This window comes from Myodes glareolus, chromosome 13, assembly GCF_982192425.1.
Source record: "Myodes glareolus chromosome 13, mMyoGla1.1, whole genome shotgun sequence".
NCBI lineage: Eukaryota > Metazoa > Chordata > Mammalia > Rodentia > Cricetidae > Myodes > Myodes glareolus.
This window is the reverse complement of record NC_142038.1, coordinates 21,881,979-21,953,723: the sequence shown is the minus strand read 5'-3', so window position 1 is coordinate 21,953,723 and position 71,745 is coordinate 21,881,979. Positions and strand designations below refer to the sequence as shown.

Here is a 71,745-nt window from a genome sequence, read left to right as displayed (position 1 = left end):
CTGAGCTACCCACAACCCCCATCCTAGACAACTTAGTAAGCTCCACTCTTTGAAAGGACTGGACTCCCAGAGGTCCCAGATTCAGTTCCTATCATGGCAGCTTGGTCTGTAACCCATGGAATCTCTCCAAATACTGGAGTAAATAAAGTTTCAGACCCTTGAGGGGAGGAGGAGCTGTCCCGTCTCCCCCCCAACCCCCACTACAAAACAAAAGACCACTTTGGAAAGTCCAAACTAGCTGGAGCACCTGCTGTGACCCTTAACACGCTTTCATTTACATGACAATGAATCAAGGCGGGTTCTCTCCAGGGTGTGTTGTTGTTCCGCTCAGTGATTCACCTACAGTCTACGGGAAGGGCTCCTCCGCTCAGCGCAGACACTCTGGTAAACAACATTTGCATCCCAGATTAGATTAATCATTGAAAACCCCCAGATCATTAAAGGTTTATTTTCTGCTAATGACTTGACTGACTTGAATCTAAACCTGGTCAGGCAAGAGTCAAAAAAGTATGTCAGTAGGTGAAAAGAAACAAAACGGAATAAAAAACAAAACAAACAAACAAACAAACCTCTTAAGTCTTTGATTTCTACTTCTGAACCCCAGGACACATCTTTGATTTCATCCCTTGGGGCGTAGGTTGAGGAAGTGAGTTCAAGGCCAGCCTGGTCTACAGGGCAAGTTCTAGGACTAGGGAGCTCTACAGATAAACCCTGTCTCGAAAAACCAAAACAACAACAAAACGGTGAGACAAGGCAGACAAAGCTTCCTGCTGTGCTCCTTAGAAAGTGATTGTGTGGTTGTTTGACTGTCTAAGAAGAGCGACTAACTTGAGAGTCTCTGGATGCTCTTGGGAAAGAAAAGGGACGTTTGGAGTGTTAAAAGACAGAATGAGTCATTGAAATTCTGAAATTCTGACTGTCGGTTGTAGTGGCCTCCCATCCTGTTAAGAGGTTAAGAGGTAGAGTCAGAAAGAGCCAGAGTTAGAGGCCAGCCTGCCCTACACAGTGAGTTCCAAGCCAACCTGGGCTATGGAACACCCTATCTTATAAATAAGCTGGAGGGCGGGTACAACTCCACCAAAATGCTTGCCTAACATGCATAAAGCCTGGGTTCAATGATCAGCACCCTATAAAACTGGACATGATGTGTACCCCTGTAATACTAGCATTCAGGAGATGGAGACAAAAGAACCAAAGGTTTAAGGTCACCAGTCCCTGTGTAGGGAATTCAATGCCAGCCTAACACGAGAGTCTGTCTCAAAACTCTCTGAAATTCTTGTACATGTATAAAAAATAGTCTAAGAATTAAGTTCCACAAAGCTTCAGCTGAGAGGTGTAAAGAAACAGGGTAGCAGGTACTCTTTTTTTTTTTTTTTTTTTTTAAAGATTTATTTATTTATTATATATACAACAATCCTTCCATGTATGCTTGCACACCAGAAGAGGGCACCAGATCTCATTATAGATGGCTGTGGGCCACCATGTGGTTGCTGGGAATTGAACTCAGGACCTCTGGAAGAGCAGTCAGTGCTCTTAACCTCTGAGCCATCTCTCCAGGCCCCCAGGTACTCTTAATTTAAACCCTTTGCCAAAAAAAAAAGAAATGGTGGGTGTGTAGCTGTCTAAGAGGGCTTGCTTGACGTGCTATGTGTCTCTCCAATTTGCCGTTACCCTTGATTTTTACAGTGCAGGCCCCAAATGGTGGTGATGGTAGTGGTAGTGGTCGTGTGTGTGTGTGTGTGTGTGTGTGTGTATTGGCAGGGATGGGTTGGGGAGGGGTGGATGCTTTGAGACAGGATCTTATTCCACTAGAGCTGGCCATTACCTGGGCCACACTGCTTGACCTAGCCTAAGTGTTTGGAGTACAGGTGTACTCAAAAAAAAAAAAAAAAAAAAAAAAAAAAAAAAAAAAAAACTGGGGTTTTTGTTTTGTTTTGTTTGTCGTTGTTGTTGTGTTTTAATTTACGTGCATGTGTCTGTATGGGGGATGCCACTGGAGGCCAGAAGAAGGCTAGGAATCTAACCCGGGTCTTTGGAAGAGCAGTAGGTGCGCTTCATTCCTGAGCCAGCTCTCCGGTGCCTGTTTTGTTTCCTTGGTTTTGGTATTTTGAGGCAGGGCATTTCATAGAGCTAAGGCTGAGACATCTGACGCCCTATGCAGCTAAGAACGAAACTTGAGTCTCCTGTCTCCACCTCTTTCAGTGCTGGGATTACCCAGAACACACCATATTTTATGTGGTATAAAATCCTTATTTTATGTGGTAGTGGAGACTGAACCTCGAACTTTATGTCCTACCAACTGAACTATATTCCCAGCCCAGAGAGATGTTTTTAATCTCCAGTACGGACTTCCAGGGTCTCCTTTCTTCCCTTACCTCTCCTGGAATACCAGTTCGGATCCCCTTGACTAATGAGTGATTCTGGGTCAGGCAAACGTGACTAAGTGTGGCTGGTGTTTTCCCTGTACATACAAATCTACCTCTCCCAGAATTTTACAATCCAAAGCTCAGAGTGCTATAGCATTCCCATAGTGGTATGTTATTTTTTCATCATAACAATGACATGAAGGAAGGAGCTCTATCTTGTGTAGCTTTCTGTAGAATTACAGCTTTTCAGAAGATTTCTAGAACATTCTATGGAGTTGACGTCATTCACTCTGCATCCCTGCAATACAACCTGTTTCTCTTCTTCTCGATCCACACCTCTACCTTTGCTCCTTCTCTGGACTTATCCTGATGTTAGACAACACCAATCACAAGTCAGCATCAAGGGAACACGGTGAATGAAATACAGACCACACAGATAATGGCGTGGGCCCGTTGTCACCTCCTAGAGATGCCATCAAACTCTTTCCGTGACTTCTGGATCTGAAAAGGTCACGGGGGAAGGTTCCCGACAGAGAGGCTGTTCTGTTTACTTTATAAGCGTGTGTGTGTGTGTGTGTGTGTGTGTGTGTGTGCGGGGAGAGAGAGAGAGAGAGAGAGAGAGAGAGAGAGAGAGAGAGAGAGAGAGAGAGAGAGAGAGAGAGAGAGAGGGAGGGAGGGGGCTTCTGAGAAGTTCTGAGGCTGACCGCTTCACTACGGGGGGGGGGGGGGGGGGGGGGGGGGGTTAGCTGTTGCTACCGATGATAGTTGCCCTGGGGTTGCCATGGCTCTTTGATTGACAGCAGGGACGCTAAGGTGAAATAATAAGCCTGCGAACACATTGGTAGCCACACCGAAAGCTCGTCAACTTTTCTACAGTAATCAGAGGGTCTTAGATAAGTGATGTGACCAGTAGATGCCCGGCAAACAAAAGTGTGCTGCGGATGATGGAGGTCGAATAGGGACGCTATCTGGCACAAATAAATTGAGACGATGCCTTTCCAGCGAGTGTGGGGAGCAGATAGCCCCTGCACAGCTGCCTAACAGTGAGGTAAGGTAGAGATATCAGCGGAATTCAGGCAGTGCCGTGGGAAACACGGTGTTCTTAGTCCTCCTGGGCCTGGGTTTTACTGAGACGTGAAAGGACATGCTATACAACGGGAGCTGCAGGATTCCCAGTCCAAACCTTGAACTATGGAATCCAATCAGATGCAAAGTCTCATTTTCAGACTGAGCATTTTAGACAAGGTGTACCTTACACAACGTCTTGTTCCTGGGGTGACGTGATTGGTCGATGGGTAGAATACACTGAACTCTGTTTGCCCATGGTGAGGGGGAAGGGAGAGGTTAGAGTGGAGTAATTTTTCTCGTGACCCCTGAGCTGTAGTTTAAGGTGAAAAACAGGAAACAAAACAAAACAAAACAACAACGACGAAACACATTTCTACTCCACTGCCCAGCAGTTGGGGTTTGTAACTGTTACATGGGCCATGCATAGATCACATGGCTAAATCAAAGCAGAAACAAAACACTCATGGCATTCCCCAAGTGCTCTCAGGATCCCCAGAAACCCCAAGACCCCCAGAGTCCCTTACTTATTCTTGTGACATGTTTGTGAGCAGGAGTTTATGAGATACCATCTGAAGCTAGGCTCAAACTCACAGTAATCCTCCTGCTTCACTCTCGTGATGAGAGAATAGGCTCACCCAACCCACTTAGCTATGATCCATTTCAGAGGGCCCCAGGCTTCATGGATTCTAGTCCTCAGTACTCTTAGATGCCGGGCTGCCACCTCCCCCTAGATCACCAAAGCCCAAAAAGTCCTATCTGAATTCTGCCCTGCAAGGCCCTATCAGTTCGTGATGTCTGCACTGGAAAGCATTGTTTCCTGGGGGCTGGTTTTGCTGAGCACAGGGATTCTTTGGCCATGGTCTGGACTGGTTCTCTCTCTCCTCACCCACCCCAGTCCAGCTCGGGTCTTTTGTTTTTGTTTTTACCTCTGTTATAGCAGTGAAGGTTGCACCACCTGAATGAAGAAGCACCATCTCCAGAATGTCACACAGTTCAAAGTATCTCTACCACGTGTTATGTTTAAGCGAGCTGAAGCCGGATGTGGGGCACACCTTTAAGCCCAGCACTCGGGAGGCAGAGGCAGGCAGATCTCTGTGAGTTCCAGGACAGCCTGGTCTACAAAGAAGTTTCAGGACAGTCAGGACTGTTAACACAGAGAAATCCTGTCATAAATAAATAAATAAATAAATAAATAAATAAATAAATAAATACTGACTATTTGTTTTTTTCTGGATCCCGTGCATGGATATGAAAATGTCTAAAGGTCTCGCAAGCAAATCATTTAAACCCAAGGGCAGGGAGGGAACAAACCAGGTTCATAAATGAAGAACTGTCAAAAGAGGAAACAAAAATTTTAAAGAAATATATCTCTTTTTTCCCCTTTGATGTTTTCTTGAAACAGGGTCCCACTCTTGGCTTGTCTGAAATTCCTTCTGTTGCCCAGGATGACCTTGAATTCTCGGCTAATCCTGCTTCTCCCAAGTGCTGGGCTGCCAGGCAGGAGCCACCACACCCAGTGTGGTGGTTAAGACACCTCTCTTGTCAGGCACAGCAGCATCTGCTTTTAATCCCAAACCCTGAGAGGAAGAGGCAGGTGGATCTTTGTGACTTCAAAGCCAGCCGTGATCTATACAGAGAGTTCCAGAACAGCCATGGATACATAGAGAGCCCTGTTTCAAAAAACAAACAGAAACAACAACAAAAAGAAGTCTCACACACCTGGCTCTTTTATGAAAAGAAAAGCACATGAGCAATGTGTTAGGAGTTAGAATTTTTTGGGGTGGGGGTCATTTTGTTTTGTTTGCTTTGTTTGTTTGTTTTTGAGATAGGGTTTGACTGTGTAGCTCTGGCTGTCCTGGAACTCACTCTTCTTGATCAGTCTGGCATCGAATTCAGAGATCCACCCACCTCTGCCTCCTCAGTGCTGGCACGTGTTTTCATTGCCTGGCCACCAGGACACACTTTCTAACAGGCTGACAAACATCAAAAGAAGATGATATGCAGTATGGCTGAGAAGTTTAGAAGTTTTGTTTTAGTTTACAGGGTCTCACTCATGGCTTGCCTGAAATCCATGATCTGGACTATAGGAATACAGAGGGTATAGCTTTTCTGGCGGGACTTTAGGCTCTATTTCAAATAGCTTCCCTCGGGGCAATCAGAGAAATACCTGCATGGGCAACTTAAACATTACAAAGGAAAACATTGGTAGAAAATAATAAAAATATTTTTAAGATTTGTTTTTTCATTGATGTGTATGTGTGTGTACGTACACGTGAAGGTGCCTGCAGACGCCAGAAGAGGCTGTTGGGTTCCCTGGAGCTATCTGATGAAGGTTCTAGGACCTGAACTCCCATCGCCTGCAAGAGAGCAGCAAGTGCTCCTAACTGCTGAGCCATCTCCCCAGGGCTAGAAGATAGAAGATACTTTTCATGAATTTGATGAAGTCAGATTTGCTCAGAATAACACTAATGCTAAACCAAAAAAAAAAAAAAGATACAAGCAAGAGTTGTTTGTGTGAGGAATCCCACCTCTTAGGAAGCTTAGGAAGTAGGAGCAGGAGGACTAGGAAGGAATTCAAGGCCAGCCACCTTAGCAGTGAATTTGATACCATGTCAGAAAAAAAAAAAAAAAAGATGGGGACCAAGGAGATGGCTCCGGGGGACTGAATACTGGCTGCACAGGCATGAGGACTCACGTTTGGATCCCCAGAATGCAAGTAAAAAGTCAGGCATGGAGGAACATGCACATAATCCCAACACTAGGAGCTAGAAACAGGGTTCCAGCAGCTAGCTGCCCAGGCATTGTAGCTATTCAGTGAAGCCCAGCCTCAGTGAGAGACCCTGTCTCAAAAAGCAAAGTGGAGGAGACCGGGTGAAGGAAGGCATTGAGCTCTGACCTCTGTCTTCTATACACACACATAGGTGCACACACCCGTACACGTACCACACATGCACACTCAAAATTAAACTTTATGTATTTTAATTTATTATTATTGTGTTGGCTTGCTTATTATTAACTTGGCACAAGATAGAGTCATAAGAGGGCAAGGAACCAGCACTCGGGAGGCAGAGGCAGAAGGTTCTCTGTGACTTCAAGGACAGCTTAGTCTACAGAGCGAGTTCCAGGATAGCTGGGGCTAGAAAGAGAAACCCTGTCTTGAAAAACAGAATAAAACAAAAAACAAAATCAGAAAAGGGCCACATGGTACATCCATGTGCTTTCAGCTCACTAATTTTTTAGTTAGTAATTTGTATTTGTTTTTGACAGAAGAATCTGTTGAACACAGTATTCACCTGCCCTAAGCTGAGCATGAATTCTACAATTAAATCACATTCCCTTTGTCCCTTTATATATATATATATTGGTTGTTTGAGACAAGGATTCACTGTGTAGCTCTGGCTGCCCTCAAACGCACAAAGATCTGCCTGCCTTTGCCTTTCTCAGGTGCTAGAATTGTAGGTGTGCACCACCACAACCTGACTAAGACATAAATATTTATTTCCTATTAGTATTACTGAGGGCATCTTTGACATGTTATGTCATTTACATTTTAAATTTTTAATTATTTGTTTTTATTTATATTTATGTGTGTGCTTGCATGAGTCTATGTGCACCACATGTGTGCAGGTGTCCTGGAGATCAGAAAGGGTCTCTGGATGGCCTGGAACTATGAGGAGCCGGACATGGGCTGGAAATCCACTTTACGTCCTTCTGAAGAGCAGCAAATGCCCTAAACACTGAGTCATCTTTCCAGCCTCTCATTGCACCACTTAAAGATATCAAGAGTTGCTAATTTGGGGCTGGAGAAATGGCTCAGAGGTTAAGAGCATTGCCTGCTCTTCCAAAGGTCCTCAGTTCAATTCCCAGCACCCACATGGTGGCTCACAACCATCTGTAATGGGGTCTGGTGCCCTCTTCTGGCCTGCAGGCATACACACAGACAGAATATTGTATACATAATAAATGAATAAATATTTAAAAAAAGAATTGCTAATTTGTATTCTTCTTTCCCTCTTTTTGAGACAGGTTCTCTTTCTGTAGCCCAGGCTGGCCTATAATTCTCAGTAATTAACCAGCTCAGTCTATAGAATGCTAAGATTATAGGCACAAGCCACTGTGCCCCGTGCAATTTACCTTCTTGGATAATTAATAATTAATTTAATTATGCTATTTGCTGTTCTCTTTGACACATAGTGGCATGTAACAGTATGTTCAATATTATTAATTTTTTCTTTTCTTCTTCTTTTTTTTTTTTTTGAGACGGTTTCTCTGTAGCTTTGGATCCTGTCCTGGCACTCTCTCTGAAGACCAGGTTGGACCTCTCTGAAGACCAGGTTGGACTAGAACTCATAGAGATCCACCTGTCTCTGCCTCCCGAGTGCTGAGATTAAAGACGTGTGCCACCGCACCCGGCAATTTTCTTTCAGTTCTATTCCAGGCATAATTGACAAATGGAACTAGTGAGCCAGCAAAAATGGCTCAGCGGGTAAGGACACTTACTGCCAAGGCCGGGGGCCTGAGTTTGGTCCCAGGACTCCTGCAGATGATACCCTCTGACCTCCATGTACACATATATGGGTACACACACATACATGGACACACACAACTAAATTAATGAATAAATAGATGTAGCCAAAAAATATTTTTTAAAATATCTATCCATATTCAAGGTATCCAAGGTGATGATTTAAGATATATGTATTGTAATGAAAATTCCATGTATTGACTCATGTCTGTAATCCTAACACTCCAGAGATGGAAGCTGGGGGTTCAGAAGGTCATCCTCAGTCACATAGTGAGGTGCAGCCCAGCATGGTGTACATCCCCTCATCAAAGAAAGACTAAAGCAAGAACAAAATGTCTAGGGATTGCTACAGCAGAGTTACCACACCCATGACCACCCTAGCACGGTCCCCTGTCCTAGAGAATCCCAGGTGGACAGTGGAGAGGCTTTCGCTGCAGGCCCCGAGCAAGCGAGTAGTACATCACCGCAACTTCCTCTCTTCAGTTATGTTTTTGCCCAACATCTCCCCGTTTACCTCACAGACCTGGCCTCGGGACACACTGTTCTCCTCTGTACTTGTACAGTTCTAAAAGACAGAGAAACATAATGTCCTTTAGGCTCATCCGTGCTTATTGAATCTCAACTTCACCTCACTTTTTTTTGTTTTGTTTTGTTTTTCAAGACAGGGTTTCTCTGTGTAGCCTTGGCTGTCCTGGAACTCACTCTGTAGACCAAGCTGGCCTTGAACTCACAGAGATCTGCCTGCCTCTGTGTTGAGTACTGGGATTAAAGGCATGGGCCACCATGACCTGCCCCCCACTTTTCTTCACTTATGTAGCAGTGCTGGAGAGGTGGCTCAGCGAAAGAGCACACTGGCTGCTCTTCCAGAGGACGCGGGTTCAATTCCCAGCACCCACATGGCAACTCGAGGAATATGACACCCTCACATAGACAAACATGCAGGCAACTCACCAACGTACATAAAATAAACTCACCAATGTACATAAAAAGTAAATAAATTTTTAAAAAGAAGAGTTATGCAGCTGTAGGGCATGAGGGGAACACACCTTTAATCCCAGCACTCAACACAGAGAGTGGAGACAAGAGGACTTTTGTGCATTTGGGGCCGGCATGATCTACAGAAGGAGTTCCAGGTTAGCCAGAGCTAAACAGTGAGACCCTGTCTCTCTGGGAAGAAAACAATTTAAAAAAGAGTTATACGGTCAGGGTAAAATTGCAAAAGAAAAAAAAAAAAGAAAGAAAGAAAGAAAAAATTACAGGCTTACAGGGTGACAGTGACAATTAAATGAGTTGTGAAAAGACTTCATTCCTTGACATGGCAGATCCACTCTGCCGTCACAATCTTTAGTTATCCTGGAGACAATATATAAAGAGAGAAGCCAGGAGACAACAGAGAACAGAGCCTTATAACAGAACTACAAAAGCAAAGATTCTCCTAAAAATAGCAGATCCTTGAGGTTGCCCTCCCACCGACAAGTGATGTCAGAAGTCACAAACCACAGGCTCCAAGAATCCTCCCTGGGTGGGGGAACTGATAGAGGACAGGAGTGGCTTTCAGGTGTTGGCCTTGGTTCCTCAGGAGCCTGTTCCAGAATCTAAGGTCCCTGCCATTAGACTGGGTGAACGCGTGGTGGGTGAGGCTTGTAGGCACACAAGCTCCTTGCAGGTTGCACACTGACCTCCAGCCGCTCCGGAAATACTTTATATGCTAGGTTTTTAGAGTACAGCATCATAGTGAAAAAAGACAAAGGGGTCTAAACAGAGAAGTCCCGGGGACAGCAGATCTAATCCTATTTACTTGTCCGAAGGTCATCTTACACTTTCAGGGGGGAAGGTGGTTTTCACTCTTCCTCTTTAACGTGAAGGACTATCCAAGGCACTAAGGATAGAGCCCTTCCTCTCTTTTTCTTCTTCTTCTTCTTCTTCTTCTTCTTCTTCTTCTTCTTCTTCTTCTTCTTCTTCTTCTTCTTCTTCTTCTTCTTCTTCTCCTTCTTTTTTTTTTTTTGCAAGATCTTGCCTAATTAAGAAGTTCAGCAGTTCCGTAAATATTCCAAGGCCTCCCACATACCATTCTCCTATGTATAATATCTCATGGCTTTAGGAATTAGGAATATCAATTTCTTTAAGATTTTTTAATGAGCTTCCAAGAAAGCATAGTAGTATAGATTGCTTCCTGTAGTACTAATATTTCATTAGAAATATTACTTAATTCAGGAATAGAGACTCATTCTTGCTGGACCTGGTGACATATGACTTTAATCCCAGCATTCCTGAGGGAAAGGCAGGTGGACCTCTGAGTTACATGCCCGACAGGTCTACAAAGCAAATTCCAAGAGAGCCAGAGCTACACAGAAAAATCCTGCTTCAAAAAAAGCAAAAACGGAGCTGGTTGGTAGAGGTGCATGCCTTTAATCCCAGCATTTGGGAGCCAGAGGCAGGCAGATCTCTGTGAGTTCGAGGCCAAACTGGCTTGTAGAGAGAGTTCCAGGACGACTGAGGCTAAGAAACCAATGACATTTTTAAACTTGCAGGCAAATAGACAGAACTAGGAAAAACAAACAAACAAACAAAAACAAAAACAAAAAGAACCCATCCTGAGTGAGGTAACAGACCCAGAAAGATACAGTATGGACTCACTCACAAGTGAATATCAGACATAAAGCAAAGGATAACCAGCCTGTAGTCCACGTCAGAGAAGCTAGAACCCTCTTCTAGAAACAGATGGAAGCAGAATACAGAGATCCACAGCTAACCGCTGGGCCAAGCTTCAGGCAAAGAGAGGGATGAGCAAGAATATGAACAAAGGGGTTATGATAGAACAAAAGACCGTGGTGGGGTCAGAATCAGCTGACCCAAACAGAAGATCACTGACTCTGGACTGGCACTGGGGAACCTACATAGGACCAAACTAGGGCCCCTGAATACAGGTGGCAATGGTGTGGCTTGGGCAGTATATGGGGCCACTGGCAGTGGGACCAGGAAGAGATACCTTGTGCAACTTAGGCACAGGGTTGGGGGTGTGGTGATGAGGTGGTCCTGTCTCAAGGAGGTGATGGGACAGACTTGGTTGGACAGACTTAGTTGACTTCCCAGGGGAGGCCTTAACCTCTCTGAGGAGTAGATGAAGGTTAGGGTGAGGGGAGGACCAGGGGGAGAGGAGGAATTGGGATTGGTATGTGAAAAATAAAGAAAACAAAGCAAAACTAAACAACAACAAAAAACAAATTCCAGGCAAGCACACCAGACCCAAAAAAGAAAAAAAAAAAAAGATAAAGTCCCTCCAAATTATTACACATTTGTTTAATATTTATTATTCTTAAAATAAATGTTAAACAATTTGTTTATTATTTAATATTTATTGTTGCACATTTATTGTGTAAGTGTGGCGAGAACGCTACCACATTTGTGCAGAGGTCAGAGGACAACTTTCTGGAGTCCCCACCTACTCGTTGAGGGAAGGTCTCTTGTTATGCTGTGTTCTCCGGGCCACCCAGCTCTCCAACTTCTGGGCAATTACTCTTTCTCCACCTGTCTATCACCACTGACCTGCTGGGATTTCAGGTGTGTGTAGCAGCATTAAGCTATTTATTTATTTGTTGTGCGGGGTTCCAGGGATTGAACGCAGATTGTCAAGCTTGCGCAGTTGGCTTATCTATTTTTGGAGACATCGCCCCGCGCCCCATTTCTTTTCATTCTTTTTGCTTTGTTTTGTTTTTCTTGAGACAAAGTTTTTCAGTGTGGCCCTGGCTGTCCTGGATCACTCTGTAGACCAGTCTGACCTTGAACTAGAGATCTGCCTGCCTCCACTTCCTGAGTGTTGGGATTAAAGGTATGCACCACCACCACTGCCACCACCACCACCGCTGCTACCGCCACCAGCACCCAGCTGAAAATTCGGATTTATATTATCCTATATGGTTAGTATTTAGGAAAATTTGAGGTTAGAGGGTTGACTCAATAGTTAAGAGCACTTGTTGCTCTTCCATGGATCCCCCTTGGATTCCCAGCAGCCACATGATAGCTAGCTCACAACAGTGGTTCCAGTGTCAGGTACCTGAAGCCCTTTTCTACTGTCCCCAGGCACCAGGCTCACTTGTGGAACATATGTGCAGGCAGGCAAAACACTCAAACACATACAATAACAAAAATTAATCTAAAAAGAATGCTAAATAAAATATTAAAAAAGAAAGCACTCAAGTCTATTCAAGGAGCAAACCTGTACTCCTACCTACCGACTCCTCGCAGTCCTGTGTCCTTTTTCAAACTATATCCAATGCCTTTGATCCCAGCACTTGAGAGGCAGAGGCAGATGGATCTCAGTGAGCTCAAGGCCAGCCTGGTCTACAGGGTGAGTTCTAAGACAGCCAGGACTCTTACACAGAGAAACCCTGCCTCAGGGGAAGAAAAGAAAAAGTAAACTAACCAGTGGGTCTGAGTCAGAACAGAAACCCGAGATATAGTTAAAAGGCATTTAATTCCCTCTGCACAACCACATGAAATTGTCTAAAATCATGACTATGTGAAAGCTGTTTCCACAAGACACCCACAGCTCTGGGCTCCCCTTACGCTCCCAGAAAGCTCATCTGCAGAAGTATCTTGCCATAAAGAGCTGACTAGTTCATTTATTTACCTTGTAACTTCTTAAAACACTTAAGACTTGTCAAGTGTTTTCAATTTCTGTGGGTTCTTTTAGAAATGGAGACAAATGGTGCTTACTTCTTGCTTTCATCCACGAAACTGCCAGAAATAAAGTCTGCCTTCTACAAATACACCAAATAAGTTATAAAGAAAGGATGAGAAGCCAAGTGTGGCAGTGTAGGACAGAGATCCCAGCATGCAAGAAACAGACAAAGAACCGGGCAGTAGTGGCACGTCTTTAATCCCAGCACTCGGGAGGCAGAGGCAAGTGGATCTCTGTGAATGTGAGACCAGCCTGGTCTATAGGTGAGTTCCAGGACAGGTTCCAAAGGTATGTAGAGAACCACTGTCTTGAAAAACCAACGAAACAAAACAAATCGAAACAAAACAAGAAGAAATAGAGCAAGGATCGTGGGTTTGAGGCCCCTTGGGCTATAGAGCAATTCATTTTTTTCCCAATAAATAAGTAGATGAGTAAATAAATACATTGGAAGAAAAAAATTCACATCTCAACAGGTGTTGAGTTTTAACTACTAATTATGACCATCATACATTTTCTTTTTTATTAATGTATTAACTTGTAGGATTTTATTATTTTCAAGTGTGTGTGTGTGTGAATACATGTGTAAATACATGTATGTGAGTGTAGGTGCCCTGAGATCAGAGATGCCAGGCCTCGTGGAGCTGGACAGGTCATTGGACGCTGTCTGATGCAGGTGCTGGGAAACGAACTCAGGACTCAGAGTAAGCAATGCTTGCTCTCCTTTGCACATCCCCGGGCCCCATTTATCTATTATCATCACGGGTGTACATAAGCACAAGTTTGTAGTGGATGGGCGTGGTGGGCAAAGATAACTTCAGGAAGTCAGTTCCCTCCCTTCACCTTCCCATGGCTTTCAGGGACTGAACTGGAGCTGCCAGGGCTGTGTGAGAAGCACCTTCACCTGCTGAGCCAATTCACCAGCCTACATTGGGTTCGCTTCGTTTTTAAACTTTTATTTGTGTTTTATTTCATGTGCATTGGTGTTTTGCCTGCACATGTGCCTGTGTGAGGGTGCTGGATCTTCTGGAATTGGAGTTACAGACAGTTGTGAGCTGCAATGTGGATGCTGGGAATTGAACCTGAGTCCTCTGTAAGAGCAGTCAATCTTCTTAACTGCTCAGCCATCTTTCCAAACGTCTTATTTTCAAGTGCTCTATACATAGTTACCTGACCTTAGCATATTATAGATTCAACAATGATTCTCTTAGATTGCGTGACAATAGTTTAAGAAACAAACAAACAAAACACTAAAAAGCAAGAGAGGCCAAACAGTGAGTATGTCTTCCAGACAGAGTTACTCTGGCTGTACTGGCATTTACTCTGTAGACCAGGCTGTCCTCGACCTCAGAGATCTAATGTTTCTGGCTCCCGCCCCCCCCCCCCCCCCCCCGCGCCCATCCTGGGATTAAAGACATGTACTACCACAGTGTAAGTAGTCAACTCTTCTTGAGCTCTAGGTGCAGAGGGAAGGCAGGCAGAGCTGCGGGAGGCAGAAGCTTCCGGTCACACACTCACCAGGTCACCTGCTTCCGACCAGATGAGCTCAGACTGGTTCTGAGTGGTCAAGACCCTGTCTCAAACAAACAAAATCCAAAGTGACTTTAGCTGCCTAGGCTTTCCCTGGGAGTCTTGCTAGGAGGCAGGCCTGGGCACAGCAGGGAGTGAGGCAAGATTCTGCCCCTCTAGCCTACATCAGGTCCAGGTGTCATCCATCCGCTTGATTTTACACGCAGCACCTAGGAGGACCGCGTGATGGCTCTTCTTGGTTGTCAACTTGACTACATCTGGAATTAACTAAAACCCCACCTGCTGGGCACACCTGAGAGAGATTTTTTAAATTAAATCATTTGAAGTGGAATTAATCCAGATTTTTTTTTTAGTCAGGGGAAGATCTGCCTTAAATCTCAGCCACACCTTCTGGTGGCAGAAGACATGGAAGAAGGACGCTCTCGCTCCCTGCCTGCTTGCTTTCCACCTCACTGGCAAGTCCTCTGACCTCAGATCACACTGCTTCAAGATTCTGGTGTACCATACTGAAGACCAACTGAGACATCAGCCTTGGGGACTGAACAACTGTAGGATTTTTAGACCTTCTGTTGGTAGACAGCCTTTGTTGGACTAGTTGAACAGGCGGTAAACCATTCTAATAATACATACATACATGCATGCATATATGTGTGTGTGTTATAGAATATGAGTTACTATATAACACACACACACACACACACACACACACACATACATACTTTGGGGGTAGAATGACCCTTTCACCTAAGACCATTGGAAAACCCAGGTATTTACATTATGATTCATTAACAGTAGCAAAATTACTGTTATGAAGTAGCAAATGTAGCACTATTAATAAAAACACAGAGACAGATATTAGGATCCAACCTGAAGACCAGAAAAGCAAAGCAGTCAGTTACTGCCTCTTATTTTATCTCTGCCTCAGTCTAAAATGGCTATTTTGTCTCCAGGAATTCCGAGAATGAGTCTGCCTGGGAGCTGCCACACACATCCCCAACTTTCTCCCCCACACCCATCCCCCGCGCCCACATCCCTGTTTTATAATCCTCTCTAGGGCTGGGATTAAAGGCCTGAACCACTACTGCCTGGTTTTTATGGCAAACTAGCAGCGTGGCTACTGGGATTAAAGGTGTGTGTCACCACTGCCTGGTCTGTAAGGCTGACCAGGGTAACTCTTTCACTCTCTGGTCTCCAGGCAAGTTGTATTTATTAAAATACAAATGAAATATCACTACAAACAAAAACTGTTTTATAAACTGTTTTATGTTTGCTACAGCATGAGGTCACAGCATTAGGAAGGTTGAGAACCCTGACTAATACAGGCAATCATAAGTTACATCACTAGAACCAGATTTCTGCTTTGTTTAGGAGGCAGAAATGTATAAGACAAAATTTGCCCAGATAGGTGACTGTTTCCCGTGCATCTTGAACCCTGTGTTTCCTTCATTGAATAACACTACAAAAAGGGACTTGTCCCCAAATCGCATGACACTAACAATTTTTTTTCTTTTTCCTTTCCTTTTCTTTTCTCTTCTCTTCTTTCTTTCTTCCTTTCTTTCTTTCTTTCTTTCTTTCTTTCTTTCTTTCTTTCTTTCTTTCTTTCTTTTTTTGTGATACGGTCTCACTATATCGCTCTGGCTGTACTAGAACTCCCTATGTAGATCAGGTTGTCCTTGAACTCGCAGAGATCCACCTGCCACTGCCTCCCTAGTGCTGGGATTAAAGGCCTTCTGCCATCATACCTGGCCTGTATACCAACAAATCTTGCATTTGAGTTTTCTCTGGTTTTGAACTGCTGTTTACTAAACTGCTGTACTACTGAATGCAGTGATAATCATTGTGCTGGGGATTGCCTGGATGCTAGAATCTGGGGGTGGAAAGATGCCATTCTATGCCCAAGGTGGAATTCAGCATATTTTGGCTTAAAAACTGTTCATTTGAGCAAACTCCTCTGGTAGTAAAGCTTTAAGAGAGGGAGGATGAGGTTTTTGTTTATTTGTTTTAAGGATATTAATGGTGTTTTAATGTGACCAGCAACTGGAAACAATAAGAAAACATTGTGTAATTGCACATATTCTTATCTTGTAACTCATAATTTTCTCTCCTTTTATTCATTTTTGATACCAACCACAGTTCCCCCTCCTTCCTTTCCTCCTACAGCCTCTCCCCACCCATGTGTACCTTCCCCTTACCCCCTTCCACTCCTCAGAGAGGGTAAGGCTTCCCATGGGGAGCTCAATAAGCCTGGCAGGACCAAGTCCCTCCTCCCTGCATCAGGACTGAGCAAGGTAACCCACCATAGGGAACAGGCTCCAAAAAGCCAGTTCATGTACCAGGGATAAATCCTGGTCCCACTGTGAGGAGTCCCACAAAGAGACCAAGCCACACAACTGCCACCCACATCCAGGGAGGATGAATTTTGAGGCAAAGGTGAGAGTAACCACCAGCTGCAAAAACAGTGGAGACTTTCTACTGACAGTTTGAGGCAGACAAGCAAGCGCTAAATGCAGGTGCCCAGCAAGATGACAGCACATCCTTCTGTGCTAGATACTGCCCAGACATCAAAAGCGAGCCATCTCCCAGCCCAGCAGCCAGGAGAGAAATGATAGCCACGGAGAAAAACAAGGGTGGGGACCCTGTGCAGGGACCAACTGTACCCTCACTTTCATCAGTAGCTGGAATCAGCTGGGTCAGTGGCTGAGTCCCTGGTTAGAGGAGTGCTGGAGGACTCAGATTAGAGATGTGTGTCTACGTGTGTGTGTGTGTGTGTGTGTGTGTGTGTGCATGTGTGTTGAAGCATGGGGTGAGAAGGGAGCCTCCTGCAGATTTTATAACAGCTACATCAAAACAATTAAATGAAAGTCTGTACACAGAGCCATTCTGAAACCCTGTGCAAAACTCAACTCCCCCCCGCCCCCCCGTTGTGAGCAATGTTGTTATTACATTGAGTGCTTCCTCTCTCTGTTTGCTCTCTGAGCCAACCTTTGTCCCTGCTGCCCAGACATTCATTTTCCTGGTAGGACAGACACTTCCAGTTCTAGAGGATAACAACATGAGTAACTGGAGACTTGAAGGGGAGAGGCTTACCGCCCCATAAGCAAAACCCCAGTGTCTGACTGCTAGGTAGAGCCCTGGACTTGGAAATAGAGCTGTAACCCTGAGGTTTCTAGAAATCCATCTGGCTTTGGATGGGACTTCCTGGGGCCCAGTTTGCCGCTCTGTAATGTGGAAAGTCCCAGAAGCCCCCGTGATCCTCCTTGTTATAGCAGTTGGGGAATAGTTAACAAAAACAAAAACAAAATAACTGATTCTTTTGAAGTTGAGTTGAAAGAAGAGGCGGTGAGAAAAGCAGGAACTACTAATGGAGGTGACTCACTGCTAATGGAGGGAAGTTCAGGTTCAGCTCCCGAGCGTTTCTTCTTCCTAATCTGTTCCTTATTCCCATCTATCCCACTGCCTGATGGCCTCCCTCAAATAGAAATTAATGACCAGCGTCGTCTAAAACGGCACAGTCTCTGGGAGCAGTCAGAAGCTGTCCACACATTGGTGTGAATTAATTTAAATTAGATGAGAGAAGACTTGGGGGACCAAGTGCTCCCTTCTAGGGGGAGAAGCTGTTCTGAGCATCCCCACATCCCCAGATGGGACAGGAAGGAAGCAGTCACAGTCAGGGCCACTCTTGGCCAGCTGTGTGCTCACAGAAACCCAGTTCCCCAAACTGAGGAGGGATGTAGGACCACAGAGGGAACACAATAGTGTGTACTTGCCTCACGTGCCAGGGCAGCGTGGTGTGGGAGTGGGGTCGGGGTGGCCTTTTCTTCAGGGTCACAGAAAAGTAAAGTTCCAAAGCTTGAGGAAGAAAGCTGCCGCACAAGCCTTCTCACCTCTGACCCACGGTCAAGGTGCTTGGATATTGAACTTTGGAGACCTGAGTTCAAATCCCGGCTTCACAACTTGCCAGCTCTGGCACCTGTGAGTCAGAGCCCTGGGACCCTACGACACACTGATGACTTTGGTAAATGGCTCTGGAGACTGAAATTAATCAGCCTGACATGGTACTTCCTTTTTTTCGGTTCTCTAATGCGATTCCCAGACTGACTTACCCAAAATCTAGTAAGTACTTCAAGGTTGTTTATCTCTGTGACGTCATTGAAAGATCTTTTGTTTCCCCCTCCTCAGAGTGACTGTGGAGCTAGTAAGGAAAAGCAAGACCAAAGGGGAGGGATTCCCAGGGAGGAAAAGTCTCTCACCACTTTGTTGTCCTTCCCACAAACACATAACATGCTTATTTCATTATTCAGTTACATGGCATCACCGCAAGGCTAGTTCACCTGCGTCCGAGTTCAGCAGTGTATTTTGCTCTGTCCATCAGGGTCTCACTGGGTAGCCTTGTGTGGCCTGAAACTGGCTTTATATTACAGGCCGACAGTTGCCCTTACTGTGGATCTGCCTGCCGCTATCTGGGTGCTGGAGCTAAGGGTATTAAGGACATGCCTGACTTCTTTCTTTAAAACATTCTTTTTCTTAATGTGTATGCATGTTTTGACTTCATATATGTCTATGTACCACATGCCTGCAGTTTCCTTGGAGGCCATTTAGACAGAGGCCAGAAGTGGGTGTTGATCCCCTTTGAGTCTGGAATTGCAAGTGTTAGCTGCCTTGTTGGAACCCTCATTTTCTGGAGAGCAGCAAATGCTCTTTCTTTTTATAATCTGTATATAATTTATAACTTTTTATAAATTTTTATATATAATTTATAACTTTTTTTTTAAAGTTTCGGGACAGGGTTTCTCTGTGTAATAGCCTTGACTGTCCTGGAACTCACTTTGCAGACCAGGCTGGCATTGAGCTCAAAGATCCACCCACCTCTGCCTCCTGAGGGCTGGGATTAAAGGCATGAGCCACCACTGCTCAGTTTAGAATGAATTTTTAGATTTATTTATTTTATATGTATAACTGTATACTGCTCGAGTACCTCAGAGTTACTTATGGTTGTCAGCCAATACGTAGGTGCTGGGAATTAAACCCAAGATCTGCAATAGCAAATGCACACCCTTTTTTCTTTGCTTGCTTTGGGCTTAGCTCACTCCTTCTCTTGTAGGGTGGAAGGCTGAGTTATGGACTTGACGTCTGCTTTGGTGTGGACGCCTGCAGCTGTAAGTGTTGCTCTGAGGCTGGAAACCAGTACTGCTGAGTCACCTCGAGAGCCCAAGAGTTTCTTAAAGTGCCCCTTGAGACATCACATGAGATCAGCACCAGTTTCAGATTACTGGAAGCACTCCATCAAGATTTATTTTATTATCTTTGGGTCAGTCTCATTAGGATCACTCCTGCACTTTACCCAATCACTTCCATCTGTTTACCTGTCTACTACTGCCTAGCGCCTATTTATCAGTATTGTATGTATTTTGTTTTAATTTATGTATTAGTTTTTGTAGGATTGGATTTAGGATCTCACACTTGCTAGGTGAATCCTCTGCCCCCGTGTTTTCCTTTCAGTTTTCAGTTTGACTCAGTCTTACTGTGTTGCTCAGGATGACCTTGAATTCACTCTGTAGTCCAGGCAGGACTTGAACCTGTGTGTCTCCTGTCTTTGCCTCCTGACAAGCTCCTGTTGCACAGGCTTGGGACACTGGGAGCACCTTACACATTTATTTTAAATAAGAATTAACGTATAGCACACAGATATGAATATGATACATTTTCCAGTTGTAAACACCACACAAGACAGCAGCCAGATCAAGAAATGAATATCGCCGGGTGGTGGTGGCACAGGCCTTTAAACCCAGCACTCGGGAGGCAGAGGCTGGCAGATCTTTGTGAGTTCGAGGCCGTCCTGGGGTCTATAAAGTGAGTTCCAGGAGAGCCAGAGCGACCCAGAGGAACACTATCTCTGAAAACAAAACAAAAAACAAACAAACAAAAGTTCATATCAGTACTCCCAGAAACCCAGCTCTGATCTTTGATGCCAAGTTCCTCAAAGAAAGACTTCAGATAGCATATGTTAGTTTTCTAGACTTGGCTGTTTGTAATCGTGTATTCTCCTTTTCCGGATTCCCTTTGCTCTGCATTGCTTGCTGTATTTATTGCAGCTGTTGTTTGTGCTTGAAAATCAATTATCATATATGCAGTATTTCTCTGTGGGAATGGGCTATAAACTGCTTATATCTCTATCTGGGATTTAGACCATTTCCAGTTCAGGACTCCTATAGACCGTGCTGGCGTGAGCACTCATTAAGGTCTCTTGCAAACAAGGCTACGCATTTCTATCTGTTGTGTGCCTGGGAGAGAAATTTTCAAATGTATCTAGATATATTTGAATTTTTATACCCATATTCTTCTGACAACCAAGGTGACCTGTGTTTGCAAAGATTTAAAGGTTGGAACAGAGAAGGCAGTAACTCCTAGTTGCTCCTTCTCTTTGCTGGCCAATCACTTATTCCCCTTCTAAGAAACATGTTGTCGTCTGTGGTTTGGTGTGGGCTCATTTTTTCTTTCTTGGAAGCACCTGGCTTTGTCAGTTATAGCTTTTAAACCACACCCTAACAGCCCTTCTAGGACGGCTAAGACATCTCCTACACGCAGCACATTTCTGCTTTGGTTTCGGTGGGGTGTTTCTGTTTTGTTTATAGAGACAGCACCTTATGGAGCCCATGCTGGCTTTCAAATTGCTATGTAGCAGAGGATGGCTTTGAACTCTCATCTCCCTGCTTTTACCTCCCAAGTGCCAGGACTAGAGAGGTGTGTACCGCAACCACCTGGCTTCTCACTGGTTAATGTCCCAGGCCCAGGAGATGGGGTGCAGACTTGACTGCGGTGCCCGGCAACAGTGTAAATGGATACAGAGAAGCAAATCCTTTATTTTGGACTTTGATGAGAGTCCGGAGAGAATCTGGTCTTCTGACTTTAAGACCAAGTATCGTCACGAAGGGCTTGAGGGACTCAAGGGAAGTAAGTGGCAATGTGCAGGCAGTCGGCCTCATCGGGGCCACTCCACTGAAGCCGGTGAACTAGAACTGTCCCCTGGGTCTGCAGAGCTCTGTCACACAGGCATAGCGGGGGTGAGGGGGTGGCCTTATCAGCGCAGGGGCTGCTCCATCACCTCCAACAAAGCTGAACGAGTCCGTGTTTGTACTCTGTTCAATCAGATGAATTTGGGTATCTGGTCTTGCACTTTTTCCAGAGAGCTACCGTGAAGATGAAGAAAAATAAAGTTGGGGACTCGCTAGATGACTCAGCAGGTAAAGGGGTTTGTCACCAAATCTAATGACTTAAGTGTGACTCTGGGGACTCACACGGTGGAAGAAAGGAACCAGTGAATGAATCAACCATGGAAAGTTGTGGTGTTGGAAACCCCGCCCCCAACCACAGATTCAAATTAAAAAAAAAAAAAAATTAAGTTCACTCGACCAAGCATGGTGGGAGTTGCTGTCATTCCACCACTTAAGGAAGTGGAGGTAGAAGGAGCCCAAATTCAAGGCCAGCCTGGGCTACCTCCTAGTGCTACGCTGCTAACCCAGTCACTCACCTGTCTGTTAGCGGGAGGTCTAAAGCTCCCTTTTGGTTTCCTTTCTCGGCCTGTCACCTTTTCCCATGACTCCTTTCTCTTCTTTTGGTTTCCTTTCTCTGCTCAGCGATGACACTGCAGGTGGGTCGCTGGGCCTGTCACATTCCCACAGTGGCTGTCAAGGCTTCTGAGCTGGCCTTTTGTGTTCAGAAGAGGAGTAGGGGTCTCGCTCACCTCTGCCTTTACTCCAGGGCCATTGTCCTCGGTGGCTGAGGTCACCGAGTTGGAACCTCCCCAGCAGGAAGGGCACCTGGGAACAAGTTAACAGGGATAAATCCCTTTCAGCATGAAAATGGCCCAGTAAAGACAGCTGGGGCTGGAGCTGTTGTTCAGTTGGTAGAGTGCTTGCCTGGCTTGCAGAAATCCCTGGGTTGGGTCCCCATTGCCACATAAACTGAGCTGGTGTCCTTGCTCACCATCTCAACCCTCAGGGGGTAGAAACAGGAAGGTCAGGAAGTCAGGGCCCCTTTAGCTATACGTTCAAGGCCAGCATGAGCCCTAGGAGACCCTGTCTGTCTCAAAAAAAAAAAAAAAAAAGAGAAAATGTTGTTATTCCTATTAATAATCTCCAAATTAGAAACATGACCACAGGAGTCGAACACGGGCAGAAGGCCACATCACAAAGTGACCCTAGAGTGCCAACACACAAGATAGACAAGATCCTTTCTTGAGTATTTTCATTTTTATATTTCTATTATTTTATTTTATTTGTTCTTTTGAGACAGAGTTTTTCTGTGTAACAGTACTGGTGGTTCTGTAACTCATTTTGTAGGCCAGTCTGGCCTTGAGCTCACAGGGATTCCCCCTGCCTCTACCTCCTGAGTGCTGGGACTGAAGGTGTGTGACACCATGCACATCTTCGTTTTTAATTGTTTTCGTGGTACCACACATTTTTAGTTCTAGTTCAGGAGAGAGAGGCAAAAGAATCTTTGGGAGTTCGAGGCCAGCCTGATCTATACAGTGAGTGAGTTCCGGGATAGGCAGGGCTTCCTAGTGAGATTCTGTCTCAAAAAAACCAAAACCAAAACCAAAACAAACAAAAAATTTCATGTAGCCTGTAACTTGCTATGCCAAGAATGACTTTGAGCTCTTGGCCCCTCTGTTTTCACTTGTTGAGCACTGGGGCCTACAAGCGTGCATCACCATTTTATGTTATATTTATATTGTGCTGGGCTTGGAGCTCATACATCACGCACGCAAGGGAAGCCAGCACTGTGCCTCCCGAGATACAGCCCAGCCTCTGCTGTTAAAGTTACATTACCTGCTACAATCACACGAGACTTGACTCCTCATTTCAGGGGACTATTATTTCCACAGAAAAGGCAACTGAAGTGTCTAAGCAAATAAAATAGTGACAACAGGAGAAGCAGCCTAAAGAACCGGAAGAGAAGGCATTCTTGGGGAGGGGGAGTCCCCTTGCCCATGGGTGTGGCCAACTTGTTCTGGATGACCAATCCACGAATCTGAGACGGGCTGTACATACCATGAGACCGAGAGCTGTGGGCAACCAACCTGTTGGGAAGTGGAGTGCAAGAGGAAGCTTGGGACACCTTCCCAGTGAAGGAAAAGACACCAGGGAATGGGAAGGAGTCTTCCATCCAGAGGGAAAAAGCAAGGGGCACTACTGACTGAGAAGACAGGTGCCCAGGTGGTTTGAAAAAGAAGGCTAAATCCTGAGTTAGTTGGTTGGTTGGTTAGTTTTGTTTAGTTAATTTATGATAGTGCCTCAACAGTCCATGCTGGGTTTGAGCTCCCAATGTAGTCAAGGCTAGCTTCAAACTCAGAACCCTTCCTCTGCCTCCCAAATGCTAAAAATACAGACAATGGCTTCCATGTCATTTCAGATACCAAAGGTCACCTTAAAGGAAGATGCCACCATGAATAATTCGAACATGGTACTGAAGAAGAGCTGAGGGTGTGCACTCCTGTAATCTCAGCACTGGGGAGGCAGAGGCAGGCAGATGGTGAACCACACCTCCTCTAGGCTGAGATTCTCCCTTATGAAACAAAATAGGAAGCTGCAGGGGTGTCTCCATTGATAGAGGCTCCTCCTCCCGGGCCTGACAAGTTCCATCCCCTGACCCACATAGAAGGACATAACGGACTCTCTCTGGTTGCCCTCTGAACTTCACATGGACACTGTCACTTGTGTACACACACACACACAGAATAAATAAATAAATGGAATTTTAAAACTAGAGCCAGGTGGTGGTGGCACACGCCTTTAATCCCAGCACTCGGGAGGCAGAGGCAGGCGAATCTCTGTGAGTTTCAGGCCAGCCTGGTCTACAGAGCTAGTTCCAGGACAGGCACCAAAGCTACAGAGAAACCCTGTCTCAAAAAGCCAACCCCCCCCAAAAAAGCTAAACAACATCTGGGCTTAGTGATGTATGCACTTGAGAGGCAGAAGCAGGCAAATCATTGTGAGTTCAAGGCCAGCCTGCTCTATATAGTGAATTCCAGGACAGCCAGAGCTACATAGTGAGATCCTGTCTTGAAAAAACAAACAAAAAACAAAATAAAAAAACCAAGCAACAAAACAAAACAAAGAAACAAAAAAAACAGCAAACTGGCTTCTGGTGGTTCATACCTGCACTACCAGTACCTAGGGAAGGATGCAGGAAGATCAACGTCAGCCTCAAGTCTGGGCATCCTGAGATACGTGATAGCCTATTCTAAACAAAGAAGAGGGCATCTAGTCAGAAACAGAGGTCTGTTGGTGACGGACAGTGACTTCACGTTTTAGTTCCAAGGGTTGGAAGAGCTGTCTTTGGTTTCTGCAAAAGCAGATTTGAAAGGTCTAATGATTCTTACTGTGGACCCATAAACTCTCTGAAGTCCTTCTTGGCTCTTGCGTCATAACCCATAGAGATGACCAAGTACGAGGCAGAGAGATGAGAGACCAGTAAGCAGGGGAGAGCTGACGGGGGTCAAGTCAGTTCCTCACACATTCAAGAGAGATGTTGAAGGGTGAGTGCTATGGACCCCGGGGAGCCTGCCTTGGCCCCTCTGTCTGGTATTTCTGTCTGGCTTCATGCTTCCCCGCCCTGTGCAGCTGTCTGCCCGGGTGTTCACGGCTAGTGTGCAGCGATTGGCAGAGGGCCTGAATGAAGTGGCTGGCAGAGGGCCTGAGCGCAACCTTTGTTTCTGCTTCTGCCCTTCATCTTCTGACTTTGTTCTTAGTGTTGTTTCGCCGACCCAAACTTTTTCAACTTCCAGGAACCCAAATGTGCTCCTAGAATGTGGTCTTAACAGGATGTTTTCACAAGCTATTCCAGTGTTAAGATTGAGAAAATGTCTACAATTGTTCCAGTACTTTTTATGTATTTACATTTCGTTCTTTTTGAAACGCTTGTTATTAATGTGTGGTGTCGAGGGCATCCATGTGCCATGCCAAGGCGTGCTTGTGAGGGTTAGAGTGCAAGGTCATGGAATCGTTTCTCTCCCGTCTTTATGTGGGTTCTGGGGATTGAATTCAGGCCATCACGCTTATGCAGCCACGTCACCAGTCCTAAACCTATCTCAAATCACCCCAAACATGAGGCAATGAGAGGACCTTCTTGTAGAAGTAGGTATCTCTTTCCATCTTGGGGATCCCAGGATTGGGTTCTGATAGTAAGGCTTCAGGGCCAGCGTCCTTACTCGCTAAGTCATCTCAGCAGCCCCAAGACTTGTTCTGATGCAGATAGTAAGTAGGAATTGGCTCTATTTTCCTGACTGCATGCTCAGTCATCTTAGACTACTTTTGAATAATCCATCTTGTTGACCCCTGATGGAAAGGTCTTTTCAGGGATGCCGTTCATTCCTTGTTTTGAGGTCTGCAGGTTTAACTCTCCTCTCAGAGCTATTTGTGTTTAGAACACTGGCTTCACATCTGCTTTGCAGTATTTAGTAAATAATAAAATAATAATTTAGTAAGTGCCACAACTAGTTTGCCACTGTTTTACACCACTAAAGAACTCCCGGTGTGACAGTAAACGGAATTGTACTGCATTTATAGGTTTGCCCAAAAGACCACCCATTGAAGACTGAATCTTCTGTTCTGTGTTTTAGTGATGAAAAAGGGTTCCTCACTTAGGATTTTCATATACCCAAGCATATATATATATGTGTGTGTGTGTGTATTTACATATTTTTTTTGTTACAAATGGGATTAAAAATAAGTATTTAGCTTTTGCTGGATGTAGTGGCATGTGCCTTTAATTCTAGCACTCAGGAGACAAAACCAGGCAGATTCTCTGTCAGCTCATGACCAGCACTATCTCCAAAGCAAGTACCAGGCCAGCCAGAGCTACGCAGTAAGATTCTGTCTCAAAATACAATTTACATATATATGTGTGTGCGTATACATATGTGTGTGAACATATACACACATATGTGTGTATGTATATATGTTTTGCTTACATGTATATAGTATACTATGTGCATGCTTGGTGCCCCTGGAACTGAAATTACAAGTGGTTCTGAGTCATGATTGTAGGTCCTGGAAATTGAATTTGAGTCCTCTGAAGACTGACATTTCCCCTTCTGGATTTTTTTCTTTTTAGAGATGGAGTTTCCACTCTGCATCTCAGACTGTCCTGGAATATACAGTTTTGATCTCTGATATTATAATGGTGATATAATATGGTGATCTCTATAATATAATGGTGATATTTCTGCTGCAAGTTTCTAAAATTACAACTGTAAGCCACCACACCCAGCTGGGACAGAATTTCCTGAAATTGTATTTACTACTGAATATTGTTGGATCAATTATTATTGGATCATAACTTTATTTTTGCACCGTAACAGTTTATGGAAGGACTGTTCTTGAACATGACTATGGAAGTCAGGTGTGATGGTGCACACTTTTTTTTGTGGTACACACTTTTTTAAAAATTTATTTATTTTTTATGTGCATTTGTGTTTTGCCTTCACGTATGTTTGTGCAAGGGTGCCAGATGCCCTGGACCTGGAGTTACAAACAGCCATGAGCTGTCATGTGCATGCTAGGAATTAAACCAGGGTCCTCTGGAATAGCTCTTAAATGCTGAGCCATCTCTCCAGCCCACACATTTTATTTTATTTTATTTTGATTTTTTGAGACAGAGTTTCTCTGTTAGCCCTTGCTGTCCTGGAACTCAGGACAGGCCTCAACCTGTAGGCCAGGCTGGCCTCAAACTCAGAGATCCACCTGCCTCTGCTGGGAGTAAAGATGTGCGCCACTACCACCTGGTTTAGCCCACATTTTTAATCTCATAAATTTGAGGCTTTGTATGAAGATCCTGTCTCAGAAAGGCAAGGGTTGAGGATATGACTCTGGGGTAGAATGCTTGCTGTGTTGCCTAGCCTGTGCAAGGCCCTGAGTTCAATACCAGCTACACACACAAACACACACACACACACACAGACATGCATGCACGCACGCATGCATGAACACACACATGTTCACGTGCACACACACACAGATGCACACAGACATACACACATGCACGAGCACACACGTGCACACATACACACACACACAAACATACACACATGCACGAGCACACACGTGCACACATACACACACACACACACTCACATCCCACAGACGACTACAGAATGCCACTCCACTGAGATCTTAGGATTCCTGGTGGCTCTTCTTCACTTTGTTGCGCCTGCCAGTGCAGTGGCTACTGTGTCACCCATGCCTGTCTCATCCCCTCCCAGCTGTCCTCTTCCCAACAGAGACAGCTTAGAGAGGGAGGGGTAGGAACGTTGCTCACTTTGTTCCGCTCTCTCCGAGCACTGAATCTTCATTGTTGTTGTTGTTGTTGTTACAGGGTCTCTCTGGGTATTCCTGGCTGGTCTGGAACTCCTTATTTAGACCAGGCTGGCCTCAGACTCCCAGAGAGCTCCCTGCCTCTGTCTCCCAAGTGTAGGGATTAGAGGTGTGTCACAACGGCCAGCATGAGCTTTGAAATGTTTAAGAATGCCAAAAGTTTACTATTAATGGGAAATAATCGTAGAAAGCAAATTAGCACATTTTAGATCCCCAGTGTATGTAAATTGACCATCACTAGATCCTCTTACTCATTAGTAACTGTCAGTCAGTCAGCCTTCGGGGGTTACAGCTGCTCTCTTTGCTTACTGTTGCTGTGAATTCAGGCAAGTGACCCCATCTCTTCCAGCTCTGGCTTTTCTCATTAGAATATGGAAAAGAAAACCTAGTCCACAAATATCCTTGAAGTAGAAAGTCCTTACAGGTTCTATGATGGTTTTGTTCTATTTATTTATTGATTAATTGATTTTTAACTTGTGATATGTGGAGAGTGATTTTGAACTCCTGATCCCAGTTCTCCTGACTCAGCCTTCCAAGGTCTGGGCTCACGGGCAGGCATGCTGCCACCACACCAGGTTTTATAAGGTGCTTCATGGACCCAGGGCTTCCTATATGCAAAGTAAGCACTCTACCGATGGAGCTCCATCCCCAGACTGGCTTTGCTCTTATCTCCTTGCAGAGTGTGCCATGCACCTAACACAGTCCTTCTGTGCACTGAGAAGAGCAGCGGCCGGGACACACAGGTCTGAGCTTCTAAATTTCAAAGGGAACAATAGGACCTCAGACAAAGCTTAGTGAAGGGTTAGCCTTGGAAGTGTGAGGACTCAAGTTTAATCTTCAGAAGTCCACGTTAAAAACTCCATCAAAAAGTAACAGTAAATAATAAACAAGCTAGATGATTCAATAAGCAAGTTCTATGGTGGACGGCAGTCACTGGACTGTAATTTTAGGCAGGTTTATTAGAGAAGGGCTGTTTCCCCTTCCCTATACTTGGGTATTTAACCCAGGGACTCCCCTAAAGTACGTACAGGCACACGGACTAAATTATATCCCCTTGTGTCTCAGTCCTGGAGAAGAAAGTTGTATTTGCTCTGCATCTTGAGTAATGAAGGGACAGACAGGTAAAGATCCTGAGAAAGAACCTTCCAGGCAGAGGTAACAGCAAGGTTCAGAAGAGAGTCGGAGAAGGGGTGTCAGAGGCTGGTGTTGGACATGGTGGGCTCTCCCACGTTCTAAGCCCCACGGACGCTCGGTGTCAGCGATGCTCAGGCCACACCGGGATGCAGTTGGTGTTTTAAATAAATACTAATGATGGTTATCAGAACCGTGCCTTCCTGCAGTTTCCAAGGCCCTCTGTCGGAGTGAGAGGGAGTGCCTGGCCTCCTAACGGCGGCACCATTAGTCAGTCTCCAGATCACAGGCCGGTGATGACACTGGAGACACCGGGACACATAGACTAGCTCCCTTTCCTACTATACTAACTCCATCTGTCTATGTTGGCTCCTTGCAGACTGTCTTTTGCTCATTTCAGCTGTGCCCTTCCCCTATAACAAGTGTTAATTAAGGGGCATCCTAAGCTCATGGACTTCCTATTATTGCTACTAAATCATGCTGCCTGTGTCTCCTCCCCCTCTTCTTGTGTCTTTCTGAGACTTGGTTGTGTTCTATAGACTTGACTACCCTCAAAAACTTGGCAATCCTCCTGCCTCTGCCTCCTGAGTGCTAGGCTTTAGGCATATGTGACTTTTCAGCTTTTGGGTTAGTTTTCTATTGGTGTGACAAAACACCATGGCCAAGGTAAGATCATTTATAGACTTTATTTGGGCTTCAAGTCCCAGAGTTCATGAAGGTGGAGTGCAGCAGAGTTGGAAACTCACGTTTTGAATCATAACCTCGAGGCAGAGAGTAAATTTGAAAGGGGAAGTGTGGACTCAAAATGGTGAGTCGGGTGGTGGTGGCACACACCTTTAATACCTGCACTTGGGAGGCAGAGGCAGGCAATCTCCAAGCTCGAGGCCAGTCTCTTCTACACGGAGTGGGTTCCAGGACAGTCAGGGATACACAGAGAGACCCTCTCTCAAAACAAAAACAAAAACAAAACATAATACAAAAACAAAAAATGAACAAAATGGTGAGTCATTAAGCTGTCAAAGCCCAACTCTAAGTGACACACCTGCGTGACAGCAAGGCCACACCTCTTGTCTGTTTGGAGAGTTTCCCTGTGTAGCCCTGGCTGTCCTGGAACTTGCTCGATAGACCAGGCTGGTCTTGAACTCACAGAGATTTGTCTGTCTCTGCCTCTCAAGTTCTGGGATTAAACCACCTGGCAAGACCACACCTCTATTAAGCCTCGCATACAGTGACACAAACTGGAGCCCAAGGATTCAAATGCTCACAACTGTGGGGCCATCTCAATCAAACCACCATAGCACATGCCACCCACCAAGCTTCATATACACTGTCTTTAGGTCAACTGGAACCCCCCTGAGACCAGACACCATTTTCTCCTCTCCCTTCACACCAGTGTGTTCTGGGAAGCTTGCAGGATGAGTTTGGTCTGCATTTGACATAAGCTCAGCAGTTAATTCTGAGGTTTGCACAGCACACGGGGTAATTATTGTGTTGTTTTGTCTATAAGAACAGGTTGCATAAGTAATAGTCAATAACTATGTAGCCATCATTTTTATCAGCATTCGGTGTTCTGATAAACACAGCAATGACTAATAGTCTCTCCAGTGAATCTCTGTTAATTGATTGGACTTGCTGAACATCAATTATTATACTACCATAAAGATTCAGGACGTCCTGACCTGTGTCCGGAATTCCACTGACAGGTGCTTGTACTTGGTTTTGTTTGAGGATGAATCAGGGCTCCTAAATGCTAGGTAAGTAAGCACCCTGCCACTCAGTTACCCTTGGAACCCTTCACTATCCCCTTTGAAATATGCTGTTATTTTTTTTCCTGTAGTTTTTAAAAACAAATAAATAAATAAAATAAAGCACAAACATATTTGTTGGTCATGTCTGTGATGCCCCAGAAAAACAGAAAAACACGCATCAAAAGAGAACAAAATGAAGCCTGCAGTTTTGAGTACTGAAACTATAGAATGACCCAATGAAAACAGTAGAAGAAGTGAACAATTTGTGGGGATCAGTTTGGGAGGTGGGTCCTGGGTATCGACCTCAAGACTTCCACCTTAGGGTAGGCACCTTTACCCACTGAGCCAACTCACCAGCCCTGCTTTATTGTTGTTAAAGACAGTTGAGCTGATATAGGGGGACTTAGTTTTAGTTGTGGGCCTTCCTCCTCCGTGTAAGATCCCAGGCCTTCCAACTGGCGAATACGACTTTGGAAACAGTCCTTGTAGATGGAATCACATTAAAATGACGTCATATTGGTTTGGAGTGAGCCCTAACACAGTGAGAGAGATATCTTCACAAAAAGAGACTGGGCATAGTGGCAGGCACCTGGGCTTTCAGTGCTCAGGAGTCAGAGGCAGGAGGATAAAAGAACTGAGAGTGCTGACAGACACAGACCCTGGAGTGCCACATTTACCCATCACGGGACGTCAGGGAGCCCGCACAGACCCTGGAGGCCACATGAGACATTTCAGAGGCAGCACGGTCCCCTGGTGACAGCTTGAATTCAGGCCTCCACCTTCTAGAACCATGAGAGAGAAAAAACTCTATTGTTTTCAACTGCCAGGCCCATGGTATCTTATCAGTGCAGCCCTAGAAGGCTGGATAGCATAACTTCTTCCCTGACCACACACTGCTGGAACTGGAATAAGGGAAGCTGACTGGCATTGTCCTCGCTGGCACTAGCATCTTGTATGAGAATTACCACGTGCTGTCCCGAGTCACGCTTATCTCAGAGCTCCGTCCACTGGGTCTCACCACTCTGCGGCCAGCGTGACCTTATTAGAATCTGATCGTATCACCCACCTGCGTGCAACCTTCTGTGGCCTCCTTATTGCACTGAAAAATATATCCAAGTTCCTCTAGCAGGTCCTCACCTCTCCCCACCCCTAACGCCACACACACACACTTCTCCCACTTCACCCCCGACCCCGCCGCTCTTTATCTGCCTGGGTCCCACTTTTCCTTGTAGCCCCCTCACTGCCTGGCTGACTCATTGAAACGTCAGGTTTTGATATAGGCTCCATTCCTTCGGCTTAGCTGTCATCCCAGATAGTTCCACGATCCACCACAATTTTTCTTACACAGCATTAATTAATGCAAAATCTATTGCACCTGTCAGGTTAGTAGCCATGGTCCCCTCTGGTCCCCTCTAGCCCCCTCTAGTCTATTACTCAGAACTGTCCACAAACCAAAATCACCGGAATCTGTTAAAGGTACAGAATCTCAGGTCCAGCCAGAGCTCCAGAATCATTTGTCTTTTTATTTATGTATTCATAATTTATTATTATTATTATTATTATTATTATTATGGGTTTTTGAGACAAGGTTTCTCTGTGTAGCCCTGGCTGTCATGGAACTTGCTCTGTAGACCAGACTGGCCTCGAATTAAATAGATCCACCTGCCTTTGCCTCCGGAGTGCTGGGATTAAAGACACGCACCACTACTGCCAGGCCGCTGAGTATTTTTAAAAAGGTGTCAAAGTAATAATAACATATAGCTATCATTATTGCCATTCTTGCTATTTAAAGGTTTTCTTTTCAGGCAGGTCTTACTCTGTTGCCCAGACTGTCCAGGAACTCACTCTGAGGGAGGCCTCTTCTCTCGAGCTCCTGAGTGCTAGGATTATGAATGCGAGTCATCATGCCTGACCTCAAGCCATTATTTTTAAAAAATATGGTTTCTCTGTATGTATTCCTGGCTGTCCTGGAGCTCTCTCTACAGACCAGGTTAGCCTTGAACTCACAGAAATGCACCTGCCTCTGCCTCCGGAGTGCAGGGATCAAAGGCTTGGGCCATTCTCGCTTAGAGGAAACTGAATTTACCTACTGTGGATCCCAGAGGGTCAGAGAACACTTTCTAGACAGTTTTGCATGGGGGTCTGTCCCAGTAGAGATTTAACTGCTCAGAGCATCAGACGAATCACTTGTTCACAAACACGCTTTTCAGGGAAGCCTGAAGTAAACTGACCAAACACTGCATAGTTTATCAAAGGTTTTCTATCTAAATATCCTGCATTACTTTCTCATGCTTAGCTCTTCAGTCTTTGTGTTTGAAATATACGAATGATTAGTTGACTCCTAAACAGTCTTATTGTGGTGGGATTTTTAAAAAAATTGTGGGTGCGCCTGCCGAGTGCCTGTGGGTATGTACGTGCGCGTGCACGCATGCACACCCACCCACACAGAGCTTTTACATATCCAAACAGACTTTTGGGGGTCAATTTTGGCTCCTCGTTGTTACCAATGATCTATTTTCGGCTGCCAAGTAGACAAGTGAGGAAGATCTATACTGAGGCAGGGATGCACCTCGGAAAATTCTTTTTGCTGAACTCCATACTCATGTTTCAAACTGCTGGGTGCCGAGTGTGTGCAGAAGGTCCAGGGCTGCCAGCACATGCGCCGTGTATTAGAGCTCCCTGACTTAAACAGCTCAGCTCTTTATGACACAGTTCAAGCAGCCTGCGAGCCTGGAACACGCAGTGTACTATAACTGAATGAGGAGAAGCATTCACTCTTCTGAACGTCTTGTAATTTTGATTATATCTCTTTAAATAGTTAAACTGGGTGTGCTGTGGATTAAAGGTATGCCTTTAATCCCAGCGCTTGGGAGGCAGAGGCAGATGGCCAGTTTTCTGAGTTGGAGGCCAGCCTGGTTTACTAAGAGAATTCCAGGCCAGCCAGAGCTACACAGAAAAACCCTGTCTTGAAAACAAAAGCACATTGACAGTTGGGTGTGATGGCGCACATCCCTGTAATCCAGTACTAGGAAGGTGGAGGTGGGAGGATCACGGGTATTTTCAGCTACACACAGACTCTGCTCTTTCAGGAGACCCTGAGTTCAGTTCCCAGCACCCATGTGGGACAGCTTCCTGCTTACCTATAACCGCTGACCTCTGCCCCTGCACTCAAATGCACGTGTGCATACACACACCCACACCCACAAGAAATAAATTGTAGAAACAAGTACCCTTTATGACACTGAGCCTAATTTGTGCAGTGCCAGGGATTGAACCCAGGGCTTCCTACAAGCGCTCTACCAACCAAGTTACACCTGCAGCTGGAAATGTCATTTTGGAGCGTGGTCCTCAGAAATTACTTTAAAAGTTACTGTCCTTATCGGTGCTTTTTGTCTGCTTCTTTGCTTTGTCTCCCCCACCACAGGTTGTAGGAGATTAGAATGCTGAGCGATACTTTGATCATTTCATTAGCTCCTGCAGCCCCATGATTAGTTTTCTTGCACGGCCGACGTACAAAGGTATTTTATGAGCAAAGGTATTTTATGAGCATATGAGAGAAGAGGAGCTTTTCACACTTGGCTTCTAATTCTCTTCATAGAACAGTAGACCAGAAAAAAAAAATTGTTTTACAGACAGTTTCAAACATGAAGTCTTTTTGTTTGTTTGCTTGTTTTGGGGGACAGCGTTTCTCTGTATAACAGTACTAGCTAGGGCTGGAGAGATGGCTCAGAGGTTAAGAGCAACAGCTGATCTTCGAGAGGCCCTGAATTCATTTCCCAGCAACCACATGGTGGCTCACAATCATCTACAATGAGATCTGGTGCCCTCTTCTGGCCAGCAGGCACACATGCAGTCAGAACACAGTATGCATAAAAAGTAAATAAGTAAATCTTTAAAAGACAAACAAACAGTACTAGCTGTCCTGGAACTAGCTCTTGTATACCAAGCTTGTCTTAAACTCACAGAGACCGGACTACATCTGCCTCCCAAGTGCTGGGATTAAAGACGCGCACCTTAAAAATGTCATCCATTGGCTGGGTGGCCGTGACACATGTCTTTAATCCCAGCACTTGGGAGGCAAACGCAGACGGATCGCTGAGAGCTCAAGGCCAGCCTGGTCTACAAAGTGAGTTCCAGGACATCTAGGACTGTTATACAGAGAAACCTTGTCTCGAGGGTAAAAAAAATGTCTTCCATCAAAACGGCCTGCTTTGAGGTGGTCTAGAACCTACTCAAATCCCTTCCTTTTTTTTTTTTTTAAAGTAGAATTTGTAATTCCAGTAAAGGTTGGGGTTTGTCTAAGATTTATATCCTTGATGAATCAACAATATTTTATAATGATAATAATGGCAGAAAACAGGATTGACACAGGCAAACCTTGTGGGTAAACAATGTTATAATTTGCTTTTCTCACTGTGTGTATTCATTACATTTCAGGGCCCGTAATTTAAACACGCTTATTGGTTGATAAATCAATAAATGAACGGTTTTCTAATGAACTAAGGAAGCCAATGTGAGCTTGAAGAGGGGTTTGAGGAACACACAGGTTCCACCCCACCAGCCTTAGGGTCGGGCGAAACTCTGGTCACGTGGCGATAATTTGTTTCCTTCTTGCCCCACCGTATTTACCTCACTCAGATACATCCAAGAACAGCTTTAAAACAAAGTTGCTAAACCCGAGTAGTTTAGTTCATTAGTGTTGTCCGTGCCTCCCCTGCGACCCAGTCATAAATAACTACTTGGTAGCTCGTGCAGATTGAATGATTTAAGGAAAACAAACAGGCTCAGACGCACACAGGAGCCACTGAATGTAAACAAGAACCGCAGGCTGTGGGAATTGGGGGCCCCAGCTCCCTTTAACCCAGTAGCTCGTATGCTGTTGTTAGCTTACCCGGCTCTTTAGGAAAATGAAGTCTGAATTGCTGGAGTTTATTTTCCAGAATATCCTAACAACCCAGGCTTAAACTATTGCGAACAACTCGAATATTTCTCCGAGGTTCATGCGGCTGCCTGCGTGGAACCCGGAGGCATTATACAGCAGATAAGAAAGCACCACTTTCTGAGACCTGTGTTTGCTAGGAGAGCCCTCTTGAGTCAGCACTTGCTACCAGTGGGCCTGCCTGGGTTCCCTTCAGAGCGGCGTTGCTGTTTGCGTAGGGAAACTTGATTAATTTAATCTCTATCAAATTATTTTTGCATCTGAAAAGTGGTCAAATTTCTGTGGGCCAGGTTGAGGACAGGGCGAGAAAATGCAAACCCAAGTTTTTATCATGAAGGCCTCCAAGCCTGTCACCCAGAAATTATTCAAAGGCCTGCCAGACAGTGCGCCAAGAAGTTCCTGTTTCCAGAGATCCCATCTTCCTCCCTCTACAAAGGATCTAGACTTTTCAGAGATGAAGGTGGTCCCTTCTCTGTGCAGGACCAACACATCCACAGGTAATGTGCATAGCTTTTCAACAATTCCATTACCGTTGGGGAGCACCAGCCTGAAACCCGGCGCCACACCCACACACGCCTGCCCAGCGCAGACTCTATCGCCTCCTCTATCTTACAATTGGCAGTCACTCCGCAGCTTTTCCAAAGTTGAATTTTGTACTCGAACTTGGGACTCTCCTCACGTGACGTCTACTAGTAAAGACCTCGTCTTACCACTTCTTGGAACGAACCACAATTTAGAATTCGAAAAGTTTTCCCTTCCCCATTCCTTTCCTGGGTTGTTTACATTTGTCTGTAATTGGGGGAGAATAAAAAAGCCAGGGCTCCTGGTCTCACCCCGCCCCCAACTTTCTTCCCAGTAAGATTTTCTTAAGCTACTCCTGAAGGGTGCCACTGCCACAGTGGCGGACACGACCTCTCAAAGTCGATCCTTTGACTTCTCTGCCACCTTCTCTGCCACCTTCGTGTTTTAAGAAAGCAATTTGGGGGCTGAGCAGGACTCGCCCTCCACGCGCCCCCCTGCTGAGGGTCGGCGCCACGACGACCTGCGGCTTGCCCCGGCAGGTTGCACTCCGGGGCGACTCGAGATCTGCTCCACTTCGCTCCCGCGCGGCCGCGGCTCACAAGGGCGGGGACACAGCGGGCCGACGTCAAATTACGTCACCGGGGAAGTCCCCTTAAGACCCGTGGGCAGGCGTGGGGCGCCCGAACAGAGAGCATTCCTGCGCTCGTGCAGCCTACAGAAGCTCGGTGCGTCTGATCCGCGGCACCCTCGGTCCATTTCGCGCGGCCCGAGAACTGTGGCAGTCGCAGAGCCCAGGTTGGGGACTTCGGTTCCCAGTGCGCAGCGGAGATCGCCGCGGCGCTTAGGAGATGCCCCGGAGCGAGGCGCGTCAGAACGCGCCGACGGACCCAGCGCGGGCAGGTACCTATAAGCAATTCGGCCCGCGGACACCCAGGGTCGAGGTCACGGTTGGACGGTTCAGCCCTTCAGGGCTCGGGCCAGAATGTACGGGCTTGCATTGTTCGGGCCAAATCGACTCCCCGGCTCGCGCCTTCCACGCATCTAGAAAGTTCTTCAGGGGCTTCTACCAGGACTGCGGGCCTCGGGGGGAGTTCAGGTCATCGTGTCATTGAGATGCAGGTGCATTTCAGGCTAGAAAGGATCTTTCCCGTCTGTCTGGTGGGTCTCTACTTGCTCTACGTAGGGGCCAGAAAAAGAGAGAGAGGGAAAAAAAGTTACATGTGTAGACCGTGGGCTGGAAGATAGTTTTAGCGGCAGGTGGAGGTGGAAGAGGCCTCCAGGCCTAACGCTTCCCTGACAGGCCCCCTTCCTTCCCAGGCCATCTTTGAGAGCCCCCTTCATCTTGATCACCGCTGCCCCACCCCCAACACCAAGTAAACTAGTGTTAAAACTTTGAACTCTCCCAGCTATCACACCCTAGAGGCGTGGGGTTGAGACTCTGGTATTGAGGAGCTTTTTAACTGTCCAGATTAGGAACTGCAGGGAAATCCAGGAGAACAGAATTTGGCCCTCGACTCCCATCCATCAACTCTTCCCATCCCAGGCACTCACATGCAACTCCTTCTAACTGTGAGAGTCTGTTTCTCCCTTCTCCCCCCCCCTTTTTTTTTTTTAATAAATCTTAAGCAAAGGTGGCTGTCACCTGTTAAGGGATTGCAAGGCTCTGGTCCGGAAATAACTTTGCGGGGCATAATGGTGTTTACTCAGTTACAATCCCGCTTTCTCCTATAGTTTTATAAGGCCAGGGGGCAATGCAAAAGCGGTGCATTGCAGGTATAAGGGTGGTTAATCAAGATCCGAATGGAGGAGGAGCTTTTTGCCCATTTTTTTTTTAATGTGATTTCCAAGTGTTCTGACCATATTTCTGGAAGGCCTAACACGAGCATGGCTTTGTCTGGACAGACTTAAAGAGCAGCACGGAGTCTCCAGGTCAAGTGGTGAATGTGTAACGCCAATAAAAATACATTGCCGGGCGTCTGTGTCTAACCCCAGCTCTCAGGACGCTGAAGCAGGAGAATCCTGAATTATATAGTTTAAGACCAGTCACCGTCACAGAGTAAGACCCTGGCTTAAAAAAAAAAAAAATAGGTCCCTCCCTCCCAAATCAAGGTAGTAGAACTGGGGTGGAGTACAATAGTCCAGCAAGTGCCCAGCATGTCTGTGGCCCCCTAGGATCTTTGAGCTGCTTTCTGCCTCTTGCCCTTTTGACAAAGCATCAACAATTTTTATGCTGAATTTTCAAAGCCTGCTTGTTAATATATTTCACCTTAAAGAGTGTTTTGTAAATATTTCTGAAAGTATTAGATCCTGGAACTCACTAAAACGTGGCACACTATGGCATCTCTTAGTATCTCTGCTTTCACTCAGCCGCTACAGAAATTTATCCAAAAGTAGGCTTAAAAGTGTGTTTTGCTATGCACTTAAAGTTCGCCTTCACTGTCAGCCTTAAGCAGCAAGCATCTTGGTCACAAAGTGGACCAACTTTTTAATTTGTATTCATAATTTTGGTCATAATCTTGAGAGGTATGAGAATAACCAGAATTGGTCTTTGAAATATTTTTTAAATTTATTTATTTTTATGTGCGTTGGTGTTTTGCCTGCATGTATGTCTGTGTGAAAGTGTGAGATTTTGGAGTTACAGACAGTTGTGAACTGCCATGTGGGTGCTGGGTATTGAACCTGCATCCTTTAGAGGAGCAGCGCGTAACCACTGAGCCATCTCTCCAGTCCCTGAAATATTTTTTAAAAGTAGGCGATTGCATATTAATTTTACTTGTAACAGTGTTTTCTTAGTATTCAGCTAATTGCATTATTCTTAGCTTTATTCAGCTATTAGAATGCCTAAATAAGACGTTAATTTAACGTCTCCTCTTTCATTTCTATAGATGTGAATTGGTACAGTGTAGGCTTGCAAGCACTGGTTTGGCTTTAAATTGTTTTCGGGACTGTGGACTTGATAACAAGAAGTTCCATAACTGAGCAATGATGCTTTGCCGTTGGAAAAACAGATTTAAGGCACATGTTTTTAGAAACTGACTTCTGTTCTCTGGTCAGTCTTAAATGAGAGATAAAAGAGAGACCTCACCGGGTGGGTTAAGTGAGTGTCTGTATTCGTAACTTTTTAATTGAGCTATCAGGGTTGGTGTGTGGGTGCACACAATTCTAACACTTGGGAAACAAGCACGCCCAAGTAGCAGCATCCTAGGATGCTGGCTAGGCGGGTGTGCTAGCTTGCGGGTTACCAGTTGGATAACTGTCAGTGTTAATTTCCAGGGGTTGCTTGCTTTTTAGAGCTAGCGCCTGAGTTTGCAGCTCAGCTCAGGAGGATTGGAGACAAACTGTATCTCGCTTGGTGTGAACCCGACGTCACTGCGGTGCTGGCGGAGATGCCTGGCAGGAAGACGCCAAAGAGCGCGACGAGGAGCCCGAGCCCAACGCCGGTGTCAGCAGGTACAGCCCGGGCGCCGCGGGGCTGCGGAGGCCAGGCTTAGTCCGTTAGAGCTCGCGCCTACCTAGCGCGTGCCTTAGGAACACCATCATAAAGTTCTCGAAGCGGCAGCTTGCATGTTAGCCAGGCTTCTTTTCTCTGCACGTTGCCCATCTCTATAGCTGGTGGGGGTAGGGTGCAGGTGGCCACCCTAGACAGTAAGCCCCCTGGGCGCGGCTGGAGACTGGGCGCCGTCCCTGGGAATGCAGCTCAGAAGACCTGTCACTATGAATGCCCCCCACTCCCAGGCCTAACAAAAGCAGTTCTTGAGCTGCTTCTGGACCCAGCTCTCCCATTCTGGACTGTTGAAGGTTTAAAGACACCCCGCTGGGAGCCTGAGTTCTGAAACCTAGGAGGCCTTCCTCCTTAGTTAACATTTTAACTGTCCCTGCTGGGAAGGTTGGGGAGGGGGGGGGAGAAGGGTGGGTTGTTTAGCTGGTGAGGAGTTCTTTTTTTGCCTTCACCTGTCTTTGTCCCCAGTTCCATCACTTTCATTGTCAGCCCACCCCATCTTTTCACCCCAGCCCCTTTTTGTTTTGGTTTTGTTTTGTGAATCTCTCAAACACAGGTCTGCAGTCAGCGGACCTGACTGTCGGACAGACTGCTGTTTCTTCAGACACCCACCGTAGCCCTGTAGCTCTGTTGCTTATCAGTCCTGCTGAGAAATAGTTACGTGAAGATGGCTTAATTGGCTTTAGGTCAACTTTGTTTTTTTTCTTTTGGGTAGGGTCTCATTTAGCCTAAGATGACCTGGAGCTATCAAGGATACAATTCTCCTGTCTCTACCTGTAGGATTACAGCTTGTGTTCCTCTACCTTCATTTAGCCAATACTCCACCAACTGATCCACAGCCCTAATGTTTTTAAAGGTTTTTGTGTTAATATGACCCACTTAACTAAAAAGAAACTTCTGTTTTCCCCCATGGTTAGCCTTAAAGCCCAAAAGACCCTACAGCAATTGGGCAAGGGTCATCCTGTGAGTTAAGGAAGGGGTCGCTTGTCACTTGTTGACTGAAATGGAGGTTTCAGTGTTTTCTTTACTGCGCTACAACTCACATTTATTTTGAGCCTTGTGCAAAGTCATTTTTGAAAGTGCTATCAGATTTGAATGTGTAGCCTGGGTTATAAAAAGTTCATTGTCATTATTGCCTTAAAGTGACTCAAAGCGGCCAAAATAATTCCTAAGATCTCTGTAAATTATGGGAGAAAAATTGAAATTATGGGCAATATTGATTTTATTTAGCATAGAGTTTACTTGGAGATTCACTTACGTGAAAGCATTTTTCTTAATAACATCCAGCTAATTACTATATTTTAGTTCACAGAAAGTAATAAATGTGGGAACCAATCTTCTCTACTTTTTGTAAAGACATTGGATTAACAAAAGCTAGACTTGTAGTCTGGTGGTGGCAGCACACACCTTTAATCCCAGCACTCAGGAGGCAGAGGCAGGAGGATCTCTGTGATCCTGTTCTACACTGGTCTACAGAGTGAGTTTCAGGACAGGCTCCAAAGCTACACAGAGAAACCTTGTCTCAAAAACAACAACAAAAAATCCAAAGCCAAAACAACAAAAAAACCCTAGACTTGTAGAAATAAATTGGCTTGGCGCAAAATGTAAATTTGAAGATTATTTTGGAACGTTAGGCTGCAAGTCCAGTGCCCAGCTCTAGGAAGGAGGCAGGAGGATTAGGGCTCAAAGTCATCAGCTACACTGTAGGCTTAAGGCAGAGACTTCATTTCCAATCTACAAATACGCTTGTTTTAGAATATAAACTCCAACATTACAATAAGCTTTTATGATTCTTACAGGGGAATCCCTAAAAACTATGTTTATATTTGCCTGCTGTGAGGGAGGTATGAGTTATGAGATACTGCCATTTGAAGATCAAGTCTACTTGAAAACAGTACAGGTCATTGGAATTTAGCTTTTGTTCCCTGCCAGACCTTATGAGAACAAGATGACGTCATGTGAGTCTGCAGAGGGCTGACTAATGGTACCGCTGATGAAAATTTAATGCTTGTAATTTCTATATTTGGAGAACTGACCTTATCCAGGGTGCTTTTTTGCAAAACCAAAACAAATATTTCTACTCCTGCCTGGTCTGTGTGTCTAGTGCCATGCTGGAAGTCAGGTGCACTGATGGTGAATTAGTCTCTTGAGGGTCTCAGCTTGTCACGGCCAGCGTGCGTTACAACTCTTGAGGGTGTATGGTTGGGACCGGTGTCCGAGTTAATATTTATGTTTGGATTTTCTTTTTCAGATGCGGAAGATGAGTTTACTCAGCTCCGGAGAATTGGAGACAAGCTGAATTTCTGGCAGAGACTTCTGAATTTTATTTCCAAGCTCTTTAATTCAGTAACCTGAGTTCATCAAACGTTTTTGCAAGCAGGGACTCCTAAAAAGGAAGTGCCCTTAGTTGGTGCAGATGTCTATTATAGGATGGACAGTGATGTGATGGATGGAGGGCGATGCTTCCCTGAGCACAGATCGTGAATGGCATGGAAATGAATTTCTTCCAGAAAGGTTTCAGAAGCCTTTCTTTGAGCTGTGATAACGTGAAGCCACATTCCTTTTCAAACGAGACAAGAGGAGTCATGGGAATAGGGAAGAAACTGTCTTTTAAGAGTTGGTCTGGTGTCTTTGCGAAGGCTGTTGTCCTGATTCATGGGAAGGGGCGTGGCAAATGTTTACGTCCGGTGGGGATAGTTGTTCAGTATTGCTTTTTCCTTTTTGACAGCAACTCCAGAATAACTTGTACTGTTTAGTTTTGTTCACTTAATCTTCTGAGAGGAAACATTTAATTTTTGTTAACATTGAGTGTTATAGTGAATATTGATTTTATAAGTCACTATGAACCTATTGTGTCTACTTAGGTGACTTTTTTTTTTTTTTTTTTTTTTTTTTTTAAGTCGAGGCAGGATTTCTCTGGGTAACAATTCTGGCTGTCCTGGAACTTTCTTTGTAGACTAAGCTGGCCTCGAACTCACAGAGATCCGCCAGTGTCTGCCTCCCAAGTCCTGGGCACTAAAGGCATGCGCTACCATTGCCCAACTGACTTTTAAGTGTGTTACTGTAACTATTAACTGGAAAGTATGGAAAGCCACCAAGTAACTGAAAAAAGTTAGAAGTATATCAAGGTCACTTGGTGCCAGTAAAATTCTTGCAGAGTGATTATTACGTGATAAAGAAAATTGGGATTTTATGTAGACTATGAAAAACAAGAAACTTTTAAAAATTGATATAATTAAAACTTAGTAAAAGATTCATAAGAAGTTTCTAAAATTATATAGCCTGCCACAAGTATTTCTTAGAAGGTTTTTTTGGGTGTTTTTTATTTTTGCTTTTTTATGACAGCATTTCTCTGTATCTCTGACTGTCCTGGGAACTCACTCAGTAGATCAGGCCCGTCTCTGCCCCCCAAACCACTCCCACCACCTCAACTTTAGGGTTTCATTTTTAATTCGGGATATAAATGTGAAACTCAAACTATTCAATAACAAATCAATCCTGGTTAACAAAGACAAGAGACTGGAATCCCCTAAGAGGCACACAGATGGCCAACAGATCCATGATTCAGAGAAAAGTAAATGAAAACCACCAACCAAAGTGAAAGATAGCAAGCATCGTTAGGACTCAAGAAGAGAAAGAATTTCTATGGATCTTTGTTAGGGTTATTAGGTAGGCCACCCATTTTGTGGAACAGCATTGAGGTTCCTTTAAAACTAAGAAATGAAGCACCCTAAACCCAGCTATCCCACTGCTAAGTATATGTGCAAAGGTACTGAAGTCTGTACTTCTGTATTTTTTATTGTCTGTGTTAGCTAAGACAGGGAAGCTGTCAGAGGCTGAGAGGGTTTTAAAAGTGGGTGTATAACAAAATTGGGCCTTAAAAAGCAGGAAATGTTATTTGTTAAACTTGGACATTTATGTTTTGACAAAAGTCGCAGTCAACAAATAGGAATAAGGTGGCTTGGGAAGGTGGGAAAATGGCCACCCCAGTCTTAGAGGGCAGAAGCGGGAGCGAATCCTGACATCCTTTTATACAACAAGGCGACTGCAATTGGGAAAGGAGGTCATGATTGAGTTTTACCAGGAGTAATTTATTTTTACTTATTTATAGTTGAAATTTTTGTTTCATTTGAACACGTATGTCACTTTCATTTCTGTTATGAGACAGGGGTTTCATGGCACCGTGAAGGGTGTCATATAGCTAGTCACTTTGGATGAACTTACCTCAGTAGTTAGTGGGCCTCAGCATTAAGGTCTTTACTTTGAAGATTTTTTTTTTCTTGGCCTAAAGGTAGACAGTTTGCCAAATGGGTATTTATGGTCTGTGACTGTATTTATATGTTTGTTTCTGAAGACCGATCTTATGGTCTGGACTATTAAATAGAGTTGAATACAGTGGCCGCTATTGAAAAATATCACGTCTTCCTGTGTGGTTTTTGTCAAGTAAGAAGTGTATTATTAAACTATTTTAACACATGTCAGCAGATATCTGGTGTGGTGTATATGTGCGTTTGCATGCATGTTTGTGTGGGAAGGTGTGTATCAGAGGTCAGTAGTTTCTCCGCATTATTAAAGATATTATTGAATGTGTGCGGGTGCACACATGCTAATGTGTTTGTGTGGAGGCCAGAATGCAACTTTTAAAAAATTACATGTATCTATTTGTGTGTGTATGTGTGTGATGCTTCATGTATAGAGGTCAAAGAACAATCTGAGCATCAATCCTTTCCCTCCACTTCGCGGATCCCAGGGGTGGGGAGCTCAATGTTGTCTTGGTTGCGGGTGTCATGCTGTTGGCCCACGGAAGGCAGCTTACAGGAGTTGGTACTCCTTCCATCAAGGTATGTGAGGAGCACTTTTACCCGCAGAGCCAGCCCCTGTATTTTTAGAGGTGGAATCTCCCTGAATCTTAACTATTTGGCCAGCAAGCTCCAAACATTCACCTCTCAGCACTGGGATTACAGGGGCTGCTATGCTCATCTTTTGATTTTATTATTATATTGTCTATGATTCAAAACAATTTTCAAATTAAAATACTTGGATAAAATCCTTTTCCTCCCCCAAGTCCCTCCAGATCCTCTTCCCCCTCCCTACCACCCAACTGTAAATTTTCTCTCAAAACAAAACAATAGCACCCACCCCCGAAAAAGAAAAAAAATAAAACAAAGCCTTATCAAAAACAAAACTCAGCAAACTGTAACCAAATACAAGCACAAACTGTGGAGCCCAATTGTATATCGATCCACTACTGAGCATGAAGCCTGTCCTGGCGTGGCTAGTGTATCCAGTGTTGGTCTGCTTGGGAAAACGAACTTTTCCTCTCCTAGTAGATGTGACCGTTCAGTTGTTAACCTTTACCCTAGTGGCTAGGCTCTCATTCATTCATGTTTTAAAAATTATAACAAAATAAGTGGGGGGGAATGCAAGAGGGATGAGGGGGGACATGGGGTAACCAGGAGGTGAACGGAACTGGGGTACATGATATGAAACCCCCAAAGCTTCAATGAAGAAGAAAAGTATAACAATATAAGATAGAAACTATCACGTGGAAGTTGGCCAAGACAGACTGATAGAAAGGAAAGAGCCTAAGGGAAGACACAAGAATCAGAGTCACCCATTCACACACTCAGGGGATCCCATACTGAACATGGGGACCGGAAGTCCCATGCGCAGAGGCCCGAGTGCAGGCCTTGTTCATGCTGCCACCGTCTGCGTTCATAGGTGCTTTGCTCATCTTGATTTAGAGAGCCTTGTTTTCTCAATATCCTCCATCCCTAAGGCTCTTACAATCTTCCTGACTCCTCTTCTGAGGGGGCGGAAGGTGGTGGAGGTGTTTCCCTGAGCTCTGAGGGGTGGGGTTGTGTTCCCAAAGTTTCCATCTCTGCCAAGTGTCTGCCTGTAGGTCTCCATATGTGTTCCTATCTGCTGCAGGAGGAAGCCTCTGATGATGGCTGAACGAAGCGCCGATCTATGAGTATAGGAGAATATCTTTAGGGGTTATTTTATCATTACATTCTTGTTTTTTTTCTTTAGATCATTATTATTTGATTTTCCCCTAGGTCCCTGGGCTATCTAGTCTGAGCTCCTCGGTCACCCAAGCAGTGTCAGGTATGGGTTCCATCTTGTGGAGTGGGCACTAAGTCAGTTGCTGGTTTCGCCTACAAATTTTGTGCCACCATTGCCCTGGCACATCTTGCTGGCCGTTACATCATTATAGATAAAGGGTTTGTGGCTCCTTTGGTGTTTTATGTTTCCCTTGAGAGCAGGCACACACCATCGGTCAGTCCCAGCACTGAACCAGCAGAGGCAGTCATCTCCGAGTTCAAAGCCAGGCTGGTCTATGTGGAGAGTTCAAAGGCTACATAGATCCTGTCTTAAAAAAACAAACAACAACAAAAACAATAAAACACTGGATGATTTAAAGGGGCCTTGAGCAGAGTGGGCTGAGGAGAAGCGAGGCCTCCACACTTTCCCCTGCCCCTTGCCTTGCCCCATCTGAGCGCCTGCGTGTTTGGTTCCCTTTGTGTGGGGCTGCTGTGTGATTCCAGTAGTGTTGACTTCACCGTCCCTCGGCCTCCAGCGCTAGGACTGCAAGGATTGCTTCACCCTGAGCCAGTCATGTGCAGAAGTAGGCACAACGGGGTGACCTTCCTCTTTGAATGTGAGAACTAGGGAACAGACTTCAGAAGCCTTAATCTTTACCTCTGCCCTCAAAGATTCTCATGCCCTGCAGGGAGGGAGTGCAATCTTCTCCTTTAAAGGGAAGGGAGGGATGGAGAGTTGGTGGGGGGAGACCCTGGGGAAGCAGCTCCCTGAAGGTTGAGAGGTCTTTGCAGGAAGAAGCTCCCACAGGGATTGGTGTGTCTGATACTACAAGAGAAACTTCAAAGCTCTTACATCTAGAATCGTGTGTCAGGAGAAACACGTGGGAACTTGGGTATAGAGTTCACAAACTTGACAGATGTGAATTTTTGTTTGTGTGCGTACATGTTGTGTACATGTGTGAGTGTGTGCATGCCCGAGTGTGTGAATCTGGAGGCCAGAGGGGGGTCTCACTGTGTCTTTTTCCTTTGAGCCAAGGTCCCTCACTGAGCCTGAAGGAACCAGTGAGTCCTAGCTATCCTCCTGTTTGCCAACACACACACACACACACACACACACACATACACACACACACATACACACACACACACAAACACACACACACACACATACACACACATACACACACACACATACACACACACACATACACACACACACACACACACCTCCATTTTGGATTTTTTCATAGGCGCTGGTGCCCAAACTCAGGCCCACATGCTTGCACAGCGAGCTCTCTTTCCCCACAAACCATCCTCCAGTCTATGACAGTTTGGAGACAGTCTCACTACTGCATTGCCAAGGCCAGATTTGACGTGAACTCCAGATTGACCTGTTAAGTTGGGAGCCTCCCAACTGAACACTTCCTGCCTCAGCTTTCTCGGTGTTGGGCTTGCAAAGATGGAACATACACCACACCCTATGAAAGTCACATTTTCATGCTAAAAACATTCCCCCAACGAGCCAGATATGGTGGCTCATGCCTGCTATCATGTAGCATCCTAGAGGCCAAGGCAAGAGGATGTCTGAAGGAACTCTAGCAGGCCCGAGCATGGCAAGCATGGCACTGGCAGGCCTTTCCCTTGCCCCTGCCTTGTAAACCATAGATTAAATCTCTAGAGCTACCTGCCAATGTCTGTTCCCTCACTTGGACATTTTCTTATGCCAGACTCATCCCTAAGGCTGATCCCCAAGGTCAAGCTATCAAAGTATTAAAGTCTAGCAATCAAAAGTCCCTTTTTGTCTGCCCTAATTAATATGTCCAATTGAAACAAACCAGCTCATCCTAACATGCGGGGTTTCCCGTTTCCCTTTATAAGATGACATCTTCCTATGGGCCACATCCGTCTCTGCTCTATCCAGAGGCAACCCTTTGTCCCTCGCTGCCTCCTCTCCCTTGTTCCTGTTTCCTTCTCTCTTGTCCTCTGTCTCTTATTCCCTGTCCGTTGTCTCTCTGGGACAAAGAAGTCTCTTTCATTCTGAGAACTCGGTCTTGGTATGGCCTGTGTCATTTCTGGTCTTTTGATGTCAAGTGTAAGGCCAGCCTAGACCACGCAGCTAAGACCCTGTCCGAGAAAGAAAAACAGACCTTAAGGTATCCACATGGTTGTATTTGTTGGATGACACAAAGAGACCATTTTTATCTGTATTCGCTTTTGTTGTTTACCTTACTATTATTTGTTTATGTGTGGGGGCGGGGTGCACGTGTCATGGCATGCCTGTCGAGCCTGTGGCAGTCAGAGGACAATTTGCAGGGTTGCTTCTTTCCTTCCACCTTATGGTTCCTCGAACTGATCTCAGGTCTCAGGCTAGGTCTCAGACTGAGTGCCTTCTCCTGCTGAACTGAATCACTAGTAAATTCTGGTTTGAGACAAGACCTCCCTGTGTGGAACACTGGCTGGTGTTGAACTCAACACTCAGACTAGGCTTATCTCCAACTTTCCGTGATGGTCTCGACTCTGCTTCCAGAGTTCCGGGACCACAGGCTTGGGCCACCATGCTTTGTCTTATATTACATTTTTTATTTGAGACAGAGTATTCTGTAGCCCTCACAGGTCTCCAAACTTGTAATGTAGCCAAGGCTGGTCTTGTTCTCCTTATTCTCCTGCTTCTATTTCCCAATTCCTAATCACAGACATGTGCCTCCACAGCAGGCTGTATATCTTAAAAAAAAAAATACAGCTCTGTATATTTGAAAAATTCTTCTAGTTATCTTTCCATCTCTCTATCCTTCCATCATCTGTCATATCTATTTACCTACCATTTATATAATCTATCTTCTATCTAAATCATCTGATAAAATTGATTTTCAGATGAAAGTCCTAGTTTGTTGTGACGTGGGTTTGAGACTCTCTCACAAGAAGCACGACCCCTCTCCTATGTCCACACAGGACCAACTCTTACTATTATACTATAAATGGTGAAAAAAAATTTTATTGAACTTCTCAAATCTTTGTCAAAGGATCATCTATCAATCCATCAGACAGATAACTTGACATCTTTCATCTTTTTTTCTTCTTTTTTCGTTTTTCAAGACAGGTTTCTCGGTAGCTTTGGAGCTTGTCCTGGAACTCTCTCTGTAGGTCAGGCTGGTCTCAAACTCAGAGAGATCCACCAGTCCCTGCCTCCTGAGTGCTGGGATTAAAGGCCTGCACCATGACCACCTGGTGATAGCTTGGCATTTTATAGCCAAGGTGATTAAGCTGGGAGTGGTGGCTGGCGCCTTCAGCTCCAGCTTTAAATCTGCAAAGGGAGAGGGAGCTTCAGCTGGAGGCTACCTTGGACCACCTATGGAGACACAGTCTCAAACAAACAAACAAAAAATCTACAGACAGACCCCAACACAACCACAAGTAAGTCAGGACAATAGGGCCGGCAGGGCTACGATGCCAGAAGCATGTTGATTGACTCCAGGACTCACAGAAACACTGAGCAACATGCCCTCGGGAAGGCAACCTGGCTGAGTCAGTTACTGGGAAACTAAGAGGCTCACGTCGTCATGGTCAAGATCCTTGTGGTTTGATTGGAAAGATGGAATGGCAAAGGAACCAGAAGAACTCCTGCGTGGTTGTGATCCAGAGTTCCTGCTGAGCTCCTTGCCTGCAGCATTGAAAGGAACGGAACAGTTTGCGAAAAGATCGAGATAACGGTGTTTTGAAAGAAAGACCTCCATTTCCGAACCATTCTCCCGCGTTTAGAAGCATCGCCACCCCACTCCCCGCTCCGCCCCGCCCCGGCAGACCCATTCCGCAGAGTGTTTCTCCAGCGAACACAAAGCCCTCGGTTCTGCCCGAGAACCACAGAGACCCCGGCGCTGGCAGAGCTACTTATATGCAGCTGAAAATAGCCTGAGTCACCTGACAGGACACACCCTGCTGTGTAATCAGGAGCATTTTCAAGTAATAGGTCACAGTTAAAGAACAAACCCTTTGTCAGCACAAAGCAGGTGCTCCCTCAAGGACTTGCAGAAATTGATTTGACATGGTGAAATAGTCACACTTACCCACAACTTCTCCGAATACGTTCTTCTTCTTTTTTTTTTCTTTCTCTCCCCCCTCCCCGAAACACCAGAGAAGTAGGAGAGCTGATAGGAACTCTAGACAGGATTCAGGACTCTGATGCTTACTACATGTCATTGTTACCATGCTCTGGGGTCCCCTCCCAACACGGGGAGACATTCTCCTTCAGTTTTGGGTTATTCTAAACTTCGCAGGACCCTGGGTTCATATTGCACAACGGGACAGAACAGAACAATCAAATGTGAATAACCAAATGTGATGGTCCCTGTTCTTCTTTCTGTTTTCTCTGCCTAGAGATAGGCTTTATACTAGGCTGGTCCTGACCTCAAGATTTCCCTGCCTCAATCTCCTGTGAGAATGCTAAGATTCCATGCTTTTACATCTAGATCTTGGATTCTAATGTTTTGTAGTCATCTCCAAAGGCCCTCCTTCCTGGAGGGCAGCTCCTTGGGACTCAGGAAGTTTTCTTTCTTTCTTTTTTACTTTTTCATTAATGATTTATTTATTTTTACTTTATGAGCATCGGTGTTTTGCCTGCCTGTATGTCTGTGCGAGGGTGTCAGATCCTCTGAAACCATAGCTACAAACAGCTGTGAGCTTCCATGTAGGTGTTGGGAATTGAATCTGGGTCCTCTGCAAAAACAGCCAGTGGTCTTGACTGTTAGCCATCCCTCCAGTCCCAATGACTCAGGAAGTTTTAATGAGAGGCTCCAAAAGAGTTTAAATCAACTCATAAATTTCAGGAAGTCTCTGGCGTTAACTAGATACACAGGCTCCCCCCACCCCCACCCCATGCCCAGCACCCGGGTTATATAAACAATATGCGTTGCTGAAGAGAGAAGACACTGGACAGAGAGCTCCAGAGTTCCGGTTTTCAAGTCATCACCCATGTTGAGGTGTACTTTCAGGGACACAGAGTTGTCCATATTCCTGAAAACAACCCCAACAAAATCATTGTTCCTTCAAGTTCAACTGTGACAGTAGTAGATTTCCTTTCTGGTGTAAATAGACATTTTTTGTCATATCTCCCCAGGAAAAATGCCACACATCATATAGGAAAAGGTTTCTACTCTGTCTGCCCCCCCCCCGTCTCTGTCTCTGTCTCTGTCTCTCTCTCTCTCTCTCTCATGCTCTTATATCTTCTTCCTGGGTTTGTGAGCTTTGTCCATTTCCAACGTCCTATTTCTAATCAGGTTCTTTTTTTCTTTTTTGAGACAGGAGTTAGCATCTCTTAATAAGGTCAGGGCCTATGGTGAATCATGAGCTAGCTATGACCCCTCCCCTGAATGGACAAGCTAGGTTTTTGAGCTGAGGAAACACATACAGGGCTGGTAGACTGTTTCCTGGTTCTGCTCACGACTTGCTCAAAGATTACCAATCCTGATAGAGATTACATCACCCATCAAGAAGATGACACTATCCCAGCACTCTGCAGGCAGAGGCTGGTGGATCTCTATGAGTTAAAGGCCAACCTGGGTTTTCAAAGGAAGTTCCAGGACAGCCAAGGCTAACCAGAGAAACCCTGTTTCAAACAAAACAAAACAAAAAAACAAAAGAAAGGAAGGAAGGAAGGAAGGAGGTAGATAGAAAGAAAGAAAGAAAGAAAGAAAGAAAGATTAAAAGGAACCTTTTGAAGGGATGTGGCGAACAGTGATGGATCTGTGAATCTGAAGTGGCCGAGGCCATTTCCCCCTTGATGAGGCATCTGGTTTTCATTTGTCAATCTTCAGTGATGGCAAATCATTTGTTGCCGGCTGTCGATCACAGGTTTCAGGCATAACATTTAAATGTCCAAATACCATTTCATGCATTCACATAACAATTCAGGTCCTGGGTGAGTGAGGTGGTGGAGGTGGGGCACTGGGTAAAGGGCTTGCCTGGCAACCGCACAGCCTGACAGCTTGTGGTCAGTCCCTGGGTGCCTGAGTGTTGGAAAGAGAGAACTGAACCCTGAAATTTGTCTCCTGATTTTAACATGAACTGCGGGGCTGGAGAGATGGCTCCGCTGTTAAGTGCACTGACTGTTCTAAAGGACCCGGGTTCAATTCCCAGCACCCACATGGCAGCTCACAACTGCCTGTAATTCCAAGATCTGACACCTTCGCACAGACATACATGCAGGCAAAACAGCAACGCTCATAAAACAGAACCCTCTACTTCTGGGCTGGTGATATCGTATAGGTAGCTCAGTGATAGACTTGCTTTAAAAAAAAAAAGGAAAAAAAAAATAAACTGCATTCACTCCCCCGTATAAAACAAACGAACAAACTAATAAGTAAATGTATGTGGTGAAACCTTAAAATTTTTTTTAGGTCTTGATTTTCATACAACAAATTGAAGATGTTAAAACAACCACAAAAGCAAACCAGAAAGCCTTTTCTAGTTTGGATTCGAGAAAGGCTAGATTTAGATGAGATAGTTTGCCAGTGGGGATTATTTCTTTTTCTTTTTGAAATAGTCTCACTTTGTAGCATAGGCTGGCCTGGAATTCACTATGTAACCTAGGCTAACTCCAAACTCAAGGTGACCCTTCTGCTCAGCCTCACAGGTGCTGGGATTTGGGGTATGGAAAACCATGCCTGGCTTTAATGGGGGCTCTTGAAGGACTCTTTCCGGATTTGAGAGCAATAATTTGTTCATTTGGGGGACAGATGTCAGATCTTGTTTGATTTTGTTTTTGGCTTTGGGGACTCAGGGCCACATTCATCCACAGGGGTTTGATGCATCCACTTTGAATCCATCAGATGAACAAAACTTCCCCAAGAAATATGCTAATTTTTGTTAATCTCTGATACACCAGACACTTAAAAACACAATTTTATTTCAGCTATTGTGCGGAATATACTCCTACTTAGAAGGTGTGGTTGGTAATATTCAAAATAGCCAAGTTCCCTCCAAAGTCAAGAAGCAGGATTTGAACTTGGAACTCTGTGGTTTCAAAACTCCCCCCTTTTGCTCCCTCAGTACAACTGTTTCCTGCTGTGGGGCTGGGAGAGGTCCAGCTTTGCTTTCAGAACACAGCCTCACTAAATGCAACATATGTTTTACACCCCGGGTTTTTCTCTGGGTAAAGAGTTTATTATTAAGCTTAGCTGCTACGTGAAAGAAAAAAAAATGATGTTAAGCGTAGCACCATCCACATTCCTGCCTCTCAGGGGCTTTCCACTCTTCAGCAATAAAGGGGACCTAAGGAAATTGTCGCGCTACACTCCAGGAATCCAAAGGGAGCCAGCCACGGGGGTGAAGTCTTCTCTCAGCCCTGGGAGGAATTTAGCGATAAAAGAGGTTAGAATTAATCCTGAAAGATATACTACCGACCAGCTCCCCGCTGAGACAGACTTGCTTGAGCTATTTGTAGTGGGAAAGAAAAGGATTAAAAGGAGCATGTCAGAGCAGCAATTTGTAGGCTTTGAGCCGTCCCCACCCCCCGTCTGTCTCATGGCACAAGGCCCAGGCAGAAGTTAGGAAGGAAGAGAGGGAAAAAAAAAATGTTACCATTATGTTTTGAAGCAAAGAATAGACACCATCTACACTCACCAGTTGGCCTTGATGACTCATCATCAGCCAGGGCTGGGGTGGAGTCGGGAGCCACAGATGGCTGTGTTATGAAATCCTATTTTTCATGAAGTCCACTTTTTAGTTAGGGATTCCCAGATGCTCTGTCGTCAGAACACAATCAGCTCATTAGAAAAAAAAAAACCCCTTCCCGTGGAGAAAAGACGCCATGTAAAAGACAAGGTAACCCGGGCACCAGCCTGTTAAAATGGTCCTTTATTACTGTTGCAAGCTTTACTGAAGTTACATGGAAAAGGGAAATTTCAGAGCATTAGTAAGTCTAGGCTGCAATGTTAACTCTCAAAGTGTCGATATAAAAGAACATAAAGAACTCACTCTAATTCTTCACAGCTGACTTCTAGCTGCCAGGGAGCCAGGGACCTTCCCTGAGGCCTGGAAAGTACCCAGCCACGATGAGAAGGTTTAAATTAACTCACACAAGGAAGTGGAACAGGAAAAAAGCCGTGTGTGTACATTCTTGCAATTCATACTATTTATAGAAGAAGATAGCCGAACTAATGAGCAGAGATACGCAGGTTAAAAGATGCTGTGATCATCCTCCTACCCAAACCGTCTTACAGTTAGAGGGGGATCCGGCCAAAAAATTATTACAGGGACAGAGGCAGGCAGGACTCTGTGAGTTTAAGGCTACCCTGGTCTATGTAGCAAATTCCAGGCTAGCCAGAGCTATATAGTGAGACTGTCAAGAAAAAAAAAAAAATATAGGGGCTGGAAGTATGGCCCAGGGGAAAAACAACTGCACAGCTGTCCCTGAGTTTGATACTCAGCACTGCAAAAATAAATAAAATTGTGTCTATGTATACACACAAATGTATATAGACATGCATCTACACACATATCTATGTATGGCTGGGACAATTATTTTGTCTTTATGTGTCACTCATACACATTACACACACACACACACACATATATATATATATACACACACATATATACATACATACAGTAAGTGGGTCATAGCTATCTACCCTTATCTTCATGGCAACATTTAATAGCTTTATCTTTGAAGAATATGGAAGTTCTTTGGTCCTTACTGACATGGGACTATCCTGAGTCAAATGGAAGATCCTTTGTTTTGGAAATACTTGCAGTCCCAGGCAAACTGGTTGGTTGCCTTTGTATGGTGTTAATGTGATTCTGTATGTATCTGTAGTAGATTTCTTTTCCTCCTTTTTGAGATAGAGCTTCCTTCATACAGGCGAGGCTGGCCCTGAATTCCATATGACATGAGGCTGGTCTTGAACTCATGATCCTTCTTTCCACACCTCTAGAGTCCTAGAATTATAACCATGGGCCACCATGCCCTATCTATATAGTGCTGGGGGATCAAACCCAGGGCAAAGATCGAAGCAGGGAAGCACCCTCTTGACTGAGCAACATCCCAGACTTACCTACAGCAGCCTTAATTGGAAAGATCTCTACCTACAAACTTCATCCTCTTTTTCTTTATTCCCCCATTTTCAAGTCATGCATGAGAAAGGGATCTTAACTCTTAAGCGGTGTCACTTTTATGAGGTCAAGAAGGGGTTGGAAGATTTTGTGGAAGCCAGGCTCTTGGCCAGGCTTGCCCTCCCAAATACTTCAGAGGATTACAAGAGCCTCTGCTGTCATCGTTGTTCCTGGGATTACTAAATTCCTACTGTGCAAAGAGATGGAGGAAGCAGCCCCCTGCCTCACAGATGTTAGACAGCTGAGCTTGACCGGATGAAACAGTTGGAGATGGTCCAGAGCGGGCAGCTCTCAACTGAGAAGGTGAGTCATCAGAAACAAGACAGGGGTCAGGTACCATCCACTGCTTTTAACTTCCAATAAACAAAGGCTCTGCCTTCACTCTCAGGTAAGTTGTTTTGCCATTGAAATCATCGGTGACTCAAATCTCAACAAGCAAGCCTGCAAGCTATTATTGGGACCGTGTCTCTAAAGAGGAGGCTTTCTTCGTTGACTTCCTCAAAAGATGTAATTTTTAATCATCGCGGTTCTTTTACAGTTGCTGTTTTTAAAAGGTCACCACTGGCTTTATTGCGACACCCAGCTCTTTTGTTTCTGCTCTGAGCACCGGCTCCTTCAAATGTATGTAAAGCGGTTAGTGTGTAGCGCCATGAGCTGCAGTCCCCCAGCAAGTTCCTCTTTCCCGTGTGCTTGAAATGTCAGTTTCTGCTTTTTTAACCATGTTATTCAAGCACCGAGCTCTCACATGTTTCTTCTTGTTTGTTTTCCTTCTATCTTTTTTTCTTTTTCTGTGGCTTTGGGTGTCCAACTCTTATTCTTGTAATGTTGGCAAGTTCTCCCCAGGGAGCCACCCCTCAACTCCTCTCCTGTCCTCCTTAAGCTGATTTCCTAGCTGCTTCCCCATCTTCTCCTCTGTTTCTGCTCTTTCTTTCTGGGATTTGCTTTAATTTTTCTATCAACTTTGGATTTCTTTCCTTCTCACTTTTGCTGTCCAAACCTTTGTTGAACATCAAGGTCCCTGTCAAAATCTGTTTTTCTCTGAGAAGGTGATGCCAATCGCTCAGATCAGAAAGATGATTTTATCTTTGGGTTGGGTGTGCAGCCAGCAGTGGAGAGCTGACCAGGAAGATAAGAGGCCCTGGCTTCAACACTTAGCACCACGAAAAGAAAGCCAGAAGAAGAGAGAGGATGGAAGGAATGAGAGAATGAAAAATAAGTAAATTCTTTAGGGCCCTGTGCTGGCTAGTTTTATATGAATTTGACACAAGCTAAAGGCATCGGAGAAGAGGGAAGCCCGGTTAAGGAAGTGCCTCCACCAGGTCAGGTTGTAGGCACGTCTGTAGAGCAGTGCATTGTGGGTGGTGCCAGTCCTGGACTGGGGCTCCTGGGTTCTATAAAAAAGCAGGCTGAGCAAACCATGAGGAGCAAGCCAGTCAGCAGCGCCCCTCTATGGCCTCTGTATCAGGTTCCTGCCCTGACTTCCTCTAATGAACTGTGATGTGGAAACATAAGCTGAATAAACCCCGTCCTTCCCAGCTTGCTTTCTGGTCATGGTGTTCATCACAGCAACAGAGATCCTAAGACAGTTCCCGTATCACATTGTGTGTGTGCGTTTGTGTGTGCATGAACATTGCACACATATAGCGGAAGTCAATCTTGAATGTTGTTCCTAAAAAGCTGTCCACCTTAAAAAAATATTTTTAGATTTTTAAAAATTTTATTCTATATGTATGAATGTCTTACCTGTAGGTATGTACGGATATGTACCACTTCTGTGTGTGGTACCCACGGGAGTCAGAAGAGGGTGTTGCATCACCTAGAATGGGAGTTACAGATGGTTGTGAGCCACTGTGTAGATGCTGGGAACTGAATCTAGGTTTTCTGCAAGAACAACAAATGCTCTTTACCACCAAGCCAACTGTCCAGCCCTACTATTATTGTTTTTAAGATTTGTTAGCCAGGTGGTGATGGCACACACCTTTAATCCTACCACTCGGGAGGCAGAGGCAGGTGCCTCTCAGAGGCAAGCGGATCTCTGTGAGTTCAAGGGCAGCCTGGTTTACATAATAAGTTCCAGGACAGGCTCCAAAGCTACACAGAGAGGCCCTGTCTCAAAAAAAAAAGTTGTTTGTTTTTTATTTTTATGTATGTAAGTGTTTTGTTTGCACATATGTTTGTATACCATGTGCGTTCCTGGTGCCCATGGAAGTCAGAAGAAGGCATCAGATTCCTCGAAACTCAAGTTATAGTTGGTCATTAACTGCCATGTGGGTATTGGGGACTGAACCCAGATCGTCTCCAAGAGCTGCAAGTGCTTGTAACAGCTGAGCTATCACTCCAGCTCCTGTTCATTTTATTCTTTTTGAGACAGGCCTCTCACTAGCCTGGGCTCATCTTTTAGGCTAAGTGGGGTCGGATAGGGCATCCCAGAGATCCACCTGTCTCCTCCTCCTCAGCACTGGCTTCTGAAGGTTATACCTGGCTGCTGGTTCTCTGTTGTCTGGTTTACCACAGCATAAACCATTGCCACTAATGAAACCATTTCTTCATCCCTTTTCTATGATGAAGGACTGGACTCCAGCGAAACCATGAGTAATAAAATAAAACAAACAAAGTCCTCCATTGAGATGTTCTTGCTAGCATTTGGGTCACAGCGATGCAAATGGAATTAATATAGATACTGTCTTAGTTACTTTTTTATTGCTGTGATAAGACTTCATGACTCAGGCAACTTATAGAAGACAGGGTTTACACAGGCTTTACAGTTTCGGAAGATAAGTCCATGACAATTACGGCAGACAGCATGGCAGGCAGGCAGGCAGGCAGGATGGTGTTAAGGCAATAGCTAAGAGAGTACATCTTGATCCACAAGCACAAGGTAGAAAGAGAGGTTGGGAATGGCGTGGTGTTTAAAACCCGGAAACAAGCTCCAGTGGCACACCTCCGTCAACAAGGTCACATGTCCTCGTCCTTCCCAAACAGTTCTACCAACTGCTGACCAAGTACGCAAACATATGAGTTACAGGGGACCATTCTTACTCAGACTATCATAGATGTAAAGAAGAAGTAAGGTTGGTTGAGTTAAAAAAAATTGCATAAGAGGGTATCTGCTTCTAGAAATGTGCATGTGTGCACACAAGTGCCCTTATGGGCTAGAAGAGGGCATCAGATCCCCTGGAGTTAGAGGTGGTTGCAAGCTGCCTGACTTGGGTACTGGGATTGAAAGGATTGGTATAGGCTCAGGACATGCCAAGACCAAGTTCTCAGCACAAAGGAGATTTATTTGCCCCAGAGAGACAAAGAACATGGATAAAATAAGATAAAAATAAGATGAGGGAGAAGGGGAAGGGATATTTGTCCTGGAGGGGGACAAAGGGTTGCCTCTGAATAGAGTTGAGACAGATGTCACCCATAGGATAGTGGTAGTTTATAAAGGGAAAAGGAAAAACCCCATGTTAGGATGAGGTGTTTAATTTTAATGGACATGCTAACTGGATGAGCCAAAGGGGGTGTTTTGATTGTTGGACTTCAGTACTTTGAAAGCTGCACCTTGGTAGTCTGCCACAGGGGGAAGAATTAGCCAAATTCGGACCTCAGTAGCGAGCCTTAGGAATGTAATCAAATGGTTTTTAGCAGGGCAAAAGGAGAAGGGCAAGGCCTGCCAGAGCCATGTTAACCATACTCAGGCTGGCTACAGTCCCTTCAGGGATAAACTTGTGTCCTCCATAACAGCAGTATGGAGGACCATCCTCTTAAACACTAAGCCAAGTCTCTAGCTCCAAGCTGGTTGACTTTTCTCTATGTCTGGGAACACTCAGGGACGGATACAGAGCTGTGAAGTGCAGGAGGGGACTTAATCTCAAATTCGAGAATGCCATGTAACTGTTTCCTCCAAGACTGAAACATTCCACCCAGCAGGGAAACTCCTTAAGCTTTTTCTTTTCTTTCCTTTCTTTTTTTTTTTTAAAAAAAGATTTATTTATTTATTATGTATACAGTACTCTTAGTATTCTGCATGTATCCCTAAAGGCCAGAAAAGGGCACCCAATCTCATTACAGATGGTTGTGAGCCACCATGTGGTTGCTGGGAATTGAACTCAGGACCTTTGGAAGAGCAAGCAGCGCTTTTAACCACTGAGCCAGCTCTCCAGCCCCTCCTTAAGCTTCTTAAGGTAAATGACTCAAGAGCTTCAGGAAGCCTCTGAAACAGACTAGATTCACTAGGTCCCTCCCTGTCAGGGTAAGTAACAGAAGCAGAGAGTCCTCATACAGAATGAAGCTAAGCTGCCAAGAAGGTCCTCAGGTCAGAAACAGAAATCAGCTGAGGTTTAGACCAACTGAGACACCTAAAAAGGACACTCTCCAACCTATTGAGCTACCTGCAGGCTGTGCAATACGTATGCCCTCCCAGCTTTTGTGAGTTGTCACCCATGCTGATTTTGTGTGTCAACTGGACACAGGCTAGATTCATGAGAGAAGGAGCCTCTGCTGAGGAAGTGCTTCCATGAGATCCAGCTGTAAGGCATTTTCTCAGCTACTGATCAGTGGGGGAGGCCCAGCCCACGGTGGGTGGTGTCATCCCTGGGCTGGTGGTCCTGTGGTGTGGGACAGTTGTCTATATTCTGTCAATTATATTTAAAAAAAAAAAAAACGCTGATTGGTCAGTAGCCAGGAAGTAAGTATAGGCAAGACAACCAGACAGGAAGTAGAGGTGGGTCAATGAGAACAGAATTCTGGGAAGAGGGAAGCCCATTCCTCTGCAGTTGTGACCCCGCCACAGAAGAAGTAAGATGTGACTGCCTCGCTGAAAAAGGTACCAAGCCATGTGACTAACATAGACAAGAATAATGGGTTAGTTAATATAAGTTATAAGAGTTAATAAGAAGCTTGAGATAATGGGCCAATCAGTTTATCACTAATGTAGACCTCTTGTGATTTCTTTGGAGCTTAACGATTGTGGGAACAGGGCAGAACAGAAACCCCAACAACAGTCCTGGATTCTATAAGAAAGCAGACAGCAATTCATGGAAGCAAGCCAGTAAGCAGTACCCTCCATAGCCTCTGCATCAGCTCCTGCCTCCAGGATCCTGCCCTTTTTGAGTTCCTGTTCTGAACTCCTTCAGTGATGGGCAGCAATGTAGAAGTGTAAGCCAAATAAACCCTTTCCTCCCCAACTTGCTATTTGGTCATGGTGTTTCATTGCAGCAATAGAAACCCTAACTAATTCAGGGACATAAGACACAGTTGCAGTACCTAGAGGAAATGGAGTAACATGAGAGAAAATGTTGGGAAACAGTATTCAACTCAAGGCTTCCTACAACACAGAGTTGGGGGCAGCATTAGAAATTCAAGTCTTTCTACCAGCCCAGGCTGGTACAGTGGTGTAACATGAAGGGCCTGCTCATTGGGGTTTATGTCCTGCCCAATTCCCCACAGCTGGCAAGCCCCAAAGAAAATCATACAGAGTCTACATTAAGTTATAAACTGATTGGCCCATTGGCTCAGTCTTCTTACTAGCTCTTGTAGCTTATATTAACCCATTGTTCTTGTCTATGCTAGCCACATGGCTCAGTACCTTTCGCAGCAGGGCAGGTCACATGTTACTTCTTTGGTGGTCTGGGCTGGACTGCCAAGGGAGCTTCCTGTTTCCCAGAATTTTCCTAGTCTTATTGCTCCACCTCTACTTCCTGTCTGGTTTTCCCACCTATACTTCCTGACTGGCCAATCAGCATTTATTTAAAACATGATTGGCAGAATATAATTATCCTGCACCACTTCCCCCTCATTTTTTTTTAAACAAAGGAAAATACCCATAGTTCATTTGTTGGGAATGTATTGTTTTTAGACAATTATATTGGTATCGATTCTTGTATATTGATACAAAGTTAAATTGTAATAAACATTGTATGCGTGTATGCTTCTACCTCTGTTTGAAACATTGTTTATGTATTGACATATATATTTACCATATTGCAATGTACACTACTACCTCTGATCAAAATACTTATACATTGTTTACATTTGAAGGTCATTGTTCTTTTTTATTGCACAGTTGTTTATTGTCTTAGTCTTTAAGTTAGATAGGTATTGAGAATTATAGATCAATAGTCATCTATGTTTGTCATATTTATATTTAGGCTAATCAGGTTCTTTAGATACATAGAGATTATATTCAGTATAGATAGTATAATCTTCAACCTCTTCAAAGAGCTGTAGAAAATGGCCTGTAATCTAACCTAGAGTTCCGTGGTAGTGAGACACAATCACTCCTGGCAACACCGATCTACTCCCGAGAGAATGTTGAGCACCAAAGACACTCCACTTGGAGTGTTTCTTCTTGGCAGAATTGGCCTTTGGGCAAAGAAAAGCCCATACCTCAACCACTAACAGAGATACAGAGAATCTGTAAATGGATAAAATAGGACTGTCATATCCTGCCAAGACAGAGTAAGATAGTTCTAAAAAGTTTCTTGTCTTTGAAAATGGTATGTCAGTTACGTTAGGCCTTAGCCAAAGTTGGTTGCCTCAACATTGCAAATGAGATTTTGGGTGATTGCCCAGGTAATCAGTTGTCTTTGTCGATTCTTGCACATTTTGGAAGTTTCTCGATTGTACTTCCTGTTTACTCAAGTAATATTACTTCCCTTCTCAGATGTTTGATGGAGTTAAAGATTAGATAGTTGTAGTTACCCTCCTCATGATTTAGCTAAACTTAATTTCAACACATTATTTAGACTCCTTAAAATAGAATGCTTAGTAAATCTTTTGTTATGTGTTTCTTGCTTAATATTATTTATTGTTTGTAATTTTATATTTGGTATCTGTTCCTGTTGTATATAGTTGTATTGGGTTTGGTTCAATCTTGTTTAGACAAAAAGGGGAGATGATGGGGAAACTCAGCCAATCACATCTGGCTAGGGTGTGGCCACCCGGAGCCCAGGTAGATAAACAGAGGTAGATAGGTGTGCAAGCTCTCTATGCGGTGCTCCCCCCCCCCGGACCCGTTTGGACTTTGGACCTTCCACTCTGGTAGCGTGAGTTCCCCGTTTTTCAATTATTAAATTATATCTGTTGTGTTTGAGCTGGTCTGGTTATTCAGCATACCGATCGAATACACCAACCCTTACACAGTGGAGATGCCCAGCATTGTCCCATGGCTTCTGTAGCCAGCATGCTGTTTAGATCTAAGGAATAATTAGGAGGTGTAGAGGGGTTTTGTTGTTGTTGCTGTTTGTTTGATACAGGGTCCAAGTACATGTAACTCTGGTTAGCCTGAAACTCACTATGTTAACCTGGCCTTGAACTCACAACAATCTACCTGGCTGTGCCTCCTGCATGCTAGGAATAAAGGTATGACCTGCCATACCACCCATCATTCCACAAGTTGTACTAGTTTCTTAAGACAGCTACATAAAGTGCTTTGAGCCAAGTGACTTAAATCAACAGGAATTTGTCCTCTCGTAGATCAAGGTGTCATCTGGGCCATGCTCCCTCTGAAGACTATAGGGCAGGATTGTTCCTTGTGTCTCTTCCAGGTGTTTGCTGGGCATGCCTGGCCTGGCATGCCTTGGCTCATAGAGGCATCATTTCAGACCGTTTTTCCGTTATCATATCGCCAACTCTTCCTTGGATCTAGGTCTTCAAGTGATATCTGTTTCTTACAAAAACACCACTCATGCTGGATTTAGGGTCCATCCTAATAGAGACATTGGATCCTCTGGAACTGAAGCTACAGACCACTGTGAGTTGCCTAATGCAGGTTTGGGGAATGGATTCATGTCCTTTGAAGAGCATCAAGTGCGCTTAACCACAGGGCCATTCTCTCCATCCCATTTTTATTGTTGGGAAAGTCTGTGACTCAGTAATGTTTAAGAGCTTTTGCACAGGATTTTCTGTATTTCCACATTGAAATGAGCAAACTTACACTGCGAGATTCAACCGCAGAGATTCTTCTACTTCTGATTGATATGGGACTTCGGTACTTTTACGTTTTCAGGAAATCATAGTGTGTGACTACTAGGAGCCCTAACACCAAAGGATTCCTGAACACCCGCTCCCTCCTTCTCCTGCCCCCGTTGGACACTAAAGTTCAGATCTTCATGCCCTTGGCCTTTTGAACAAATAGGACACATACAGTAGACCATGAGTGTTACAATTCAGGCAGTTTCTGGTAGGTATATGTGGTACGTATTGAGATTTTTGTAGGCATCTGGATAAGTGGTTGACTCCTGAAGAGTTATTAGGAAGAGTCATCAATAGAAGACATTGCATAGCTCCCAGAGGCCTTTAAGGAAAAAAGCAAGAAGTGGCAAGTCTTTCAGGTGAGCGTACTGCTATCAAAGGCAAAGATGGCACTAGTAGGTAGTGTGAGATCGAGCCCTATGCTGAGTCAGGAGAGTGAGACAACTCATGACTGTCTTGGAGGGTGGGAGCTCCTCTGGTTAATGTTCAGTAAGTATTTTACTCTTTATTTGTGTATTACATATATTTCATTCATTAGTAGAGTATCTCTGAGTGTGTGCGCACACATGCACACATGCACGCACGCGCACCATGAATGTGAGGTCAGAGGACAGCGTTCAGAAATCAGTTCTCTTTCTACCACATAGGTTTCAAGAATTAATCTCAGGTTGTCATCTTTGAGAGCAGATGCATTTACCCAGTGAATCATCTTGCCAGCCCTATTTTTTTCATATATATTTTTTCAGTGTGATTGTGAAGGGAATCTAGTGAGGAGACCTGAAATAAAAGTTTTTAGTTTCCTTATATCAGGTTCAGAAATAGAATTTAAGCAGTCACTTAGTATTTTTTCCTTAACTACCCACAAAACAATAAGACTGGAATGACTTGTCCACCTCTGTGTGCAGTCTGAGGTCCAACAACTCAGGTGGCTTTCTGGCACCGATGTAGGCACAAATCAAGGCTGGCAGGACAGCAGACAAAATGGACGAATGCAGATAAGACAGACAGACATTTGAGCTGAGTACCCAGACGCCTCTGCTTGCCCTTTTCTCTCCACAGACAGGAGAGCTAGATATGGATGTGCTGGGGATAGGATCAGGGCCACAGTCCTGTGGGACTTAAAATGACCACGAGGGCAGCTGTGATGGCTCAGCCTGTGCTCCTCTGCCAACACAACAGCCTGCAGTGTGAGGACCAGGGCAGCTGAGCAGGAAGATTTCCCCAAAGGCTCTGCTTTAAGTTCTTCTAACCTGTAGTAACTGAAGATAGGCTGGCAGGTCCTGGTGTTCACACTTTCTGGTTATTTGGTGAATGCCAGATCCTAGATTAACTGGCTTGTAAATGTCATTTTCCGAAATCCCTCTAACATCTCTGAGGACTAAGTATGATCATCTCTTTTCCTCTCTTTTTGGATTTCTTTTCTCCCCTTCTCTCCCGGTGGGACTCAGGCCTCTTTCTGAGCATGCTAACATATGCCTTACCATTGAGCCACCCCCTCCTCCATGTGGGACTCTGTCTGAGCATACCAACACATGCCTTACCATTGTGCCACCCTACCCCCTTTGGGACTCCGTCTGAACATGCTAACACACGCCTTACCATTGAGCCACTCGACCCCCTTTGCCTTTTTTAAGGTTGAGTAAATTAGAAGATGAGAAAACTTGCTCAGTGTCAGAGGACTAATGGTCAGGACAGAGCTAAGATGGGTCTTATTCCAAAGCCTGTGTTCTCACACTCACAATACAGTGCCTGTGAGAATTTCAGGCAGGCGGCGTTTGCTGAGCGCCCATGACATGCCAGATGCTCTGCTGGGTCTGGCAGAGGGCATAAAGCTGAAATAAATGGCTGATATTATTGAGGGGTCAAGTTACCTCCAGAACTCCCCAGGTAAGTTGGGAAATGTTCATGGTATCTATTTCTCCCGGGTGAGTGCTGTGACCATGGCAGGTTTATTAATCCTGTCGTGCCATTTTATTTGTTGCTACAAAACAGAAATAACAAGATATTATTGGTCCAGAGGAAAGAGTGGAGATCGTGTCTTTGAAAGTCACACGTGCTACTTTGCTCAAATATGAAGCTTTATTCATCTTTCAGTAGGAATTTTAGTCAAATAGATGACTCAAATCCAGCAGGCTCAGGCCAACTTCAGATGTCCTGGGGGTATCCTCGACACCTTTCCTTCTTTCTTCCTTTGCCACCTCGCTCACCTCTCTTTCTCTCTTTCTTCCTCCCTAATTGCATGTAGCTCAGGCTAGCCTCAAACTATATAGCTGAGGATGACTTTTGATGTGGGATTCCCCTCTGTATGCAGTGAATACCATTGGTTAATAAAGAACTGTTTTGGCCTGTGATAGAGCCAAAAAGTAGAGTTAGGCGGGGAAAACTAAACTGAATGCTGGGAGAAAAGAGAGAAGCCATGGAGCCCCTGCTGGAGACAGACACTGGATGGAACTTTACCTGGTAAGCCACAGCCATGTGGCAATACACAGATTAATAGAGATGGGTTAGTTTAGGGTATGAGTTACCCAGAAATACGCTTAAGGTATTGGCCAAATAGTATTGCAAGTAATACGGTTTCTGTATGATTATTTCAGGGCTGAGCAGTCGGAAAATCAACAAGCAGCCTCCTTCCAACAGATTTTGAACTTCTCATCCTTTGGTTTCTTCCTTCCACATGCCAGGATTTCTCTTTCATTCCTTCCTTGACCCCTAACATCCCCCAATCCTCAAGTCTTCCCTTTTCCCCTCCCCCCTCCTCTCTTTTCTCTTCTTTTTCTATCCTTCCCCCTTTCTTTCCAGATGAAACCACACAGCCCAAACTGGCCTCCTAAATGCCGAGATTACAGGTATGTGCCACCATGCCTGTCTGAACCTCACACTTTATTACTCAGTGACCAAATCCTAGCAGCTGCATATTCCAAGTATGGCGAGAGAGACTCTTCCCCATCTATTCCCTTCCCCCTAGAGCCCCCTCACCTCCTGTCTGATGACCCTGCCCAATTATCCCCCATCAGAGGGCCCTTCCTGAGTACTGCTTTAGAGATTTCATCCATTGTCGTTCATTGTTCACAACCCACTGCTCTTCACCAACTGAGGCAGAGCTGCTGACCAGCTAACAGCCTGATCTCTCCACATGCCTTGGCTCGTCTATGCCTTCCCAGGGCCTAAAACCCAGCAGCCATAGGGGCCACTGCACACTTGATCTCTTCTGACACATTCTTAGTTTGATCTACCCCTTCTGAGTTGTGTAGTCGGACTTTCTTTGGGCCATAAGCTTAAAAATAATGACACAGAAACTTATTAATTATGACAGTTCAGCCTTCCGCTTAGGCTTGTCTCAACTAGATCTTTTTAACTTAAAATAACCCATTTACATGAATCTGCATTCTGAGAGGTGGCGTTACCGCTCTCCATCTTGCACCTCCTGTTTCCTCTCTGTGTCTCCCTAGCGACTCTGCCTTTCCTCTTCCCAGCGTTCTCTCTCTGCCCAGAAGTCCTGCCTATACCTCCTGTCTAACTGTTGGCCGGTCAGCTTTTTATTACACCAGTCAGAGCCATACAACTTTGCAAAGTGTACAAATATCCCACAACAGATCTGGGGTCAAATATTGGTAGTTGCTTAGTGGTTTCTAGATGTAAATGCAAATGAACCTTTTCTAATGTTCTTCTTATTTCTTTGTTTTTCAAGACAGGGTTTCTCTGTGGAACCCTGGCTGTCCTGAAACTCTCTCCATAGACCAGACTGTCCTTAAACTCAGAGATCTGCCTGCCTCAGCTTCCCGATTGCTGGAATTAAAGGCATGCACCACCACCACTACCACCACCACCACCACCACCTGGCATGTTCTGTTCTTAAAGTGGAGCCAATTACTAATAACCGTGTGTCCTTTTAAGTTTCCAGGGCTCTAATTGCACTCAAGGTCACAGAGAGGCAGTGTGCTTGCTTATATGCTCTGAGCCTTAAGCTACATCCCCAGCATCTCCAAACCAATCAACAAATTGACGATGTACCATGAGGTTGACATTTCTCTAGTTCAACCTCCTGTAAACAGTGAAACATGACAGTTAGGACTGGCTAAGGCTTTAAAAAAAATGTGCTGCATTTCTTTTCATCTTTTGTAAAATTTAATTGTATTTATTGCTGTATTTGTATGTGATGATGATGTCGAGGGAGGGTACATGTGTACTGCATCACTGATGTGGAGGTCAGGGGACCATTCTCTGGAGTCACCTCTTCCCTTTTACCTTTGCATGGGATCTGGGGTTGGAGCCCAGCTTGTGTGTTTACCCAACGAGCTTTCTCACTGGCCTCCAGTCTCCTCTTCTCTTCTCTTCTCTTCTCTTCTCTTCTCTTCTCTTCTCTTCTCTTCTCTTCTCTTCTCTCTCTTCTCTCTCTCTCTCTCTCTCTCTCTCTCTCTCTCTCTCTCTTTTAAGAAAAACAATTCTTACCCTCTAGCCAAGTCTGGCCTCAAATTCTTGGTGATTCTGCTGCCTCGGCCTTCCAAATTCTGGGATTACAGGCAAGTTTTGCCATGCCCATCTTTTTCTATATCTCCTTGTAATCCGAATGGGAAAATCCCTTTTCACAGCTGTAGGTCTGACCTCAACGTGCCAGATGACATATGCCTTTGGAATATCACCAAAGGTGATTATGCTATTTGTAAGGGGAAACCAGTGACTGTCTAGTAACTCGCAGACCTTGCCTGTCTCCATGGGCGTTTCCTTTTGCTTGATCACATGCAGCCCCTGTGTGGTCGGCAGTGTGACCACATCACCCTGCTTAGTGTTTGCTCATGATTCCCATAGGGGCCAGATTGCTTTTGTCTGTCCACGTTGTCTTAGGTAACATGAAGGCTTTTCTTTTTATTCTTTTCCTTCAACCTAACATAAAATGAAGGTGACATCCTTCCAGCTGGTTATCTTGGCAGTGTTACCTTAGTCGGGCTTTAGGTGTGTGATAGTCCCACTAATTCTAAACACCTTCTGCTGCTGGACTGACAAAAACCAACCTCCAGGGAAAATTGTCCTAGTCAAGCGAGACTGACGCAATTTGCTTTGATTTTCAAAAGCCAACAGCTGGTGTTAAGATGCAAAAGATTGAAGAGGACAGGAGGCCAAATCGTGTTAGTTTTCTCACCAATGAAGATTAGATGAGCTGTCGGAGATCAAAAAGTCTCTGGGACAGGGACACTTCAATGTCTCTGGGGACAAGGAGGCCAGGGATTTTAGCTGAAGCCAACATTAACCGTCCCTAGTGCCTGGCAGCAGCTAGGGAGCCTCCACAAAGCTTCTATAGACAGCAGACTGTTTTCAGGTGCTTTATAGGAGGTTGCCTGTGATCCATTCTTGCAGGTACCCCAGTGCTTTGCTCAGCATCTCACTTACAAGGGGGCACACTTGTCAGCTGCCTAGCTTAAGTTGTTTAAAGGTACCTTTGTAGGCCCTCTTGATCTTCCCTCAAAACTCCAGCTTATACCAAGTGCTGGCAGGCATCTGCTTCTAGAACTTATAAGCAGACAAGTCTTATAGAACTCAAGAAGCTGACACAGCATGGGGCTACTCATGGACTTTCTGAACAACTGCAAGTCGGCGTATCAGAAGTATTCATTCTGCCATCATTTCAAACACACAGTAGAATAAAAGCTACTTGGTTATATTTAAAGAAAATTTAGGACCTGGGCATGCTGATGCATCTCTAATTTCAACCCCCTGGAGGCTGAAGAAGACTCATAGTTCAATGATAGTTAGCCTGAGCTAATCAGAGAGTGCCAGGTATGCCTGGGCTCTCCGGGAAGACCTTGTCTCAAAAATTCAACCAACCAAAACAACAACAGCAACATACAAACAACTTACAAAAGGAACTTAAAAAAAAAAATCTTGATCCCAGTGTTACATACCACTTAGCATTCTAATCAATGTGTCAATTCACTGTAGAACTAAATGCATGGCGAGTTTTGCCAAAATCATCTCAGAGGATAAAACTCTTAGACAATCCTCTAACTGTCCTGTTTTCTTGTCACCTGAAGCTGGTATACTAAAATCTGATTTAATGCATCTATCAGTCACTTTTTGGTTGCTGTGACAAATGCCATGATGGTCTTAGGGTTTCTATTTCTATGAAGACACCACAACCACAGCGACTCTTTTTTTTAAAAAAAAATCTTTTTTCTTTAAATTTTACAAACCAATCCCAGTTCCTCCTCTCCCTCCCCTCCTATCCATCCCTACACCTTTCCCCATCCCATCCCCCATTCACTCCTCAGAGAGGGTGAAACCTCCCATGGGGAGTCAACAAAGCTCATAGCAACTCTTATAAAACATTCAATTATAAAGGAAAACATTCAATTGGGGCTGCTTATAGTTCAGAGGTTTAGTCCATGACCGGAAGCATGGCAGCACGCAAGCAGACATGGTACTGGAGGGGTAGCTGAGAGTTCTACATCTGGATCAGGAGGCAGCAGGAAGAGAGAGTGACAGTGGACCTCGCAAGGCCACACCTCCTAACAGTGCCACTCCCTATGAGCCTATGTGGGCCATTTTCCTTTAAACCACTACAGAGACCAAAGGCAACCTAAAAAGGAGTTCATTTGCGCTGTGCTCATGGTTTAGGAGGGCTAGATGTCCACCACCAGGGGGACGCTACAGCAGCAGGAGTTTCAAGCTGAGAGATGGTATCGTCAACCGCGAACATGGAGCAGGGGCAGCGAGCTGGAAGTGGGTCAAGGCTACAGACTCTCAAATCTGGTCCCCACTGGTGTATTCATGCCAACAAGGCTCCACCATCTAAAGGTTCCATAGCCTCCCCCAAACAGGACCCAAGCATTTAGTACATGCATTTTTGAGAGACATTTCTCATTCAAACCAACCCCAATGAGCTGAACTAAGTAGGGAGATAAATGAGTTTTTCTTACTTTGTTAGTTTAGGCTAACTTCTTTTTTTTTTTAAAGGTGTGTTTTCTTCTTTTCTTTTTTAGATTTATTTTATTTTATGTATATTGATGTTTTACCTGCATGTATGTCTGTAAAGGTGCCAGATTCCCTGGTATTGGAGCCACAGACAGTTGTGAGCTACCACACGGGTGCTGGAAATTGAACCTGGAGCCTTTGGAAGAGCAGCTTGTGTGCTCTTAACCACTGAGTCATCTCTCCAGCCCCACAGAGAGCCTTTATTATCTCCCAAGAACACACATCTGCTCCTGGTTTTCTGTGTGAGTACCATATTTCCCAGGAAAGTCAGAGGCAATCAGAATGAAGAAAGCTAGTATGTTAATAAAAAGAGGGAAAGGGAGCCAGGTGGTGGTGGTGCACACCTTTAATCCCAGCAGTCGGAGGCAGAGGCAGGTGAATCTCTGTGAGTTCGAGGCCAGCTTGGTCTACAGAGCAAGTTCCAGGACAGGCTCCAAAGCTACAGAGAAATCCTGCCTCCCCAAAAAGGGGGGGGGGGGCATGAGAAATGTTTTGTTTTGTTGGCTTTCTATCAAATGTAGTCAGTCCACATGAGCCAATATCCCATCAATCTCCCTATACCTGTGAAAACTTCTATGCAAAGGAATTGAAACCCTTTAATCTCCCCACCCTGGTAGAACTTTTGTTTTATCCTGTTGCATTCCTAGAACTTGATGGTCCAGAGCTGTATTCCCCATTTCCTTGGAGTAGTATTATAAATTAACCAGACAGGAATAGACTGGGAGATGAATCTCAGCCAAAGAAGAACAGTCAAGCTACTCCCCCTGACCTCAGGAATAAACAGCGATGCCATCTTGGCCATCTATGTTGCTTGCTAGCCTGGTTCAAATCGTGGTATACCCTTTCCACAAAAACAAACTACCTTGTGGGGTTACTGTCACTTCGTTTATGCGTTTCTTTGCGTAACACCAAGAATGCTATTTTCCAACAGGGGATAATTGAACAAGAGGTAAGAAATGAGAAAATCAGCTCTTATCTTGGAGAGCCACAAGTCCAGGCATGCCTCCTGACAGTCGCGGGAGAATGCTATTGCTTCGGGGAAGACTCACACTTACAACCTGCGAAGACAATTGTAGCTGTCCATTAATGAGCAACGTTTCAAACCCGACCAACAGGAACGACTGGACACGGTACTGAAGTTCCCTTCTGAGCAGGAGTGGGGTTGTGTGTGTGTTTGTTTTTTTAAATCAGAGAAAGGAAACTAAAATTGGCCAGAAGGACTAAACTTAATCTCTGAGCAGATAAGGTTAAGGCCAAGGCTTGCCTAGTACCATGTGGGAGTGTCTATGACCTCAAGTCTTGGACTGAGTCAGAGTAAAGTGCATTTGGGGTGCTGCCAAACTTGGGGTTACAGTCTATACCCCAAGAAGCCAAGTTCAGCTGTCTATTCTCTCGTAGCCTGCTGAAGCAGCCATATTGGGAAGAGGTGCAGTGAACTCACTCTAGTTTGTCTTCAGAGTCCTGAGGTGAGATTAAAGTTTACGTAGAGGGCCAGGGATATGTACATTTAAGCAGTTGGGATCAAGCTGTGGCCACGCCCACCACTGATCCATCAAACTGTGGTCCTGCCCACCACCGTCCCATCATTGTCCAGGCTACAATCTCATTCTGTGAGGTGGTCTGTCAGGCTATAAATCTCATTTCAAGGACAAACACCCTTCTGGCTGCCGCCTTTTGCTTCTCCCACCGTGATATTCCTGGTGGAAAGTCCCATTTATTCGGGGTCCATTGTTTCAGTAGTCAGATGGAAAGACAAAAGTTTGTCTTTGCAACATCTTCATTTCTGCCAGGCTGGTCACAGTGGAAGGTGATCGAGACCAGGATAATAAAAGACACAGTAGGAATTCTGATATGATGTGGGCTACATATTCAGGAGACCAAAAACCGGTCCACGGCCGTACCAACATTCTAGTCCCCCTTCACACTCTCCAGAAGTTTTCTTTCCTTAGGGCTCCCTCCTTCTTCCTGTCTTCCAACGGGACTATGTGGGAGGAAAGGCTCCGTCTCCTTCATGAACTATGAGCTAGAGGAACTTTTCAGATCTCTGTCAGTGGAGACGTGACAGAGTCCTACGTATGTGATGACCACGTGATGGTCCTGACAGCATCTCCAGTTTCGCTCTGCCGTGAGCACATGCCTGTGACCACCGTGGTGTCCTTCCATGCTGTGCTCTCTAGGGACCCTGCAGGGCTGGTTATCTGGCAGATTGATATCACTGGTTTCCCAGTCGCAGTGTTCTCATGGGAAAAGTAGGAATTGAGAAAAATGTGTGGATTCAGATGAGTTAAA

The 71,745-nt window shown here is 44.9% G+C and overlaps 1 protein-coding gene and 1 long non-coding RNA gene across 3 annotated transcripts; one reads left to right on the top strand and one right to left on the bottom strand.

Annotated features, from left to right (window-relative positions):
* Positions 1-36,541: 36,541 nt before the first annotated feature.
* On the top strand, positions 36,542-43,860 carry Pmaip1 (phorbol-12-myristate-13-acetate-induced protein 1). Of its 2 annotated transcripts, none has more exons than XM_048419477.3 (3): positions 36,542-36,780; positions 39,154-39,330; positions 41,631-43,860. In XM_048419477.3, the coding sequence occupies exons 1-3, from the start codon at positions 36,729-36,731 to the stop codon at positions 41,732-41,734; spliced, it is 333 nt and encodes a 110-aa protein (XP_048275434.3). In that variant the 5' UTR covers positions 36,542-36,728; the 3' UTR covers positions 41,735-43,860. The 2 variants fall into 2 exon arrangements, with proteins under 2 accessions (XP_048275434.3, XP_048275435.3); XM_048419478.3 differs by having other exon boundaries at positions 36,545-36,780; positions 39,172-39,330.
* A 4,545-nt stretch (positions 43,861-48,405) lies between these two features.
* LOC125390545 (uncharacterized) lies at positions 48,406-49,321 on the bottom strand. The gene is made up of 3 exons (XR_007228777.3): positions 49,224-49,321; positions 48,975-49,081; positions 48,406-48,724 (listed from the first exon to the last, which is right to left on the bottom strand). It is a non-coding gene; the product is annotated as an uncharacterized LOC125390545 (long non-coding RNA).
* Between the last annotated feature and the right edge of the window lie 22,424 nt (positions 49,322-71,745).

What these genes read in the sequence shown, in the direction of transcription:
- Pmaip1 (XM_048419477.3), top strand. Translation starts at nt 36,729, where the DNA reads ATGCCCCGGAGCGAGGCGCGTCAGAACGCGCCGACGGACCCAGCGCGG. An exon ending in GACGGACCCAGCGCGGGCAG is followed by an intron (nt 36,781 to 39,153) that starts GTACCTATAAGC and finishes GTTAATTTCCAG; the next exon opens with GGGTTGCTTGCTTTTTAGAG. An exon ending in CCCAACGCCGGTGTCAGCAG is followed by an intron (nt 39,331 to 41,630) that starts GTACAGCCCGGG and finishes TTTCTTTTTCAG; the next exon opens with ATGCGGAAGATGAGTTTACT.